The following is a 72089-nucleotide window of genomic DNA, read 5'->3' as shown; positions in this document are numbered from 1 at the left end:
ATGTTTTTCTTTGGCAAATACAAAAATAAATTCCATAAGCATCGTGACACCTGATTTAACTCATTTTAACCACCAATAAAACACCACAATTTGTTTAAAGGGTTTGAATCAGATTTCCATATTGGAATAAAGCAACAAAATCATTTCCACATCCATAAAGCAGAGTCGATTGTACGACTCCGACTATATCAAGAGCTTGTGTTTATGAATCACTATCAAAGGTGAAAAGGTTCGCGTATCCTACCCCACCGGTGGCGCCCGTCACAAACACATGCAAAGGCAAGTCAACTGTTCACCTGAAAAAAAACAATGGAACATACAGTACAAGTCAAATTAAGGAATTGCATCGGACATCCTTTTTGTCATTAATGCATCAAATTTGAAAATGTCCTCGGCATGTCTGCCATAAAACGTTTTGAAAGCGTTACTGGGGCTTTGAATGATGTAACCTTGATCAAACAACTTCTGAGCAGAGTCGTGTGACACTATCTGAAATCATGTTGGAAAGAGAATGCCCGACTGTATCTCAAACGTTGTGAAATGCTGCTGAAATATTGCTCGGCGTGAAGGGAAAAAGACCTCCTCCGTGGCGAAGTGGTAGAGCGTCCGCCGCGCCGAGAGCGGAAGGTCGGGGGTTCGATCCCCGACCACGCCATACCAAAAAGCGTAAAAAAATGGTACATTGTACTTGTTGTTACCCTGTCTGGCGCTCGGCATTAAGGGGCTAAAGGAAGAACTGGTCGGATCGAAGTCAGTATACTGTGTCTGAGTAGGGTATTCATGTTAAACTGCGGCATGGTATTTCAGTGGGCTAGCGCTATCAAATCGGCATCAGTTCAGAGTAGAACAGGCAGCCTCACACACACACACTCACACACACACACACACACACACACACACACACACACACACACACACGTGCTTGAACGTCGCTATATAGTGCAATAGTCTTGAACGCGACGTTAAACTAAATTTCAGTTCAACACACCACTCCTCGCCATATTGGAAAACCAATTGAAGGCCATAACTCAGCTATTGCCATAAAAATACATCTGTCTGTTATATGTTTAGTTGGTGTAAGAACTCTACACCGAACAACAAAAGTTCCTTTGACATTGAATAAGATTTAATGCAAAGTTATGTTTTTCACCAAAACTGAAACAATTTCGGTTTGCAACAGATAAAAGACTCCTGTAATTGTTCAAATGGTTTAATTTGCACATACTGACTTCAGAAAATGCGTGATTTCATAAAAAAAAACCATGGAGATGCCAAAATGTCAATTTAAAAATCAATAGCATGTGTGTCCACCTCTGGTTGCGATTCAAGCAACACATCTTCGTCATATGGAATGGACCAGGCGTCGCAGTCCTGTGGGATATCTGTCCATATCTGCTGGAGCATGTTTCGAAGTTCCTGGAGTGTCTGTGGACCACGCGGTTGACGACGAAGGCGCCGATCCATCTCATCCCACATGTGCTCGATTGGTCAGAGATCAGGGGAGCGAGCCGGCCAGGGGATAACATTCACGTTGTTTTGTTGAAGAGAATCCTGAACAAGTCAAACAATATGAGGCCGGGCATGTCATGTTGAAAGGTAATGCCTGGGCCATGACGACGCAAAAACGGTAGAACAACAGGGCGATGATCTCGTCGCGGTAGCGCTGTCCATTGAGATTTCCCTCTACCGCTATCAAACGGGGCCTCTGTCTTGCTGTAATCCTCCCCCGCCCCCATACCATAACGCTGCCGCCCAGGAACCGATCTTCTTCCATGACACAATGATTGACGTAACGTTCACCTCGAAGTCGGTACACTCGAATCCGTTCATCGCTGTGAGTGAGTGAGTGAGTTCATATTTAAAGTCACATGGGTACTATTTCAGTCATATCGTGACTTGAGCTAGTTTTGCATTTATATTATATATATAAAAACCTGTCGTCGAAGGACAGTACAGCAACTAGCAATATATCACAGATTATAATTGTAAAACTAGTTCTAGAACAATAAAATGATCAGATTATTACAGACGATACAATATCAAAACGGGCTGTAGATCGTCAGCAACCAAAGTTAGGCCACCATACCAGGGGCCATGGGGTACTTCTGCTACCTACATGGCACCCAAGTAGGATTGACACCATTCCCCTGGCCACTGACGATGATCAGAAAGATTAGCCAAACAGTTAAAATCAACAAAAATACTGTGATTAAACTCACAGAGAAATGACAAAATACTTTGAATGATAGCGGACTTACGTACCTTCCAAGGGGGACAATTGTTTTACAATACTTCAACCCCCTGTGAAGGGACAGCCACTAACAATCTCAGTTATGAATTCATTCTACCAAATTAAAAATCCTTTACTTTATACTATACATATTGCAATCAAAGTTCATCTATCAATTCTATTTCTTTAAAAAAACCGATGATTAAATGAGCACTGATTTGATTAAATAGTATCCTTTATGGATGTAATTTTGAAATACTTATCCCTTGTAATGGAAAAATCAATGCAGTCAAGCAGGATATGCTTGACCGTGATTCTTTCATCACAAGGGATGCAGAATAGAGGAGCCTCACCTTTTAAGATATATTCATGAGTCTACCTGCTATGGCCAATAAGACATGATCGTATTATGACCTCTTCAAATCTGGACTGACAGCCCAAGTAGGTGTAACCAATATTTGGTTTTATTGCATGTAATTTATTGATACCTACTTCGGTGTTCCATTTCTTTTGTATAAGATCTTTGATGTAAGATTTTATAACAGGTTTATAATCAGTGTACGGGATCAGAAGTGGTGTCTCAGATTTGTTGAGTGCTGTTTTTTCAGCAGCGTCGGCCATTGTGTTACCTATAATTATATTGTGTTCCCAACATGGCTTGGTAACCCAATGTCGCATTGGCCAGTAGCAAAGTTATTATGCAATTCAACAAATTCAATGAAAAGTTGATGTGTGCATGACCAGTTTTTAATAGCCTGAAAGCAGGAAAGAGAATCTGAAAAAAGTATGTACTGTTTATGTTTGGTTTGGCTGTTGATATATTCAAGTGCTGTTAAAATAGCATTTGCTTCCGCTTTGAAAATAGAACAGTTATCAGGTAATCTGGATGAGATAGTCCTGGATCCAATGACAGTGGCACTTGCAAGAGTGTCACCATCCTTGGATCCATCTGTAAATATAGATTTGTAAGTGTCATATTTGCTTCGTAATTCAGATTTGTGTCAGATTTCTTTAGTTTAGTTAAGGTTTGGTTCACCTCTGGCTGGACACAATGCCATGGTGGAGAAGAGAAAAGCTGAGTGGGGGCTATATTTTCAAGATTTATTTTAGCAGCAGAAATATGAGAGTGTATTCTTATTCCTAGAGGTGGAATAAGTGATGATTTTCTATTATAAGTCATATATCTTCATAAAGTGGATTAAAAACACAGTTGTAAGCTGGATTGGATTTTGAAGAATGTAATTTAGAAATGTACTGTAAAGATTTAATGCGGCGTTGCATAGGGAGGGCTCATCAGCCTCTGTATTGGAGAAGTACTAACAGCTCCAAGGCAAAGTCTCAGGCCCTGATGATGAACAGCATCCAGTTTGTAAAATTGCTTTTACAAGCTCCACCATATACGATGGAGCCATAATCCAATTTAGAGCGGATGAGCGTTCTGTAGAGTTGGAGGAGGGTTTTCTGATCCCCTTCCCACTTCGAATTTGAAACGACTTTCAAGAGATCAAGTGCCTTTGGACGTTTAGTTTTTAAGTATTTAATATGTGGTAGAAAGGTCAAGTGATGGTCAAATATAATACCAAGGAACTTGGGTTCTTTTACTATTTTGATAGGAGTTCCATCCAAAACTAAATCGGGATCCTTATTTGGCTTATATTTTCTACAAAAAATGAATGCAATTTGTTTTTGATTCGTTTTTATGAATTTTATTTAAACATAACTGGAGTTGCCTTTTTCAGGAATGATTCTAAACGCACTAGATGATCGATAGTACTCCGGTTCTTACGGAAACCACATTGTATATTTGTAATAAGATTATTGGTTTCTAAGTACCAAACTAGTTGATTATTTATCATGCGTTCCATGGTTTTCCAAACGCAACTTGTCAATGAAATTAGTCGATAATTTGATGGATCGTTGTGATCACGTCTTGGTTCAGGTACTGGAATAACAATTGCATCACGCCAAGAAGGAGGAAATCGTCCCGACGTCCACATTTCATCAAAAATATTCAACAGTGATTGCAAACATGATTCTGGTAAGTGCTTCAGGAGTTGATAATGTATGTTATCAGTTCCTGTAGCAGTATCGTGTGCTTGTCCCAGGGCAGTATGTAGTTCATGAAAAGAAAGTATTTCATTGTAATCTTCCCCATTATCTGAATTAAAATCAATAGTTTTCTTTTCCTGCTGCTTTTGGTATTTGCGGGATTTAGGTACATAGTTTGATGAGGAAGAATGTTTAGCCAAATTTTCACCCAGTTCTTTCACAGTATCAGAATTATCAGTTTATAATCAATTCCCGTTTTAAGATGGTGAATGACAGATTTGGTTCCCTTACCTGTGATTTTTTGGATCATGATCCATACCTCAGTGGCATTTAGAAGTTGGTGTGATGAAGTATGACGAGTTCTACGGATGAACAACTTCTTTATTACAATTGGTGCGACGTTTTGGTGTAGATCCTAACACCTTTATCAAGCAAGTGAGCATGACGTTCGCGAATTCATTTTTGAAATGTAAGCTTGCCAAGACCTACGTTTATTTTGCTTAAATGTACGCCTTGCTTTAGCATTTAGACTTTTGAATTTATTTAGATTATGCACCAAAGGATGGCGACGGAAATAATGTTCTGCTTTCTTCCGTGCCTTTCTTGCTTGCTTGCAGTTATCATTTAACCATGGTTCACGAATGTGTGGATTTGCAGAGGACTTGGGGATACATTCATCAGCTATTTTGTATAGTTCATCAGAGAACACTTTGATTGAATCAGGAACATCAACAAAACGATCAGGATTTAATTTGCTCGTACAGAGTAACTCGAACAAAGACCAGTTAGCTTTTGTGAAATTCCATCTTGATGATGGAGGAACATCAGTAGGAGCTATTGTTTGGAGAATAGATGGAAAATGGTCACTTCCACAGAGGTCGTCGTGGACTGACCATTCGAATTCATTAAGCAAATCGGAGGTTGTAAGTGATAAGTCAAAGGAGGAATAGGTGCCTGTACCTGGATGTAAATAGGTGCTAGAGTTATCATTAAAAACGCATAAAGTGTTATCGGAAATGAAATCTTCTAGTATCTTCCCTTTCCGGTTTGAATCAGCACTTCCCAAAAGTGGATTATGTCCATTGAAGTCGCCCATAATAATACAGGGCTTTGGGAGCTGGCCATAGACTGCTTGAAGGTCAGTTTGTTGAAGAGGAGAAGATGGAGTAACATAAATGGAAGCGTAATGTAAATACAAAGTTTAGAGTTAACCGGACAGCAACATCTTGAAGGGGTGTTTAGAGGAACAGGGCTATGTATAACACCCTGCCTCACCAATACTGAAGATCCTCCCGTGGCTCTAGGTCCTGGAGGAGAGGAGTAATTATATGAATTATATTGTCTTATCTGGAGTTGATCGGTATCTTTAAAATATGTTTCCTGTTAACAAAATGCTGATGGTTTAAAATCTTGTATCAATAACTGTAAATCATTAAAACTATTCTTAGCCCTCTGCAATTCCACTGAATAATTTTATTAGACCCGTTCAAAATGGCTCAACTGGAAATCGTGAGCGAGAGAAAGACCCTAATCAAGTCATTGCTTCACTGATCATTTGAACACTTATTAGTGAGAAACTGGAACTGTTTGGGTTTAAACACCGACGCTGTTCGGATTCCCGGTCCGAAAGCACCTCCAGCGACATATGCTTGCCATAGGAGTAGATTTGGATCAGGTTGAAGGATTCGGTGACCTGGTTGATTTCGTGTCATCGTACACCGACGGTGTGGGACGTTGCTCATAATATCAACCATCTGGTCTAGACTCGATTACTCGGCCGTTCTGAATGGCGACAGTTTTAGCTCACCTGGCTAAAAGTCATCAGTTGGCAGTGATGGGCCTTACATATCTTCTTAGAAATCACTCGACCAATAAAACTCGAACTTCACAAGCTTGTTCCAAACCAATTATGCATATATGACACCACAATCTCTTCAAAAGATTTGAATCTGATTTTCATTACCATATCCATATAAGAAAACCTATTTCAGACCATAACTCAGCTATTGCTATCGCTGTTGAGTTTGTAGAACTCATATATTACATTTTCAATGATATTACTGTGACCTTAAACATTCACACACTCATTGAGTCATATGTCAGGATAAATCGATTCAAAACAAATATTACAAAAATATGACAAAAAAGTCCAATATAGCAAAACAATGGCAACAAGTAAATTACACATTTCTTCGGTCAAAGAACATAAAGAACCAAATAGACGAATCTTAACGAACAAACGAAACAGCTCTCCAAAAACATATAATATTGTGAATATATACTGAACCGCAAAAGAAACGTCACCATGGATAAATATGAGAATCCTTATTTGTCCACACACTGTAAATATACTTTGAGACATATTAGAAAGATAAAACTTGGCAAAACTGATCATCAAGGTTGCAATTAAAGTGTCAAATGTTCTTAAAGTGAAACACAACTCTAGTCTAGAAATGGCATCACAAGTCAGTATCTCGTGTGTCCGCCATGTGCATTGATGACTGCCGTGCAACGTCGATACATGGAATGGATGAGGAGGTTGATGAAGGCCATAGGCACTTGAGCCCACACTCTGAGGAACGCCTGACGCAGTTCAGTTGCAGTTGTCGGCCTTGGTCGGACGTCATTCAGCCTCCTTTTAATCTCGTCCCACAAGTGCTCAATGGGATTAAATGGGAGTGAGGGTAGGCCACTGCATGGTTCTGATGCCATTCTGCTGGAGGAAGTCTCTTGTTGCTCTCGCAATGTGGGAACGGGCGTTATCATGTTGAAGCTCGTGGTTGCGGCGACGTGCCAGATGAGGTATTGCTGGTGCTATGTTGCCCACTGAAGGCGGCCCCGGTGATGACGTGGTGTCAGTATGGGTCCTCGGTGTGTCCTGTGACAGAGGAGGTGTCTGCTCGTCAATCGTCGACGCACGGTGTCCACACTAATGTGTCGCTGGTGTGTCCCCATGGTCTGTCGAGCAGTTTCCACAGCACTAACAACGCAATCTTGAAGATGCTGTCGCACAATCTGACGATCCTGACGTCGGGTGGCGGTGACCTTTGGTCTTCCACTACGTGGTCGGTCATCTGCAGTATTGGTTGTCTGGTACCGTTGCTGGAGCCTGTACATGGTGGACTTGAAATGCATTGGCTACTTCCTAGGCGGTTTGTCCAGCTTGCAATCGTCCAAGGGCTTGATTTCTGTCGCTGATTTCTTGTCAATTTTGGCATGTGGTAGCAATTCAATAATGAATGCTATCCGATCTGGGTGGATTTTTATAGGGCAACAAATCGGGGAAGGCAAGTGCATTTCAATTTGCACAGAACTGACGTGCACGGGTTTACCATGGCCGTTGCTGTGATGCATATGGGCGATCGGTTTTATTGTTATCTGCTTTGTTTTTTTATCATCAAATTTCATTTTTCCGGACAAGGTAGTGTTAAATTTTAGAAACTCTGAGAAAAAATACCCAGATATTTAAATGACACCTTTTTCGTGCAATGTTTCTAGGGGTGACGTTTCTTTTGCGGTTCAGTATATAATTGTAAAATAATCGTGGGGATTGCGGGATAGAAAAGACCTCCAGTAACATATGTTTGTCGAAAGGTTCGACTGATTGGATCATGTTGTTTGATTCAGTGTTTGATCGTACTCTAGCGGTGTGGGACGTTGCTCGTAATTTCAATCACAAGCTTGTCGGGTATAGACTCGATGACTTAGAAGGGACTGTTACATAGTTGTGTGCGGCCAACGTTCGGCCAAAGTGAAGAAGGGGAGTTTTATATGAGGAAGACAATTCAAGATAAGGGCGTAGATACGATTACATGCTAAAGTTGACTGTCAAACACTTTTTTCAAGAAATACGAAATGATAATGGATCTACATTGGTTTGTGTTCCAGGGTGTTCATCTACAGCTCGTATACTATTCTGGCGCATCTGTGTCTAGTTGAGGGGAAACTGCCGTTCAGGTCGTCGTCCGTTATCTTCTCCACGGAGGTTCTCAAGGTTTGTTTAAGAGTCGTTGCACAATATTCTATTTTATTGTTTTCAACCATACATATTCTAATTATAACAATGTACTTCCATGACAGATCATGAATTGTTTGATATGCATTACTTAGAAGTTGACGAATGACAACGAAGACACAATTTATGGATAACAACTTCTTTAATACTGTAAAGGCGACGTTTCGGTACAGATCCATATACCGTGGTCAAGCAGTCTTACTTACATCCATGTATTATTTGTGTTGTAGATTGTCTTGTCGATAGCAATGATGTTGCCCGAACTGGGTCGAGGTGGCATCACAATGCCGTCACTGTCCAACTGTATCCCATTCGTTGTTCCAGCCGTGCTGTACTGTATCAACAACAACCTCAGTGTTTACATGCAGGATCAGATGGACCCCACCACCTACCAGGTGATGTTACAGCTTATCGCCGTCGACAGCCTGTGTTCCAATCTTGGGCATAAACCATCGTCCAAGGCTAGCTACCAAACATGCTACACTGTGTCATTTTGTCGTAAGGGAGTCCTGTCGTTAAAGCGTTTGTCTCGCACCAAACCGGGAATAATTCCCCACATAGATCCAATGTGCCAAGTCCAGTTTAAGTGATCTTGCCAGAATATTGCTGAAGGTAGCGTAAGATCTCACACGCTTACATAACAACGCTATCCACAAATTGTCTCTCCTTCACAACGAATTATGCAAACGGTCATGATATTTCAATACTGGGTTCTAAATTTGGGTTCCATTTCATGTTACAAGGAGAAGACACAAACATAATTTTCAAATAACTGTCTGCACATCTTGGGCAACATGAAGGTTTTCAAGCACGGAAATCCTGTACAGGATCATTCTACAACGGTTAGTAAACTGGGACATAATCGGCCATCTTACTTTAATAGTTTCAGAACTTAACATTTTATTGCAAATGGATGGAGCGTAAGGTGTCCTTGAATAACCAGCTGCAATGTATGTGAACTGTTACAATAGACCGATACAGTCTGTCAATCATAATTGGTTCATGCGTCAGTTTGAGCCAATTAGAAGGCCGGGCGCGCTTGCGGATTTGTCAAACTTACCTCCGGATCAAATGATACCCGAGAAGCGACGTGCCCACGGTTTGTGCTATATTCCCTCTCTATATTCAATAAGTATCGCTTGGACTAGATGTATGCCTTTACCTAAACACACACGTCGGGAGAAAAATGCTTGAGGCTGATCAAGGTGTGCGCGGAAGTCCTCGCCATCAGTTAAAACTGATTTCGGTTGATGCAGATCGAAATCTACCATAATGTACATTAAAGTACAATATGGTGGAAATTGTCTTTCAGATATTGTTTATTTTGTTACAGATTTTTAGATATGATTTTAGGTAAATCACAAAAATCGCAATAAGCCTATATCTATTAATATTGAAAATTACTCTAGCAGTAATAATTCTTTAAACATGAAATATCCTCATTGTCAATGGTTTTCGTTCCCGAAAAATATTTTAATTTAATTCCCATTAAATCATTCTTTGAATATTTTAGCATTTCTATGAAGAGACTGACTGAAATAAAAAAAAAGCTTAGTTAATATAGGAAAATTAATGGTTTGGAATTGTTTACAGCATAAGTGATTCACTGGTCGTGGAAGCTTACTGATATACATTTTAGTATCATGTATTCTACAATTGATAATGTATTTGTACTACAATCTCTGTGTCAAAAGCATTTCAGAAAACCAAAACACAGATTCTATGCAGCAGGTTTCATAGACTTTCGTCAGACAGAAATAAACTGTTTATGTACTTCTTAGGAAAGGTGTGCATGGGAAAAAGTTTAGAATTCTAAAAGATATGTATGACAAGGTCTCAGATTGTGTTAGAAAATCTGCCTGTGTTATGCATCATAAATATTGTTTTGAGACAGTACAATAGTTGTCCAACCTATCCATGTGCAAAAATGTATCTCATGTATTGTATTCTTGGCCATGCGGCATTTGATACCGAATAAACCTCTTCTTCTTTAGTATATAATAATACAACTGTAAAAAACGATTATAAGTCGTTTTAATTAATTTACTAGAAATGATAGCAAGATGTTTATGAACTCAGAGAAACACGGTCAAGCAATGATATAAATTTTAATCTAATCAATTGATTATTCCAACCAATTATTTAATTGATATGCCTTATCAAAGTCAGATTGATATGATTTAGTTGCTGAACTAACAAACACTAAACTATTCATAGTACAACATCCACTTTGGTATAAAACTTGGCTTGGTGGCCCTTTCCATGGGAAATTATATAATGTCTTTTTAAATGATATATTTTTGAAAAAGATAGTGTTGAATGTGATTACCAATTTAATAACGCATCAAACATATTTCAAGACACAAAGAATTTGACAAAATACAAAGGCAGTATCGCTCTGTCACACCCTGGTAAGGCATTTTACAGAGTGCCTGATCAATTCAGACACAGAATAAATTATATAATTCGTGATACATGTCATATTACTGTGATGAAATGTATATTTAACCCAAAATGTAATTCTTTACCATGATGTGAGGAGATTGTCAATATTTGATAACTGAGCAAGATCTAGTGTTCATATTTTGGTTATTTACATATTGTTCATGATTTGGTTATGATTATGTTGAAAATGAGCTTCATATTTACTTGACTGTGATTTTGCTGGCTTTAGGACATTTTCATCTTGTTTTTTGTTTAACTTTGGATAGGATTTTATCAAACTTTAGAACAACTTAGAACGGTCAGTATCCTAGAAAAGGAACTGGTCTGAATCCCTGTTTGTGTGTATTTTTATAATTTAAGGAAAAGTCATGTTCACACTAGTAGTTGTGAAGCATACTTGGGATGTGTGTTTAAATATTGAATGATATCGGTATATCGGTACATAGAAAAAGTCCAGGGTGGAGGTCAGCTTCCATCAATAACGCGTATGTCCCCCGTTGGAATCGATAGCGGCCTCGCATATCCTGCCCATGGAAGAGACAAGTATGCGAATCAAATCCTGACGCAACGCAAAAGCCAACTGCTGCAATGTCTGAGGTTGTGGTTAATGTCGTCGTAGCTGTCTATCAAACTCTTTACACAGGTGCTCTATCGGGATCAAATCCGGGGATCTAGAGGGCGAGGGGAGAACATCAACGTTGTTGTTGTGTAGACAGGATCTTGTGATCAGTGCTGTATGCGGTCGAGCGTTGTCTTGTTGGAATACATCGTTGCCATTGGCTGCAATTGGGAGGACGTGTGGTAGGAGAATTTCGATGATGTATCGATGTAAGATTGCCCTGGATATGGACCATACCTGTCCTGCCATAACGCTACTCACACCAAACCTGTCCCCCTTCCTGTTCGCAGTTTCCGGCATAACGTTCTCCCCGACGTCTGTAGACCCGTTCTCTTCCATCCCCTTGACGGAGGAGATATCTTCATTAGTCGCTGAACCAGACATCCCACCATTGCAGTTCAGGCCTTACCCTGTGTTCACGACACCAATGCAGTCGTGGTTGACGATGTTGTCGACTCACGCGTCGAACATGACGTCTTGCTCGTTTTCCTGCTGCCCTGTCACTGACAGTATAACACATTAAACCTCTTGGTTTTGTTCTTCTTGGTCCGCTTATTTTGCTTTTTATGGCCCCAAATACCCGTTTTGCGTTTCTTATTTTAAAGAGTATATTTGCATTTAAATGTATGTTATTTCATGCATATGTAATACGTGTCACGTCACATGTGATTTGTAAAATGAAATATGTAGTATTTAGAGTTATGTCCTAAAGGCATGTGGTTTCTAGTGCAATCAAAAAATATTTATTCTTAATCAGTAACAGTCATGTTGCCCACAGGTAATTTTGTTTATTAAAGCTTTTAACTTATTAGATATTTAAGTTTTTGAACCCTATGCCTTTCAGGTTATATAGGTTTTACTTAGAGCACCAGATATATAACGTGGGCAATGTAAATGTGATTTATTTATACATTTTCACATGAATTGCAACTTGTGCTTGTGTTTACGGTTTCCAATACGTTCCATACAGTTACGATGGAAAGTAAAAACAAAATTTAGTTACCCCGCCCTCGGATGAACAATATATTATTGACATGCTATATATTGACAATATAATACACTCATGACTCAATATGATTCATTTTACTCCCCATATACAATTTGACAACGAAACTATAACCCAAACCACATTATAACCCTCCTCTTTAGGTATTTTTGACACGCGACACTGGTACCAAAATATGAGCCAACTTCATCGCCCGCGCAATCAAGTTTCGCCGGCTGTGACGCCACAGCGAAGAGCCAGTGTTTGTCCCCCCTAATGCCTAAAACGAGAACGGCAGCTTGTGGGAGGGGCTTATCGATCGGGACGGGATCGGTGTATTGTCATCATCAAGTGAAAGAGTTCCTGACCAGCTGGGTTCAGGTCCCATCACTGGTATAAGTATCTGTGTCCTTATTTTAGTCTCCTGCAAACGTTACATTACGGCATTGTGTGATAATTACGATGAATATCGATGCAATATGGGTAGGAGGTGATACAATTTTGCTTTTGATTTTACGAGCGCTTCTGAAAGTTCTGCGCTGCGTTTTTAGTAATAAGTAACGTTTACTATGAAACTCCTACGCACTGAGATGTTCACAACATACTTACTCCTTTGTTCATTACATACTGTATAAAGCTAAGTATACATCTCTTAACACAATCCGTTGTGAGTGCAGAAACAATATGCTACTTAAATAAAATACTTAAATGAACATGAATTGTGCACTAAAGAATGTGAAAATTGCTACATAAAAATATGAATGTGAGTTATGCCTCGTCTAATTGCCTTGTTTAACGACCATAGAAGATCATCTACTTATATCCCTTGTATAGTACACAGTAGCAGCTGGTTGAATGGAATGTTGACTGAAAATATCGGGGCTCATAGGGCAAAATAGCAGACTGGGTGCACAAAATACTGACTTAAAAAACGACTAACAGGGGACAAAAGGTGCCTGGGTGAGCAACATACTGACTTAAAATGTCTTGACTTATAGGACTGGGGAAACGGGATACTGACTTAGACGGCCCCGACAAACAGGGAACTGACAAACAGGGCATTGTATAGCTAGTATCTGGGGCTGGCAATCTTATCAACCTAATCCAATGCTGATAAGTAAAACACAGTTCACTTGCTGATGCAGGAAGTTGAGCAGCGTGCAGTGGATATCCCTGGGAGTTCTGAGCATATCTGGCATCTTAGACAGGTTGGTCAACACTTCACCTAACTTAGAAATATTCCATGAAGTGTTTTAAGATCTATGTCTTTGAGAAAGCGGGTTGTAAAAGCGGGCTTATAATTGTGTAAAATCCAATAATGCTGCACCATTCAACCGTCAAAGAAGGACAGACCAAATGGATGCATTACTAATACCATTAATGTGTAACCTTCACTGCCTAGATGTATATGACGATATGGAAGGCGTTACCTCTTATCTTCAGAATCTTTCTTTGTCTTAGTATGATGGCATGCACACCAAAAGGAGACCTGATGTTTTATGTATCGCTGTGTCTCTTTGTCCAGCTATGGCGGTATGCAGAACAAGGCTTCCGTCTGGTCAGGAGAGATACACCTGACAGTTACGGGTTTTCTCATGATGTGCGCCTACTGTTGGATATCAGGCCTCGCCGGTGTCTACACGGAATACATATTAAAGAAACAATATGTGGGTGAGGCACTGACTATAATATAGTATAGTATATAGTATAGTATAGTATATATAATCGTGCGTATATTATCTTATTATCCAGTTGTTGATCACTTGTGGGAAAAAGGTACTAGCACCTGAATCGGAACGTCCCTCTGTACTAATAAAGAGGCCAACACTGTCTTCGATGCAGTCAAAATATGTTTCATAAAATGGTGTCCGTTTCTAGTAAAGGTCTTAACGTTGTAATGAATGCTGTGTGTGAAACTGAATCATTATCACTTTGAAATCTGGATTATGTAAAGTGCTTGATATTTATATACCTCTAAAATTGTCAGTTAGCATACAAGTAAAAGTACGTTTTAAAACCCAATGAGATGTCCTAGGAGACTATCTTGCCAGGGCTTACTCCATCATTAATTAATATTTTCTCCAAATGCTTGTCCAGACATCCCTCCACGTTCAGAACACCCTGTTGTACACATTCGGTACGTCCTGAACGGGACAGTGTGGGCCTTGCAGGAGGCAGTGAGCGGCAAGGAAGGGGGTAAGCAAAAAACACACCCAAAACGAGGTGGTCAGACCCTCCTTAGTCGTCATATAGATACATGTATGTAACACTGTTGTCAGAGGGATTATATGTTAACACTGTTTTAATATTGGATTCAGTTTTAGTATTCCCGATATTGACTTTGGCATGATGGCTATGTGCTAACCAAGCTTATCCCTTTGTGACAATTGAAACCCCCGATCTGATAATTCATAGAGTCGTTAACAACAGCAGAGGTGGAAGGTGGGCTCGGTGAGTTCACACGAAGTAGACATTCTAAAGGGCCTCATTCATAACAATAACACAAATTCAGGATAATTTATCACCTTGAGATGCCCTATCATGGTAAAGTATTATGTCAATATCCCCCCTGGGTAGTCTGTGTGTCAAGCCGGGGATTTTCCTTTGGAGGTCCTGGTACTTCTTCTTTGGTGGGAGCCGCCAGACAGGACTGCATTAAATCATCTTCAACTCAACAGGAGCCAGGCGATGTCAAAGATGCTGGGATGTGGCTTGCTAATCACTTTCTGGTTATTAGAATACTAGGACAGTTGTCTGTACCTGTATTGTGTCGGACATCAGTTGTAGTCCATGGTTATCTGCAGCTTCTTCAACTCGGTGGAAGGCTCGAGTGTAGATTTTTATCACCTTGTTTGGTAAAAGGAGCAACATCTGATCAGGAATCTTAATATGGATGGTATATACATATATGTAGACAGTTCCATCCCCGTACACGACGTCACCAGAACAAAGGTCTTCGCATCAAGTTGACACACCAACTCACTCACTGTACTGTATCGCACAAAGACCATATGTATTATAAGTCCATAATATCGAATTAAACATATCATGATTGTGTACTGTGTTCAACTGCCTCACAGAGAAGTTGGTGTTACGATCATTATTTTGTTTTTGTTACAGAGAGACAATTGATATTGCAGGTAAAAGTGGCCTAAAATCCTAATCCATTTCTATTCACATTGACTAAAGACCATGTGTTCTGAATGTGATGACACGCGAGTCTTTTCCTTACTGCATGTAGAAGACGAACGTTGTTTTTCATATTCATAAGAGAATGTGACCATTCGATATCAAGATAAGGAGGAAGCTTTTCAAAACCAATTTATTCGAAGTGGCGATACTAGGATCGTGAGTCTTCATCCCAGATTATGACCCTTGGTTTGTCAGCAGCATACGTATGCTCGAAAGTTTCACTAAAATGGCCAACTTCTAAGACCCGTGCCAAGTACTTCGGTTCCCTCTACATATGCAGCTGACACGACGTGATATAACTCGAGATAACAGAACTTGAGAAATCGATACTGTGAATGTATGTGGTTAAAAAAAAAGCAACAAACTTTGACACTATTTGCAGAATGATTGTTATGAATAATTGAGTTAACTTTAGTGTCGCTATTAGCTTCATACATTGTGACACTGTGTTGAATGGAATCCGCGGGTGACACGCGAATAATTTAACAACTGGGCCACCTAACATTCCATTTTCTTACAGTTTCTTAATTGTAACAGCAGGTGTATAAGATAAACATCGTATGTTTTGCGAGTAATATTTTATGCCCGGAATTTTAATTTAGAACCAGTGGCATTAATATTGATCCTTATCGACTTATAACATCCAAACATTATCAGAAACTGTCTATATCACACTGCTTGTAAATAGTGATTTAATTTGATATTTATTTAACGTGGAATCCACTCCTCCACGCCGAATGACACATCTCTTAAAATATTGGATTAAGAAAAATATACTTGTCTCAGTGAAAAGTCCTAATAAGCATCAATACCATTTAACGTTTTGCAACAAATCGGGCAGCAAAACACGTTCATTCATTGTACAATGTATTTTTCACTGTGTATATTGTGACATACGTAATAATAATACTGCGTCTCTCCCCAGGCCTTCAACAGGCTGATAATGTCGGCCATCATAAAGCACGGCAGCAACATCACACGTCTCTTCATCATCTCCTGCGCCATGTTGGTGATGACTCTGCTCTCTGTCGCCATCTTCCAGTTGGCCCTGAACATGTATTATATCTTGGCGTTTATCTTGGTCGTTGTAGCCTTGTACATGTATCACAGATGATACCCTTTATATAGGAAGTCCTATACAATATGACTGACTTATTAAGTTCCTGTTTAAAAGTGACCTGAGTATTGTATTGAACATTGCGAGCTAAAAACAACACTTACTCAATAAAAGGTTCCATGTACATTACATTGAATTATAGCTAAAGTGAATATAATTGTCATTAAACTGCATGTTATCAGAAATTCTACCATGAATTTGGAATTTACTCGAATCTGATTTAGTCAATCAGAGGCTATTAAATCACAATAACCCCCCTCTGATTGAAACAGCTGGTCTGACGACCGCATCACCGCGGAAGCTTATATTCATAGAATAGTACTATTTTCATAGTACCATCAAAGGAACATATCAAGGGGCATATTGGGGTCTGAATGTGTGTTTCCAGAATGTATGCAAACAAAAAGTGCTTCCTTCTGTAATTATTATTGCAGTATACACGGATTTCCTTATCGGAAATAACAACACATGCACCAACTTGCAAGTGTGTTGATACATAGCTTCTCAAATACAACCAGAATTAGTTAATACTTATTTATTAGTAGAACTGTGATACACAGATCGATTACTAAATGAGTGCACACGAGTGGTAATATAACACGGTTTCTGACGGGACGAGTGTCTTAATTTTTTTTATCGCTCACGTAAATTTGGAACGTTCTCTAAATTCAAACATTAAAAAACACCGTCATTTGTATGAAGGTGGCGTATGAATATAACAGCAATAGCTGATGAGTGTTCTCTCAAGGTGTGTAATGTTCGTGTTCATGATAACCTCAACACAAACCTCATTCGGTAAGGAACATCACATTCGGTTTAGTGAAGGCGAGGGGAGCGGGAGAGACGATCGACTCTTCGAGTCCCCATGTCGGCTATAAGATTTCATACCAAACAGAAGATGGGGTCAAAGTTGTGAAACGTGTTATAATTACTGTTAAGCAACATCAATTACAATTCAGGACACATTTGCATTAAGTTCAGCAGTAGTACGTGGAAGTGGCAATTTACGTTCGATGCTTCGACATTTTGCTTCATATACTAAAATAGAGTGACCTCCCATAGTTGTGTACACACTCGGTACCCTCCCGGTATATAGAGCTGCGCTGTGAGGAACTTGTTAATTCACTTCCGGCAATAACTCTGATGATTCGAGAAGCATCGTGAGGTAGCATTTTCTAGAAGACTGGTTGCACCCATGGAAGAGGGTGGGTGATTCAAGGTCTTGAAAGACCTAACGTGCGTCTTATCTAATGCCCAGTGAAAACACCGACTTATTGCCTGTTTCCAACACTTTTTCCTGCATTCAAGAACGGCGCTTTCACTCAAGACATTCAACTTTGAAACATTCTTTACATTCGTGAGAGCACTGATTTACGTCATAGGACCTGTTATTTACAGCTGCTGTCACCTATTTTATCAATTGTCTTTTCTGATTGTAAACCTAGTCCTGTGTGTTTCAATATAATATGTCGATTGTTCAATCCAAATACTATACTATACTAACAAAAATTCCTGTGACACCAATATTTTAGTGTATTTTTCAAAGAAGTAAAGTTTGGTTTTCAATATTGTAGTACATGTATGGAATCAACTCACAAAAACGCAACTGCTACAGAAAAGCATGCTTTCCATGCAAAAGTTGACTTTTATGCAAGTCCCATGCATTTCACTACCCAAGAATGGGTATAAAAACATGTGCGTTAACGGGATTCCATATGCATTGCTTAGCATCGTGCTGACAACAACCACTCACAAAAACAACAAAATTACGCAATTATACAACATTACGAAATGCAACGCCTGTCCGAAAATGAGTGTCTGAGAGCCATTGGTATGCTTGAAGCAGGATCGAGTCAACGAGATGTTGCAAGACAATTTAACGTCAACAGAAACACCATTTGGCGTTTATGGCAACGTTGGCAACAGACGAATGCAATCAGAGATCATCCTCGGAGTGGCAGGCCAGGCGTAACCAATATTCGACAAGACAACTGGATTCGAACAACACACCTACAAAATCGATTTCAGCCAGCAACAGTGACTGCAAGAAGCATTCCTGGCCTTCGACCAATATCTTCACAAACCGTACGTCGCCGCCTCAGATGTGCAGGGATTGTCGCCAGAAGACCCGCCAGACGTCCCATTTTGACAGGAAAGCACCGTCAAGCACGTCTACAGTGGTGCAGACAGCGTCTACGCTGGACGGCCATGCAGTGGGGACTGCAGAGTTCTATTCACCGACGAGTCTCGCTTTCACCTCAGCCACAGCGATGGACGGATTCGAGTGTGCCGACGTCGAGGTGAACGTTACGTCAATCATTGTGTCATGGAAGAAGATCAGTTCGGGGGCGGCAGCTTTATGGTATGGGGTGGGATTACAGCCGGATAGAGGACCCGTTTGATAGTGGTAGAGGGAAATCTCAATGGACAGTGCTACCGCGACGAGATCATCGGCCCTTTTGTTCTTCCGTTTATGCGTCGTCATGGCCCAGGCATTACCGAGGCATTGCGATATACTGTGATATTATAAAGTGGTTTATAGGTAGATATAATACCAATCTATAGATGTAAACACATTTGCTGATACATATGTGTGTTTAAAGTTAATTTGGACAGGCGGGCCAAGTCGGACCCAACACAAGCCAAACACTTCTGATAGAGACTATGTTGAGAATGTAGAGGGGTAAAAGGCTTCACTTTGATCACCTTGTTTTCTTTAAATGCCACGATCTGAGACCCTATAAAGTGGTATATAGGTAGATATCATACTTGTTTATTAGAGGTGAATACCTTTCATGTTACATCTGCTCGGACCAAGTCGGACCAAACACTTCTGACAGAGATTCTCTTAAGTAAATACAGTAAAAGTTTGACTTTAATGGCTCCGTTTTCTTTAAATGCGATACACTATGGCATTATAAAGTGGTATGTAGGTAGATATAATACTGATCTATAGATGTAAACACATTTGAAGATACATCTGCGTGTTTAAAGTTGATTTTGACAGCCCGGGTCAAGTCGGACCGAGCACAAGCCAAACACTTCTGATAGAGACTATGTTGAGAATGGAGAGGATAAAGGTCTTCACTTTGAGCACCTTGTTTTCTTTAAATGCCGCGATCTGAGACACTATAAAGTGGTATTTAGGTAGATTGAATACTAATATATTGGTGTGAATACATTTCATGTTACATCTGTGAGGTTTAAGTTGATTTTGACAGCCCGGGCCAAGTCAGACCGAACACTTGTGAGACTGTTGAGAGTATGGGGAGAAGAGATCTACTTAAACCAACGTGTCTGCTTTAAATACGATGAACAGTGACATTATAAAGTGGTATTTACTTAGCTATGCCGACAGATGGAAATCTGTATCACGATAGCTAGAAGTATTTGATACGTTTAAAATCTTATTTTGTTTAACGATTGCTCTTTTACATGTTACCTTGATCAGTGAGGCTTTCACACAGCTCCACCTTCTGGTTTTCAAGTGACTTACTCCGAAATACTTAATTATGGTGCACGTTTTTGGTTGGTGATTGTTCAGTAATGTCACGTGTGTATGTTGCATCAGTACAATGTAGGTATGATCGCCGATAATGAAGTAATTAGCCAATAACACTTTGGCCTGTCTTTGCCCAGCCCGACTTTTAGACAATGCCGCCTTTGTCGCCCAATGGAATGGATAAGCGAGACTGATTATTGTCTGGCCTTGACGTTTTATATTCTCTAATAGTTCTGCTAAGAATATGGTTTACGTTTGAGCTGTTACTAATTCTGACAATATTGATAAGCAAACGGGGCTTTTACCATTCTTACAGCACATCACGTAAGGTTATAAACCGTTAATATTTCACTACATCCTTAGATCAATCCGGATTCATCTATGTTTGTGTGTTATGTTGTTGTTTTTTATGTATGTGCGTAGACGCCCACAACAGTAAATTGAAGGTGAGGTTTCCAGACACGATATTTTACTGTATGTGCCTGCAGGAAAGTCTCCATCCTTTACATTTTTCGATTTGTGTAGCCTTTAACCCCCCAAATCATTCATACACTGTGTGTACGTATCACCTATAATATCATGATTTTGTTTTGTGTTGCACCTTTGTCATAAGATTGCCTCACTGTTCCCTACACCTGATCTTTTTTTCATCATATATCTTTAATAATTTCAGATTTTGTTGTGTAAGTATATTACTTCAAAAGCGTTACCGTATTAAAGTATAACAGTGGCCAGCCACATCACCGGACCTGTCGCCCATAGACCATCTCTGAGACCAACTTGGACGCAGGATTTGGAAACGTCAACAGCCGCCATTGTCGAGGGATGTCTTGGCAATTGCCCTGCAGAAAGAAGAGCGTAGGATCTCTAATCAGGATGTCAGGAGACTCGTGTACTCAGTTCGACGTCGTGTTAAGGCCTGCATCGTTGCTGGAGGGGTTACATCCGATACTGAGCCATGTGTCTAGCACGGGACATCAAAAGAGGACCCGTGAAGATCAGGTGTAAAATAGGTCTTCAGCAACCTATGCTTGCCGTAAAAGGCGACTAACGGGATCGGGTGGTCAGGCTCGCTGACTTGGTTGATGCATGTCATCGATCCCGATTGTGTGGATCAATGCTCATGATGTCAATCACTGGATTGTCTGGCCCAGACTTGATTATTTACAGACCGCCGTCATATAGTTGGAATATTAATGAGTGCAGCGTTAAACAACAAACAGGAAAACAAACGTTTTCCCAGACGTATTGTGTTTAAGTCAGGTTCCATGGATTCAGGGTACACACTGTTTTAGCCAGGTCATGATGACGTCATATTCCGCAATACTCGTGTCATTCCATCTTTAATATACAAACCCAACTTTTAAAATATGAAAGTGTTTCCAAATTACTGACTTTTGTCTGACCAGTCTGCACTGACAGATAGTTTACATACAACTTTCTCGCTACCAACAAGCACCCATACAGATAGAGCGGTCGATACCAACAGCTGTTTCTGAGGTGCTGAACACAATGACAGCTACCTGGAAACCCTTTGTTCACTAATCGGTCCCCAGGTGACTGAGCAAACTCCCAAATTACAACAAGCCATGAATGGAAGACATCGATCTGGGCAAGGTGTGTTCAAATTTGATGGCGTGTTCTTCCCACGTGTGACGTTGCATCAGTTGAGCCCGAACAGTCATTATGTAACATTAAGTAGAATATTGATCTTTGACAAATATAAACAGATGCGGGTTATTGCCTAACTGGTGTTGTACAGTCGTATAATATAACAATATTGATGTACTGTTATCGAGGTAAAGTGAAAATGAAATGCATATAACACGTCCCATTTTAATTCTGGAAACCCAAAAGTCCAGAAACTCTACGGTCTTTTCCCAGTCTCGGTCAAAGGTATTTACAAAAATAAGCATGCCGTTTTCATGGGAACATACTAAGGAAGAAAAAATGAAAAAAAAAAATTAAAAAATTAATATTTACACCATCTCGCCCATGGGCCTGCCCATGGGCGAAAATATTTTCTTTTACACAAAACTCATGTTTTTGTTTCGCAAATATTTAACTTGTATTCCATCAAATATCATACACAAAAATTTAACTCATTTTAACTTAATTCAACGATTTTATAGCAATATTGAAATAGTTCGCCCATGGGCGAGAAAAAGGCTTGGCGCATGGGCGAGAATATTTTCCTTTACTCAGAAGTTTTACAAATTTCACCTTTTTTACATATTGCAATGATCTTTAATGAACCCGGCCTTATCTCTCAAAACGTTTTGACAGTTTATCATACAAATTCATGCTCGTGTACACCAATTCATTGGCGTTATTTTTCAACGAATTATAGTTTAGTTTGTTTCTATTTCACTTCCCATTTTATGTCTCGTTGATACATCACACTGGGAAATTAAGTGACAATAGATATGAAATATACAGGTACAAGTGCGCATATTTAAATGGGAAAAAAACCGATTCGTCTTTCATTGCATAAAGTCTAGCTGAATATCTCACATTCTAACGAAATCTCGAAATAATTATTTCATTATATGCGGTGCGATGTTTACTGGCGATTATTATGTGAATATTATGACACTAAAGCAACTTTTAATACATTGTCATTTTTGGTATGAAAATGGTAACAGTTCAGAAAAAAACAAACAGCCTTCTTATGATAATTCTCATTAGTACGTTGTATCTAATTACAGTGTCGGCATTATTTACAGATGATTCTACAATACCTGCTCTCGGTCAATTACGATCTACCACACCACGCGCGAATAAACAGTTATGCAGGTGTTGCTGTAGGCAAGTACCTAGGCTGTATATGTATATTTTTTTGTGGATACATGTATTACATATTTTCGTTGATATGTGGATATATTAAGCACAAAGACAAAAAATAAAGTTTATGAAAGATGATATATTCAACGATATGTGTATTATCGTTTAATGGGTCATTCAATAAAGGTATGTTTGGAGGAGATATCAAAGGAGCAGTGTCGTCCGGTGAACTACCACCCCACCCTGTCCGTAAGAGTTATGTAATCGGTACACAAATATATTTGATGCGGTGTCAGTGTGTAAGGAGTTTGAATTACGTCCGCCACTGACCACAGAGGTAATCCTCAAAGTGTAGTTACAATCAACAAGGTCAATGTCGTACTAATTACCTAGTGACGCACGTAACAACGACTGTCAATCTGTCTGCTACAGCTACCATACCATCATCCCTGTCACAACTGGCATATCAACGGCTTATTCAAAATATTAATTGTAGAAACGTCGTTGAGAGACTAACGTATGTTGTATACAGTCCTCATATTTGATAAAAAAAAAGAGTAAATACGTCAACTGGGAATTCAACTGGATGTTACCTTCCTTATATCAGCTAACAGTCCTGTTTGTGAAAATATGTACTAGACATAAGATTTATAGACTAATAAAATCAATTGTAAGACTGCATAGACCATAAAACCGAATTGAATATGTCTTGGTATCATCTCTTGTGTATTAGATGATGGTAATAACCTGACATGTATTAACGTTAGATTAAGAAGGAGAGACATTAAAGTGTTTTATAATACTTGGGAACATGAACAATAAGATGTAGCAACATAAACATGCATGGAATTGAATAGGGAAAATGGTGAAAACAAATTGAAAAGGACTTTAATACAAAATCATTGAATTAAATAACTTGCTTGAACACAAGGGGTACCCAAACTTGTTTGCCAGTTATTCGGGTGTTGTAGACTGTCGAATGGGACTCATGTGTGTATGTAGGGTACACATATCTATTGCAAGTTTTGGTACTCGTACACTTTCTCTTTTTGTGTTGATATGATTTCTATTTTCGTACATGATATGATTTCATCGTTATCTGTTTATATATGTTGGAGTAGTTGTCTGTTCCTCATAAATTGACAATCCTTCCTCGGTATTGCATCTCTTCCATATACAAATTCAGATATACAACCGGTATAAAACTGAGAACTGAGATGCCAAGTATCACCTGAAAAATGTATCACTAAAGTATTTGCATTGTAATAAATATAGTAATAATAAATCTTGGTAAATTTGGTAGGTCTCCAACAGATATGATTTTCAGTTATTTTACACCTTTGATTGATACGGATTATGTAAATGTAGTCTAGTCACTGTCTCTAATGTATCTGCTTGGTTACAAATTTCAAATGTCCTGATATAGCACTGTTCCTAAAATAAGCCAGTTTCTTTTATCGGGTATTTTGGTTGATTTGTCTTGTCACGCAGTCATTTATACTTGATCGAATACTTTCCACGAACAATTCCGGCAGAGAGTTCTGTATTTTATAATATACATGTATTGTTAATTGTAGAAGATGCTTACATCACTGTATCTCAGAACGCAAAACTGATAACATTCAAACATGTAATTAGTACACAGTTAATTGTTACATATAATTTCCTGCATATTACTTTTTAAACAAAAAGCCTACATGTATACTGAAATCGGTGTGCACTGTTAAAAGGGTATTAGTGCAGTCAGCCATGGTAAATGGAGAGACAATAATAAGGTGATCAATTATTGTCTGTTGCAGAATATGCGGTAAAATTGTAGTCATTTATACATATACACATTACACATATACAGATGAATTACACGATACGATACAGTGCAAGAACAAACTAAGATACGGTTTCATTTAAAAAGAATTATACGATTATGGGTTTAATAAACATGTTTAATTTTTCAGGCCAACACGGTTGAGATACAGCATCGGCATACTCAACTGGAGTTGTTTTCCGCCGGTCGTAAGTTCATCGTTTGACTGAGCAAACTTGTGTCGAGGTTGCGATATTTTCTTCTCTTTGTTGGCAGCCTGCCACCAGCCTGAATTTTGAGAAAGGTCTCAGCATGGGACTGTTAATTTTTTCTTAAAGATGTCAAAAAGCTTACAAACTTGTAGATGTTGGGGCGGTTAGGACCAAACTTTTTTCAGCTCAGAGTGCCACTCTTCCCAGTGTTAGTGGTCCTGGAACCAATAGTGTCAAACAGGTTCTGCACAATACGTCCATCAGATTCAACTGCTCAGCAACATTGTCACTGGATTTCAGGTGAACGAGGGGAAAGGCAGACGCACGTGTATTTACTCTCAGGTTATTATTGTCTTGAGTTCATACATTGGGGCATTTCATATACTAATTGAACAGAGTTCACCTGCACATGTCCACTTTAGTGAGACAGACTGTAAACAAAAATGCAATGAGCTGTAGCTCCCCATCCCTTATAACAACAACAACAACCAGGGTGAGGGCACAGTAAGGTTAAACCGTGTCCACCAGACAATCTCAGGTGGCTAACGCCATATCTCCCATCAAGTCAGCTCTATTTTTCAGCGCATAATTATTATTTTTACATTTTGAATAAAAGGAATTAAAAAAATCATATTTAACAAACTTACACATCACCAAATACAAAACTTTATAATCCTTTCTAGACTTCGTTCCAATTAACCTGAATCATATAACTCGCTCACGAATACGACTTTAAAGTGAATACATCTACAGTGTACAAGTAACTTTTAACTGTATCATATATACTCATGATAAGCAATTATTTTCGTTCCTAATTCGAATGAGCACATTCTGGGGCTAAATCTGCAAAAGGACAGACAAAATATTTCTTTGTACAATGCAAACGATACAAACGTAGCGGCTGATAAAAGAGACAATGAGTTAATAATCTGCAATATATAATTTGTTCTCGTTTAATCTATTGTACATATTGAAGTGATTGTAAACTTTCAAGGAGTACTTAAATGTTGTGGTAATATGAATGAATTTAGAATATCAATAGCGAAAAACAGTCACCATATGGGATGTACATGTATAACTTGTCTTCCAGCACCACGCTTGTGCCGAGGCCCGTGGTCATAAAACTAATCGGTCCTATAAAAGGAGCAACAATGTACTTGCTATGGTTCACTCCCAATTGTCAGACGACCTAATCATCGGACAGACCAGTCAAGTGCGACCAGTGTACCTGCCTGGTCTTACCTCCTAATTACTGAGCTGTCCAATACTGTCATACTGAGTGATAGAGATTAACCAGATTATGATTGTGTTGTAAGTTGCGTTTGATCTGTGTTGGGTTGCAGTTGTTTTATTAGGCAAGACCAGGGGTCGTTTTTTCAATGAAACCTTTCAACCGTTGAGTTTGTTTTGCATTCATGTCATTAAATACATTGTTAGGTAGAATAATAACACGTTATATAGATTAAACATCTCCCTAACCTGAGTATAATCTCACATGTACTCTAAGTACCGTACTATATTACTTTGAGGAGACATTGAGTAGGCATTGTATGCTGTCGGAATGACTTTACGCAAATCCCTGCGTCAATGGACCCGTGAAGATCCGGGGTAGAACAGATCTTCAACAACCCATTCTTGGCGTAAAAGGGGACAGCGCTTGTCGTAAGAGGCGACTACCGGGATCGGATGGTCAGGTTCGCTGACCTGGATGATGCATGTCACCGTATCCCGATTGCGTGGATCGATGCACATGATGTCAATCACTGGATTGTCGGGTCCAGACTCGATTATTTACAGACCGACGTCATATAGCTGAAATATTGCTGAGTGCGGCGTTAAACAACTAACAAACAAACAAAACTTTGAGGAATTCACAACAATCACTATGACGAGGTATGCATATCTTGCAATAAACCTGAATCCAGTTACTGGAATGTCAAACTCCGGCTTGGTTAAAACAAGAATTGCAGTTCGATCCGCTACATGTTGTAGATCACCTGTAGTCAAGAGATGCAATACCGAGGAAGGATTGTCAATTTATGAGGAACAAACAACTACTCCAACATATATAAACAGATAACAATGAAATCATATCATGTACGAAAATAGAAATCATATCAACACAAAAAGAGAAAGTGTACGAGTACCAAAACTTGCAATAGATATGTGTACCCTACGTACACACATGAGTCCCATTCGACAGTCTACAACATCCGAATAACTGGCAAACAAGTTTGGGTACCCCTTGTGTTCAAGCAAGTTATTTAATTCAATAATTTTGTATTAAAGTCCTTTTCAATTTGTTTTCACCATTTTACCCTATTCCATTCCATGCATGTTTATGTTGCTACATCTTATTGTTCATGTTCCCAAGTATTATAAAACACTTTAATGTCTCTCCTACACACTGACACCGCATCAAATATATTTGTGTACCGATTACATAACTCTTACGGACAGGGTGGGGTGGTAGTTCACCGGACGACACTGTGTATATTGGGCGGCTCCTTTGATATCTCCTCCAAACATACCTTTATTGAATGACCCATTAAACGATGATACACATCTCGTTGAATATATCAAGGCCCTAATTCATCTTTCATAAACTTTTTTTTGTCTTGCCACATATCAACGAAAATATGTAATACATGTATCCACAAAAAAAAAATACATATACAGGCTAGGTACTTGCCCACAGCAACACCTGCATAACTGTTTATTCGCGCGTGGTGTGGTAGATCGTAACTGACCGAGAGCAGGTATTGTAGAATCACCTGTAAATAATGCCGACACTGTAATTTGATACAACGTACTAATGAGAATTATCATAAGAAGGCTGTTTTTTTTCTTCTGAACTGTTACCATTTTCATACCAAAAATGACAATGCATTAAAAGTTGCATTAGTGTTATAATATTCACTCAATCGCCTGTAAACATCGCACCGCATATAATGAAATAATTATTTCGAGATAACAATGAAATCATATCATGTACGAAAATAGAAATCATATCAACACAAAAAGAGAAAGTGTACGAGTACCAAAACTTGCAATAGATATGTGTACCCTACGTACACACATGAGTCCCATTTGACAGTCTACAACACCCGAATAACTGGCAAACAAGTTTGGGTACCCCTTGTGTTCAAGCAAGTTATTTAATTCAATAATTTTGTATTAAAGTCCTTTTCAATTTGTTTTCACCATTTTACCCTATTCCATTCCATGCATGTTTATGTTGCTACATCTTATTGTTCATGTTCCCAAGTATTATAAAGCACTTTGATGTCTCTCCTTCCTAATCTAACGTTAATACATGTCAGGTTATTACCATCATCTAATACACAAGAGATGATACCAAGACATATTCAATTCGGTTTTATGGTCTATGCGGTCTTACAATTGATTTTATTAGTCTATAAATCTTATGTCTAGTACATATTTTCACAAACAGGACTGTTAGCTGATATAAGGAAGGTAACATCCAGTTGAATTCCCAGTTGACGTATTTACTCTTTTTTTTTATCAAATATGAGGACTGTATACAACATACGTTAGTCTCTCAACGACGTTTCTACAATTAATATTTTGAATAAGCCGTTGATATGCCAGTTGTGACAGGGATGATGGTATGGTAGCTGTAGCAGACAGATTGACAGTCGTTGTTACGTGCGTCACTAGGTAATTAGTACGACATTGACCTTGTTGATTGTAACTACACTTTGAGGATTACCTCTGTGGTCAGTGGCGGACGTAATTCAAACTCCTTACACACTGACACCGCATCAAATATATTTGTGTACCGATTACATAACTCTTACGGACAGGGTGGGGTGGTAGTTCACCGGACGACACTGTGTATATTGGGCGGCTCCTTTGATATCCCCTCCAAACATACCTTTATTGAATGACCCATTAAACGATGATACACATCTCGTTGAATATATCAAGGCCCTAATTCATCTTTCATAAACTTTTTTTTGTCTTGCCACATATCAACGAAAATATGTAATACATGTATCCACAAAAAAATTATACATATACAGGCTAAGTACTTGCCCACAGCAACACCTGCATAACTGTTTATTCGCGCGTGGTGTGGTAGATCGTAATTGACCGAGAGCAGGCATTGTAGAATCACCTGTAAATAATGCCGACACTGTAATTTGATACAACGTACTAATGAGAATTATCATAAGAAGGCTGTTTTTTTTCTTCTGAACTGTTACCATTTTCATACCAAAAATGACAATGCATTAAAAGTTGCTTTAGTGTTATAATATTCACTCAATCGCCTGTAAACATCGCACCGTATATAATGAAATAATTATTTCGAGATTTCGTTAGAATGTGAGATATTCAGCTAGACGTTATGCTATGAAAGACGAATCGGTTTTTTTCCCCATTAAAATACGCGCACGTGTACCTGTATATTTCATATCTATTTTTTACTTAATTTCCCAGTGTGATGTATCAACGAGACATAAAATGGGAAGTGAAATAGAAACAAACTAAACTTTAATTCGTTGAAAAATAACGCCAATGAATTGGTGTACACGAGCATGAATTTGTATGATAAACTGTCAAAACGTTTTGAGAGATAAGGCCGGGTTCATTAAAGATCTTTGCAATATGTAAAAAAGGTGAAATTTGTAAAACTTCTGCAAAGGAAACATCCAACCAAAGGCCCTTTTAATATAATAATGTGATATAATACATAGTGTGTAGTTAATTCTTTAAAGGGACTGACGAAAACATGGGCGAAATATTTTAATAACGCCAAAAATCAGTTGAATTTAGTTAAAATGAGTTGAATCATGTGTCATGCTTATAATCCCTTAATGTATTTGCGAAACTAAAACCTGTGAGCAAAGGAAAATATGCTCGCCCCTGGGCCAAACCTTTTCTCGCCCATAGGCAAAATATTTCAATATCGCTATAAAATCGTTAAATTAAGTTAAAATGAGTAAAATTTTGTGTATGATAATTGATGGAATACAAGCTAAGTAGTTGCGAAACAAAAACATGAGTTTTAAGTAAAGGAAAATATTCTCGCCCATGGGCCAAGCCTTTTTCTCGCCCATGGGCGAACTATTTCAATATCGCTATAAAATCGTTGAATTAAGTTAAAATGAGTTAAATTTTGTGTATGATACTTGATGGAATACAAGTTAAATATTTGCGAAACAAAAACATGAGTTTTGTGTAAAAGAAAATATTCTCGCCCATGGGCCAAACCTTTTTCTCGCCCATGGCGGGCGAACTATTTCAATATCGCTATAAAATCGTTGAATTAAGTTAAAATGAGTTAAATTTTGTGTATGATACTTGATGGAATACAAGTTAAATATTTGCGACACAAAAACATGAGTTTTGAGTAAAGGAAAATATTCTCGCCCATGGGCCAAACTTCGCCAATGGGCAGGCCCATGGGCCAAGCCTTTTTCTCGCCCATGGTGAACTATTTCAATATCGCTATAAAATCGTTGAATTAAGTTAAAATGAGTAAAATTTTGTGTATGATACTTGATGGAATACAAGTTAAATATTTGCGAAACAAAAACATGAGTTTTGTGTAAAAGAAAATATTCTCCCCCATGGGCCAAACCTTTTTCTCGCCCATGGGCGAACTATTTCAATATCGCTATAAAATCGTTGAATTAAGTTAAAATGAGTTAAATTTTGTGTATGATACTTGATGGAATACAAGTTAAATATTTGCGACACAAAAACATGAGTTTTGAGTAAAGGAAAATATTCTCGCCCATGGGCCAAACTTCACCAGTGGGCAGGCCCATGGGCCAAGCCTTTTTCTCGCCCATGGGCGAAATATTTCAATGTCACTATAAAATCGTTGAATTAAGTTAAAATGAGTTAAATTTTGTGTCATGATACGTGAAGGAATGCATTAAAATATATTTGCGAAACAAACACATAAGTTTTGTGTATTGGAAAATATTCTCGCCCATGTGCCAAACCTTTTTCTCGCCCATGGGCGAACTATTTCAATAAAGGAAAATATTCTCGCCCATGGGTCAAACTACGCCAATGGGCAGGCCCATGGGCCAAGCCTTTTTGTCGCCCATGGGCGAACTATTTCAATATCGCTATAAAATCGTTGAATTAAGTTAAAATGAGTAAAATTTTGTGTATGATACTTGATGGAATACAAGTTAAATATTTGCGAAACAAAAACATGAGTTTTGTGTAAAGGAAAATATACTCGCCCATGGGCCATACTTCCTTAGTATGTTCCCATGAAAACAGCATGCTTATTTTTGTAAATACCTTTGACCGAGACTGGGAAAAGACAGTAGAGTTTCTGGACTTTTGGGTTTCCAGAATTAAAATAGGACATGTTATATGAATTGTTACCCTGTGAATAAGGTCAGGTGAAATGAGGTTTAACGTCGCGTCGTAGATTATAGCACTAATATTGCGACATGTGTGTGGGGCTGCTTTTATTTGTCCGAACTGATGCCGGTTTTATACTGCTAGCACACTTAGATACCATGAATACATTAAGACACAGTATACTGACTCCAAGCCGACCAGTCTTTGTTTTAGCCCCTTAATGCCGAGCGCCAGGCAGAGAAATAACAAGTACCACATTTCAACGTCTTTTCATACGACGCGACCGGGGATCGAACCCCGGGCCTTCTGCTCTCCGGGCGGACGCTCTTCCACAAGACCACGGAGATTGTCTCTCAGCCTCACTGACAATGTGTTCTGATCTTGTGATCTTGTCAATCACAGGTCACGAGAATGATCCTTTGTGTCAACCTGTCTTGGTGGACTCTCAAAATGGGCCACTAGCTCACAGCGTGACCGAGTTTTTAGCCGCATTAGCGAAACATTTAATATATTGTATGCGACGGTCAGTTAGTACATTATCTACATTCAGTTCACTTTCAGTATATTCATATTAATTTACAGTTAGAAGGAAATTGGTGTTATAAGAAAGCTAAGACACTAGCACAAAGTTCCCATGACTGCATGCTTCTGCCCGGTCATCTTGTTTTACAGAGGTTACCGAATCATTGTGAATCGGGCTATTTTAATCTTTAATTGTTGGACGAGTAGTGTAGACCTATTCAAAATAAGAAAATAGAAAAATGACCATTTTTTAATTCAATAAATTAGCAATTACACTTTTGTCAGGTAGATTATTTTAAATAACAAACCTAACAAACATGATATTAAAAATATACAGCATGCACATCTTGTTACAAAATTATATTCAACATCTGGCACCTACTATTCGAATAAAGTCCAAAGCCTTTGTATTTTGCCAGACTCTTGTAGAGAATCATAAAGATAAAACCAACGTTATCTTTAATACACTGTACAACAGTTTTTAGAACATATTTTGTATTTGAACTACAAACAAATAAAGTCAATATATAGCTGGAGGTGTTTATGAAATAACAATGCGTTCATATACATGTTATACCGTTTCATAACGTGTCATATTCATGTTTATAACGTGATGAGAACGCAAGATAAAGGATTCATGAATAGAAACAAATGTAATTTGCCTTCACATAAGTAATTAATGAAGGTTTATGGGGAATCTACCTTCGAACAGTCCTCACCATATTTCTAGTTATAGACTTTACTACTTTGATCCCTGTCATAGAGGAAGAACTCTCCAATGCGTGTATTATTCCTCTCGAGAATCTCCATGGTACCATTAGAGCTGTTTTCCCGCCGAACGAATGGATAGATGGCCTTCAACAGGTCACACTGCAGAGTTGCCTGTTTGCTAGCAGGGATAGTTCGCTCCCATCTGTGATCATAGGGCGTATTCTGACAGACACTGATACTATAGGTTTGGAGTATGACGTCTTTTGTATTTCTCGGCGTGGGTAGAAGGAGGCCCATGAAAGGTCGCTTGCCGAGAGGAAATACGTCAGTCCGTTTAAACACAAAACGACGATATCGTCGATCGTAGTCACGAATGTGAGTCCTATTTTCTGTATAAAAGCTAATGTCTATAAACGGCCATTTCCACGAATACCGAGGTATTTTGTAAGATCTACGATGATAAAACTTCCATCTGAGAGAACTTCGTCGATTGATAATAAAATGTGGTGCTAGTTTTGACAGTGAGGTGACCAATCGTTGTGCATCCTTAGCTCGCACCACAAGGTCAAGGTCGTCATCCCAAGGAATCATGCCGTGATGACGATAAGAACCAAGCAAGGAACCGGAATACAAAAAATATGTAACGTTAGGTGCTACGGCTTTCATAAACGTTTTGAGTAGGATTTCAAAGGAGCGTTTCTCTTTTCCAGTTATCATGACATCAAAAAGTTTTATTTTCCTCCTTATTTCATTTGTGTCGAGCATGCTGCTGGCAGTTTCTGGTATCTGTGTGCCAGGAGGCCATGGCAGGATATTGCTGGTGGTTGCTGGTACTTTTGCACCCCGTTGCTGTGGACCGGGAAAAGATGGCAGGGTGCTGCTGTTGGTTACTGGTACTTTTGAACCCCGTGTCTGTGAACCGAGGAAACATTGCAGTGTGTTGGTAATGGTTGTTGGTACAGTTACAACATTGTAGCTGAATACGACGATGCATGTTGTTACCGCTGTCACACACATCATATATCTACTTGCTCTCCTGATGGCCATAACATCCTGGAATGAAATGTATGTATAAGAGGCAGGTACATAGCAATATGTTACTGTGCATTTGAAACCAAGTATGAACCAGGAATATCATCACTGCACCAGCACACAAATCTAACTCCGTTTGTTCTAAAAGATGTTTGCAAAATGGTGAGCAATTCCTGCCCAATCAGTGACATCCGTCATACTTACTGATGTCCTTAGTTGCGAAGCCTTTCCGAACAGACGCTACGTGAACGTAGTAAATATTATAATATGTAGTTCATATGCGCGTCATCTTTATAAACTAGTTAAAATAGGATGTGCGCATGTTTGCAAAATTTGCATTGTTCAGGGACGTGGCCTCTTCAGTCAGAATGCTTTAGGTGGAAAATTGTATTCAGAAATCGGATAGGGGGCGTGCGCTATGTGTGGTGAGTGACAAGTACAAACGATGACAGGTGAAATGATTGACGGCTTTGACGATGAGGCAGCCTATACTATTGGGTATCAGCTGGTGTGGCAGATGGCACAGACATATCATGCGTGTTAATCATGATTCAGCAGTGTAGATGTTGATGAAGAACGCGTGGAGCTCGATGCAATTCGTTACACAATGGCACAGGTAATAATCGTATTTTAGGAAGTTGTGTAAAGTATATTTTATATTGTCATGTCATGACGTAATTTGAAAAATAGTGTGTTAATGGCATGTGTTTCCTTTTTTCAGGAGTCACAGAAAGTGGAGTCGGAGTGTGTGTCTTTCATCAGCGATGACAAACATGTGTTCAGGCCCCTGCTATGGGGAATTCTACTGGTCACTGAGTGAGTGTCATGTTTTTACCGTTTGAAACAACCCACGCAATAAGTATGCTGAAAACGTATTCATCTAAAAAGCAAAAACACGACTCTTTGTAACTCAAATACTGAGCAGTCTAAGATGCGTCCGTTAGGTGCGCGATGACCCGTTTATCGTGCGTTCGAATTTCAAATTGAACCTGATTATGGTCCTTGGCTCGTCAGCACCATGCGTCTGTTCTACGAAGGTTTCACAAAATCAAATATTGACGACCTCCATTACCCTGTTAACATTGCATTACTGGGCCAATATTAACGTTATAAGGTGGTAATGTGCCGTTATGTGCCGTAATGTGCCGATACTGGTTAGCCGGTAATGCCCGCCTACAGTTTGCCTTGTTACGTTGACACTAGATGGTCTTTAACCGTTACTGATCCAATGCTTGCATGGCACAAGTGGGCCACACTGATACGTGCCCGGTATGGGTTAACTTCCATAACAGATATTAGAAGTTCCTTGCATAGTTTCCAATACTTCACCCTTGATAAGTGTACCAGTTAAATACATATATATGACACGTCCCATATCAATTCTGGAAACTCATTTGTCCAGAAACTCTCCATGCTGTGGCCAGTCTCTGTCAAAGGTATTTACAAAAATATGTTTTCAAGGGTACATAAACAGGAAGAAAAAATGTAAAAAGTTGGGTTTTTTAAAACTCAAAACTATGTCGCCCATGGGTGAAAATATTTTCCTTTGCTCAAAACTCATGTTTTTCATTGGCAAATACAATTTAACAAGCATCATGACACATGATTCAACTCATTTTAAATCAATTCAAATGATTTGTAGTGTTATTAACATATTTCGCCCATGGGCGAGAATATTTTCCTTTGCTCAAAAATCATGTTTTTCTTTGGCAAATACATAAATGTTTGTCCACAAGCAGCGTGACATAAGATTCAACTGATTCATGGGCGAAGAGTGGCCCATTGGGGAGGATATTTTCCTTTGCTCAAAACTCATGTTTTTCTTTGGCAAATACAAAAATAAATTCCATAAGCATCGTGACACCTGATTTAACTCATTTTAACCACCAATAAAACACCACAATTTGTTTAAAGGGTTTGAATCAGATTTCCATATTGGAATAAAGCAACAAAATCCTTTCCACATCCATAAAGCAGAGTCGATTGTACGACTCAGACTATATCAAGAGCTTGTGTTTATGAATCACTATCAAAGGTGAAAAGGTTCGCGTATCCTACCCCACCGGTGGCGCCCGTCACAAACACATGCAAAGGCAAGTCAATTGTTCACCTGAAAAAAACAATGGAACATACAGTACAAGTCAAATTAAGGAATTGCATCGGACATCCTTTTTGTCATTAATGCATCAAATTTGAAAATGTCCTCGGCATGTCTGCCATAAAACGTTTTGAAAGCTTTACTGGGGCTTTGAATGATGTAACCTTGATCAAACAACTTCTGAGCAGAGTCGTGTGACACTATCTGAAATCATGTTGGAAAGAGAATGCCCGACTGTATCTCAAAAGTTGTGAAATGCTGCTGAAATATTGTTCGGCGTGAAGGGAAAAAGACCTCCTCCGTGGCGAAGTGGTAGAGCGTCCGCCGCGCCGAGAGCGGAAGGTCGGGGGTTCGATCCCCCACCACGCCATACCAAAAAGCGTAAAAAAATGGTACATTGTACTTGTTGTTCCCTGTCTGGCGCTCGGCATTAAGGGGCTAAAGCAAGGACTGGTCGGATCGAAGTCAGTATACTGTGTCTGAGTAGGGTATTCATGTTAAACTGCGGCATGGTATTTCAGTGGGCCAGCGCTATCAAATCGGCATCAGTTCAGAGTAGAACAGGCAGCCTCACACACACACACACACACACACACACACACACACACACACACACACACACACACACACACACACACGTGCTTGAACGTCGCTATATAGTGCAATAGTCTTGAACGCAACGTTAAACTAAATTTCAGTTCGACACACCACTCCTCACCATATTGGAAAAACAATTGAAGGCTATAACTCAGCTATTGCCATAAAAATACATCTGTCTGTTATATGTTTAGTTGGTGTAAGAACTCTACACCGAACAACAAAAGTTCCTTTGACATTGAATAAGATTTAATGCAAAGTTATGTTTTTCACCAAAACTGAAACAATTTCGGTTTGCAACAGATAAAAGACTCCTGTAAGTGTTCAAATGGTTTAATTTGCCATACTGACTTCAGAAAATGCGTGATTTCATAAAAAAAAACATGGAGATGCCAAAATGTCAATTTAAAAATCAATAGCGTGTGTGTCCACCTCTGGTTGCGATTCAAGCAACACATCTTCGTCTTATGGAATGGACCAGGCGTCGCAGTCCTGCGGGATATCTGTCCATATCTGCTGGAGCATGTTTCGAAGTTCCTGGAGTGTCTGTGGACCACGCGGTTGACGACGAAGGCGCCGATCCATCTCATCCCACATGTGCTCGATTGGTCAGAGATCAGGGGAGCGAGCCGGCCAGGGGATGACATTCACGTTGTTTTGTTGAAGAGAATCCTGAACAAGTCGAACAATATGAGGCCGGGCATGTCATGTTGAAAGGGAATGCCTGGGCCATGACGACGCAAAAACGGTAGAACAACAGGGCGATGATCTCGTCGCGGTAGCGCTGTCCATTAAGATTTCCCTCTACCGCTATCAAATGGGGCCTCTGTCTTGCTGTAATCCTCCCCCGCCCCCATACCATAACGCTGCCGCCCAGGAACCGATCTTCTTCCATGACGCAATGATTGACATAACGTTCACCTCGACGTCGGTACACTCGAATCCGTTCATCGCTGTGAGTGAGTGAGTGAGTTCATATTTAATGTCACATGGGCACTATTTCAGTCATATCGTGACTTGAGCCAGTTTTGCATTTATATTATATATATAAAAACCTGTCGTCGAAGGACAGTACAACAACTAGCAATATATCACAGATTATAATTGTAAAACTAGTTCTAGAACAATAAAATGATCAGATTATTACAGACGATACAATATCAAAACGGGCTGTAGATCGTCAGCAACCAAAGTTAGGCCACCATACCAGGGGCCATGGGGTACTTGGCACCCAAGTAGGATTTACACCATTCCCCTGGCCACTGACGATGATCAGAATGATTAGCCAAACAGTTAAAATCAACAAAAATACTGTGATTAAACTCACAGAGAAATGAAAAAATACTTTGAATGATAGCGGACTTACGTACCTTCCAAGGGGGACAATTGTTTTACAATACTTCAACCCCCTGTGAAGGGACAGCCACTAACTATCTCAGTTATGAATTCATTCTACCAAATTAAAAATCCTTTACTTTATACTATACATATTACAATCAAAGTTCATCTATCAATTCTATTTCTTTAAAAAAAACGATGATTAAATGAGCACTGATTTGATTAAATAATATCCTTTATGAATGTAATTTTGAAATACTTATCCCTTGTAATGGAAAAATCAATGCAGTCAAGCAGGATATGCTTGACTGTGATTCTTTCATCACAAGGGATGCAGAATAGAGGAGCCTCACCTTTTAAGATATATTCATGAGTCTACCTGCTATGGCCAATACGACATCGTCGTATTATGACCTCTTCAAATCTGGACTGTCAGCCCAACCAATATTTGGTTTTATTGCATGTAATTTATTGATACCTACTTGGGTGGTCCATTTCTTTTGTATAAGATCTTTGATGTAGGATTTTATAACAGGTTTATAATCAGTGTACGGGATCAGAAGTGGTGTCACAGATTTGTTGAGTGCTGTTTTTGCAGCAGCGTCGGCCATTGTGTTACCTATAATTATATTGTGTTCCCAACATGGCTTGGTAACCCAATGTCGCATTGGCCAGTAGCAAAGTTATTATACAATTCAACAATTTCAATGAAAAGTTGATGTGTGCATGACAAGTTTTTAATAGCCTGAAGGCAGGAAAGAGAATCTGAAAAAAGTATGTACTGTTTATGTTTGGTTTGGCTGTTGATATATTTAAGTGCTGTTAAAATAGCATTTGCTTCCGCTTTGAAAATAGAACAGTTATCAGGTAATCTGGATGAGATAGTCCTGGATCCAATGACAGTGACGCTTGCAAGAGTGTCACCATCCTTGGATCCATCTGTAAATATAGATTTGTAAGTGTCATATTTGCTTCGTAATTCAGATTTGTGTCAGATTTCTTTAGTTTAGTTAAGGTTAGGTTCACCTCTGGCTGGACACATTGCCATGATGGAGAAGAGAAAAGCTGAGTGGGGGCTATATTTTCAAGATTTATTTTAGCAGCAGAAATATGAGAGTGTATTCTTATTCCTAGAGGTGGAATAAGTGATGATTTTCTATTATAAGTCATATATCTTCATAAAGTGGATTAAAAACACAGTTGTAAGCTGGATTGGATTTTGAAGAATGTAATTTAGAAATGTACTGTAAAGATTTAATGCGACGTTGCATAGGGAGGGCTCATCAGCCTCCACATACAGACTCTGTATTGGAGAAGTACTAACAGCTCCAAGGCAAAGTCTCAGGCCCTGATGATGAACAGCATCCAGTTTTTAAAAATGCTTTTACAAGCTCCACCATATACGATGGAGCCATAATCCAATTTAGAGTGGATGAGCGTTCTGTAGAGTTGGAGGAGGGTTTTCTGATCCCCTTCCCACTTCGAATTTGAAACGTCTTTCAAGAGATCAAGTGCCTTTGAACATTTAGTTTTTAAGTCATTAATATGTGGTAGAAAGGTCAAGTGATGGTCAAATATAATACCAAGGAACTTGGGTTCTTTTACTATTTTGATAGGAGTTCCATCCAAAACTAAATCGGGATCCTTATTTGGCTTATATTTTCTACAAAAAATGAATGCAATTTGTTTTTGATTCGTTTTTATGAATTTTATTTAAACATAACTGGAGTTGCCTTTTTTAGGAATGATTCTAAACGCACTAGATGATCGATAGTACTCCGGTTCTTACGGAAACCACATTGTATATTTGTAATAAGATTATTGGTTTCTAAGTACCAAACTAGTTGATTATTTATCATGAGTTCCATGGTTTTCCAAACGCAGCTTGTCAATGAAATTAGTCGATAATTTGATGGATCGGTGTGATCACGTCTTGGTTCAGGTACTGGAATAACAATTGCATCACGCCAAGAAGGAGGAAATCGTCCTGACGTCCACATTTCATCAAAAATATTCAACAGTGATTGCAAACATGACTCTGGTAAGTGCTTCAGGAGTTGATAATGTATGTTTTCAGTTCCTGTAGCAGTATCGTGTGCTTGTCCCAGGGCAGTATGTAGTTCATGAAAAGTAAGTATTTCATTGTAATCTTCCCCATTATCTGAATTAAAATCAATAGTTTTCTTTTCCTGCTGCTTTTGGTATTTGCGGGATTTAGGTACATAGTTTGATGAGGAAGAATGTTTAGCCAAATTTTCACCCAGTTCTTTCACAGTATCAGATTTATCAGTTTATAATCAATTCCCGTTTTAAGATGGTGAATGACAGATTTGGTTCCCTTACCTGTGATTTTTTGGATCATGATCCATACCTCAGTGGCATTTAGAAGTTGGTGTGATGAAGTATGACGAGTTCTACGGATGAACAACTTCTTTATTACAATTGGTGCGACGTTTTGGTGTAGATCCTAACACCTTTATCAAGCAAGTGAGCATGACGTTCGCGAATTCATTTTTGAAATGTAAGCTTGCCAAGACCTACGTTTATTTTGCTTGAATGTACGCCGTGCTTTAGCATTTAGAATTTTGAATTTATTTAGATTATGCACCAAAGGATGGCGACGGAAATAATGTTCTGCTTTCTTCCGTGCCTTTCTTGCTTGCTTGCAGTTATCATTTAACCATGGTTCACGAATGTGTGGATTTGCAGAGGACTTGGGGATACATTCATCAGCTATTTTGTATAGTTCATCAGAGAACACTTTTATTGAATCAGGAACATCAACAAAACGATCCGGATTTAATTTGCTCGTACAGAGTAACTCGAAACGAGACCAGTTAGCTTTTGTGAAATTCCATCTTGATGATGGCGGAACATCAGTAGGAGCTATTGTTTGGAGAATAGATGGAAAATGGTCACTTCCGAAGAGGTCGTCGTGGACTGACCATTCGAATTCATTAAGCAAATCTGAGGTTGTAAGTGATAAGTCAAAGGAGGAATAGGTGCCTGTACCTGGATGTAAATAGGTGCTCGAGTTATCATTAAAACGCATAAAGCGTTATCGGAAATGAAATCTTCTAGTATCTTCCCTTTCCGGTTTGAATCAGCACTTCCCAAAAGTGGATTATGTCCATTGAAGTCGCCCATAATAATACAGGGCTTTGGGAGCTGGCCATAGACTGCTTGAAGGTCAGTTTGTTAAAGAGGAGAAGAAGGAGTAACATAAATGGAAGCGTAATGTAAATACAAAGTTTAGAGTTAACCGGACAGCAACATCTTGAAGGGGTGTTTAGAGGAACAGGGCTATGTATAACACCCTGCCTCACCAATACTGAAGGAAAATCTGCGACTGTGCGTGTTCAATGTTCGAATGCATTTTTGCGACAGGCGGTCGTTTATTTTATTAAGATTCCACAAATTCATAAATCACATTGAGTTGCTCGCCTCTTCTCCAGTAGCTCACACTCTCAACTGATGTAGCTGCCTTGGTTAACTGGAGTCAGGATATAACTAATTACAAACTCTGTTCTAATTATGCTAATCGAGGAAGTGCATTATACTGGATGACAAACTTAGTAATCCTTTCACACTATAATCTTTGTTTACAATGAACGCATGTCAAATGACTAAATAAACATCCTTTTTTATTTTCTTAAGTAGAAGTATCACAATGGGCGGTGAACACAACTGTTTGTAGAATGATAGTTTCAGAAAGGAATACAAATACAAATATACAGAAAGGGGTTTAAAATGGTTTCTTTTTTTGCATCCACGCATTGTGCATTGTGCATTGTTCTGCATCAATTCAAAAACTCCTGAATCCTCATCGACTCATGAATACTACGATTTTGACGTTGTCATCTTGATCATCAGAACCATCAAAGGCCGCAAAATACAGTAAGCAACTTTTCTCCCACTTTTCAATTAAGATGTAGACAAGTACAACACGTTTAGTAACGATTTAAAAAATTGTGCGAGTTTCTTAGTGTCAATAATTAGTGAAACAGACGTAAAACAGACATACGAATGGACACGTTATTGACAACAATCCTATATATTTTAGTAACAATGATTAGTTGGAGTGACTAGTATATATTTGCAAAAAATAGATTTATAAAAGTTCAGCTTATTAAGTACAATACACCCATCAAATAGAGCTGCATGTGTCAGGGACCAAATCTAGATAGCGCCAACATCTTGAACTGCTGCGCCTGAAGTAGGTAACGTTTCTAGCTCTTACGTCGAGTAAAATCAGAAATGATTCGCGTGATACATATATGATGTACATATATGTGAACAGCCTCTCGTTATAATTGCCCTTTAATTGAAGTCATCTTACTATTTGATCGTTTATGCCACACAAAGCACTAAGTACCGTAATAAAAATACGGAAAAATGAACAGATTAATCTCATGGACATATATTCAAAAATGGTAGCATAACGAATGAAGTAATTTTTTAATTTCCTTTCCAATAATACTGTTTAGATGAAACACCGTTAGCAACTTGAATGGGAATAAACAGTGGTAGCTGTCACTAGCCAAAGGATACTAGACTATACAAGAACAGTTTTAGCATCTCACACCGTCCCGACAGGCGCCAACCTCTCAAATATTGCACAACATATATTGATGGCGTAATATGATATTAATATTACATTGTTTCTTGAATACTATGCGAAGAATATTTTGTACGATGGCAAGATTCAAAACAAGTATCATTATCTTCTTTGCGAGGAATTTAGAAGTTGGAGTACTGAGAGAGGATAAGATCTGTGGATGAACAACATCACTTGCTTGATAATGGTGTTACAACATACACCTAAGCGTCGCTCCTTACTGTAATAAAGACGTTGTTCATCAATATATCTTATCTCCACTCAGTTTTCATTATCGCTAAAATTAGACAAAAATGTAATAATGGTTTAGCATTCAATGTTATCAATATTAATTAACACAAGTATTGTGGTAGCACAGCTAGTCCCTGTAAAAATTTCATTTAAAAAAAATAAATAAAAAATCAAAGCGCACAGGGAAATTGAGCGAGGCTCAATTCGAACGGTATTCCCATGTTATGTTCTGTTTTTCTGAAAATGTACATGAAGCGGATTGGTCAAGAAGTTTATATGAAGACCACTCCGGAATACAATGATTCAAAAATGCATACATGATATTGTAAATATATCTAGATTTTTAGACAGCATAATGCATAGATAATATTCCAACAGTCATTACATGATATCAATAAAATCGACCTGATGTCAAGCACATGTTATTTGACAAGATTGCAATAGTCGTGAATTATAGGTGGATATGTTTGAATTTCCCCTTAGGACTGTGGTGAATGAATTATGGCTCAATTCGGAGTAGCTAGTTCAAGAAATGGATTGGATAAATGATAAACATGTAAGGTTCACTCCCAGACATCCCATTAGTCTTTAGTCTTTAGACTTAAGAATGGAAAGGCTACAGGTGTGGATGATATTCCTGCCGAAGTGTTAAAAAAATTTAAGTTCAGTTGATTTGTTTTACAGAATTATTAATTATTGCTTTGTAAATGGAACTGTACCAGCTATGTGGAACAGCGATATATCCATCCTATTCCTAAGATCGGTATGAAGGATTTTAGAAACCCTTTGTATCATTGTAACATCTATTCCTAACAAATATATGCTTATGTACTCAATTAAAGACTGAGTGGCTTGAAAAGGACAATATCATAGCTGATAAGCAAACTTATTTTAGATCCAAATGAGACTGTATTGATCATTTATAGGTTTTAAAGTCTTTAGTTCAGTATAGAAAAAAAAAACAATCGACCTTTGTTACATTTGTTGATGTAAAAAAAAACTTCAACACCGTTTATAGCGAAGCTGAGGAATATTGGAGTTCGAGGAAATATATTGAATGCTATCCAGTCGATTGTATGTCGATGTCAATTGTACTGCACATGTAGGAGAATTTCTTACAGTACGTTTTACTGTTTAACATGGTGTAAAGCAAGGCTGTAAATTATCCCCAGCTATATTTTCCGTGTATGTTAACGACCTGGCTATTAACAATCTCAATTGTGGCGTACTTGTTGATGAGACTATGCTCTCCATTTTAATGTATGCTGCCGATATTGCATTAACTGCCCCCAATGAATGTTCATTACAATCCATGCTTAATGTACTGCATGAATGGTCAGCACGTTGGCAACTGTCAGTGAATATGAATAAGACAAACGTAATTCATTTTAGAAATCACAACCGAGATCATCGGTTTCATTCCTCTACGCTGGGCAAACACTGGTCTATGTAGAATCATATCGTTATCTGGGACTACGGGTTGACGAGCATCGTTATATGTGAAACTGTGAAAGAGTTTTACAATTCTGCCAGCCATGCTTTGTCTTATTCTGTTGGGTGTATGTCTTATGATGTTTTTATGAAACTGTGTGAAAGTCTTGTGGAGCCGGTAATGTTCTATGGCTCTGGTATATGAGGATAAAACGTTAATCTAATCCAAAATAGAACCTGTAAATTATTTCTTGGTGTTGGTAACGGTACCTCCAGTATAGCCACTAATGGAGACATGGGTCTCTCCTCCCCATTTGTTACATTACATGCTAATGTTTTTAGACTACCCCAAGATTTAATAACAGTACTTGTAACGCTTTGATGAAGAAAATGGTTACTATGTAAAAGTTCATGGAGTACTAAAGTTGTTAAAATTGCCTGTAATCTTAATATTTATGATGTTTTAACTGCTCCAATGTCCCGAAAGAAGAAAATTGCCCATATTAAAAACGTTCTCATAAACAAAGATGAACTGAGCTGGAGAACAGAGTTTTGGAACGATAAACATAACGTTAAGGGCAATACATTAAGAACTTTCATAATCGTAACGTTGTTGCTCCTTATGTTTTAAATACATGGATCACCGTCGCATTTTAGCTAGTTTTAGATCTGGATCGAAACAGGACGATTCACAACCCCCCAACCCTTTTAGAAAATAGAATCTGCCCGCACTGTTTTAAATTTGTTCATAAAAGTTTGTCGAAAATGAATTTCACTTTATTCAATGTTATGTCCTTTATGATCATAGGAGACTTAGATAATGGTCATCTCTTTTGTAACACGTGACGCGTTCATAAAATAACTTCCTCTGTAAGGTTCACACCCAATTGTCAGACATCCCATTTGGCAGGTGACCGAATCATCAGACAGACCAGTCAAGTGTGACCAGTGTATTCGCCTGGTCTAAACTACTAATTACTGTGCTGCTCTCGACTGTGGGCAGAGTAAGCTATTCAAACTCGTTAAGTGATACAGATTAACCAGATTATGATTGTGTAAGTGGCGTTTGATCTGTGTCAGGTTGTGGGTGTGTTGTTAGCACAGAGTAGTTTGTTCAGTGATATAGAATATAGGAAATAAAGAAGATTAATAAAAACAAATCGTTGAGGTTGTTTTGCATCATTTTCATTAAATATATTGTTACACAATCTCACCCACTATAAGTACAGTATTATATTACATTGAGGAATTCTCTAAGATCGCAATGACAAGGTACGCCTATATTTTGCAACCTGAATCAATTCCCTGGAACGTCAAGACCATACTTTGCTCGGTTTAAACAAGAATTGCAGTTAGATCCGCTTTGTCGTAGATAAGTAATAGCGAAGGCCAAACAAACAAAATTTCCTTACATTTCTTAGAGATAGCTACTCTAACATATGTACACAGAGCAGCTAAAGATAAAAAAAAAATATATATATATATATATATATATATATATATATATATATATATATATAATAATGGAGCAGAGAAGCTAAGGATAAATATATATATATATATATATATATATATATATATATATATATATATATATATATATATAATAATGGGATCATCACAAACATAAATTTTATGAATGCTTAAACTCGCAATAGATGGGTACCCTACTCACACACGAGTCCCACAGGAGACTCGTGGCCCAGACAGAAGACGATCACACTTAAACACTTAAAGCAAAGCAAGAACAACAACTTTGAGGAATAGTGTCCTTTGCAATGATGTAATGAAATACATCAAAATGTGTGATAGCACTCGTTTCAGTTTATGTTGTATATATAGTGTCTTTCTGATAATGAAAAAAATATAATTTCTTATGATAACTTTTCCGCCCACTTTATGAGTGGTATGTTCCACATTAAAGTTGATAAGAAATAAATATATCCCGTAAAAATATTTTACTTCTGGTGTATGATTTGATTAAAAGTGCATAATTTATCCTGTAAATTCTCAAAATGTCTGCTTTCTGGCCACTTGGTCTGTTCCACTTTAATGAAAGGTAAACAGGTAACTATTTCTTAACTAACCATACTTGACTAATTCTGACTAAAGGTGTCATACGCATTTTATATTGATCAAACTGTTTTTAAGATCCGTACAAATGTTCTATTTCTTATGTAAAACATAACGAAATACAAATTATTTCATAACATCATATAGTTCTCATAATGAAAATAGTATTAAAGCATTATTGTTACATGCAATAATAATACTGTTCGGTATCATTAGTAAACTTAGCAACCACATATTATGTGAAACCTTCTATAAGAGGTGAAGAAATTCAATGAAGCAGTGGTAAAATCTAACCATATATACAAAATTGTATAGTTTTGGAAATACCAACTATACAAAATTGTATATTTTGGAAATACCAAATATACAAAATTGTATATTTTGTATTTATGGGTATTTTTTCTTGTGATGACACCACAATCTCTTCAAAAGATTTGAATCTGATTTTCATTATCATTTCTATATAAGAAAACCTATTTCAGGCCATAACTCAGCTATTGCTATCGCTGTTTAGTTTGTAGAACTCATATATTACATTTTCAATGATATTACTGTGACCTTAAACATTCACACACTCATTGAGTCATATGTCAGGATAAATCGATTCAAAACAAATATTTCAAAAATATGACACACTGTAAATATACTTTGAGACATATTAGAAAGATAAAACTTGGCAAAACTGATCATCAAGGTTGCAATTAAAGTGTCAAATGTTCTTAAAGTGAAACACAACTCTAGTCTCTGAGAAATGGCATCACAAGTCAGTATCTCGTGTGTCCGCCATGTGCATTGATGACTGCCGTGCAACGTCGATACATGGAATGGATGAGGCGGTTGATGAAGGCCATAGGCACTTGAGCCCACGCTCTGAGGAACGCCTGACGCAGTTCAGTTGCAGTTGTCGGCCTTGGTCGGACGTCATTCAGCCGCCTTTTAATCTCGTCCCACAAGTGCTCAATGGGATTAAATGGGAGTGAGGGTAGGCCAAAGCATGGTTCTGATGCCATTCTGCTGGAGGAAGTCTCTTGTTGCTCTCGCAATGTGGGCACGGGCGTTATCATGCTGAAGCTCGTGGTTGCGGCGACGTGCCAAATGAGGTATTGCTGGTGCTATGTTGCCCACTGAAGGCGGCCCCGGTGATGACGTGGTGTCAGTATGGGTCCTCGGTGTGTCCTGTGACAGAGGAGGTGTCTGCTCGTCAATCGTCGACGCACGGTGTCCACACTAATGTGTCGCTGGTGTGTCCCCATGGTCTGTCGAGCAGTTTCCACAGCAGTAACAAGGCAATCTTGAAGATGCTGTCGCACAATCTGACGATCCTGACGTCGGGTGGCGGTGACCTTTGGTCTTCCACTACGTGGTCGGTCATCTGTAGTATTGGTTGTCTGGTACCGTTGCTGGAGCCTGTACATGGTGGACTTGAAATGCATTGGCTACTTCCTAGGCGGTTTGTCCAGCTTGCAATCGTCCAAGGGCTTGATTTCTGTCGCTGATTTCTTGTCAATTTTGGCATGTGGTAGCCATTCAATAATGAATGCTATCCGATCTGGGTGGATTTTTATAGGGCAACAAATCGGGGAACGCAAGTGCATTTCAATTTGCACAGAACTGACGTGCACGGGTTTACCATGGCCGTTGCTGTGATGCATTTGGGCGATCGGTTTTATTGTTATCTGCTTTGTTTTTTTATCATCAAATTTCATTTTTCCGGACAAGGTAGTGTTAAATTTTAGAAACTCTGACAAAAAATACCCAGATATTTAAATGACACCTTTTCTTGCAATGTTTCTAGGGGTGACGTTTCTTTTGCGGTTCAGTATATAATTGTAAAATAATCGTTGGGATTCCGGGATAGAAAAGACCTCCAGTAACATATGCTTGTCGAAAGATCAGGTTGTAGGATTCGGTGTTTGATCGTACTCTAGCGGTGTGGGACGTTGCTCGTAATTTCAATCACAAGCTTGTCGGGTATAGACTCGATGACTTAGAAGGGACTGTTACATAGTTGTGTGCGGCCAACGTGCGGCCAAAGTGAAGAAGGGGAGTTTTATATGAGGAAGACAATTCAAGATAAGGGCGTAGATACGACTACATGCTAAAGTTGACTGTCAAACACTTTTTTCAAGAAATACGAAATGATAATGGATCTACATTGGTTTGTGTTCCAGTGTATTCATCTACAGCTTTTATACTATTCTGGCGCATCTGTGTCTAGTGGAGGAGAAACTGCCGTTCAGGTCGTCGTCCGTTATTGTCTCCACGGAGGTTCTCAAGGTTTGTTTAAGAGTCGTTGCACAATATTCTATTTTATTGTTTTCAACCATACATATTCTAATTATAACAATGTACTTCCATGACAGATCATGAATTGTTTGATAGGCATTACTTAGAAGTTGACGAATGACAACGTAGACACAATTTATGGATAACAACTTCTTTAATACTGTAAAGGCGACGTTTCGGTACAGATCCATATACCGTGGTCAAGCAGTCTTACTTACATCCATGTATTATTTGCGTTGTAGATTGTCATGTCGATAGCAATGATGTTGCCCGAACTGGGTCGAGGTGACATCACAATGCCGTCACTGTCCAACTGTATCCCATTCGTTGTTCCAGCCGTGCTGTACTGTATCAACAACAACCTCAGTGTTTACATGCAGGTTCAGATGGACCCCACCACCTACCAGGTGATGTTACAGCTTATCGCCGTCGACAGCCTGTGTTCCAATCTTGGGCATAAACCATCGTCCAAGGCTAGCTACCAAACATGCTACACTGTGTCATTTTGTCGTAAGGGAGTCCTGTCGTTAAAGCGTTTGTCTCGCCCAAAACAGGGAATAATTCCCCACATAGGTCCAATGTGCCAAGTCCAGTTTAAGTGATCTTGCCAGAATATTGCTGAAGGTAGCGTGAGATCTCACACGCTTACACAACAACGCTATCCACAAATTGTCTCTCCTTCACAACGAATTATGCAAACGGTCATGATATTTCAATACTGGGTTCTAAATTTGGGTTCCATTTCATGTTACAAGGAGAAGACACAAACATAATTTTCAAATAATTGTCTGCAGATCTTGGGCAACATGAAGGTTTTCAAGCTCGGCAATCCTGTACAGGATCATTCTACAACGGTTAGTAAACTGGGACATAATCGGCCATCTTACTTTAATAGTTTCAGAACCTAACATTTTATTGCAAATGGATGGAGCATAAGGTGTCCAGAAATAACCAGCTGCAATGTATGTGAACTGTTACAATAGACCGATACAGTCTGTCAATCATAATTGGTGCATGCGTCAGTTTGAGCCAATTAGAAGGCCGGGCGCGCTTGCGGATTTGTCAAACTTACCTCCGGGTCAAATGATACCCGAGAAGCGACGTGCCCACGGTTTGTGCTATATTCCCTCTCTATATTCATTAAGTATCGCTTGGATAAGATGTATGCCTTTACCCAAACACACACGTCGGGAGAAAAATGCTTGAGGCTGATCAAGGTGTGCGCGGAAGTCCTCGCTATCAGTTAAATGCGATCTGATTTCGGTTGATGCAGATCGAAATCTACCATAATTTACATTAAAGTACAATATGGTGGAAATTGTCTTTCAGATATTGTTTATTTTGTTACAGATTTTTAGATATGATTTTAGGTAAATCACAAAAATCGCAATAAGCCTATATCTATTAATATTGAAAATTACTCTAGCAGTAATAATTCTTTAAACATGAAATATCATCATTGTCAATGGTTTTCGTTCCCGCAAAATATTTTAATTTAATTCCCATTAAATCATTCTTTGAATATTTTAGCATTTCTATGAAGAGACGGACTGAAATAAAAAAAAGCTTAGTTAATATAGGAAAATTAATGGTTTGGAATTGTTTACAACATAAGTGATTCACTGGTCGTGGAAGCTTACTGATATACATTTTAGTATCATGTATTCTACAATTGATAATGTATTTGTACAACAATCTCTGTGTCAAAAGCATTTCAGAAAACCAAAACACAGACTCTATGCAGCAGGTTTCATAGACTTTCGTCAGACAGAAATAAACTGTTTATGTACTTCTTAGGAAAGGTGTGCATGGGAAAATGTTTAGAATTCTAAAAGATATGTAATACAAGGTCTCAGATTGTGTTAGAAAATCTGCCTGTGTTATGCATCATAAATATTGTTTTGAGACAGTACAATAGTTGTCCCACCTATCCATGTGCCAAAATGTATCTCATGTATTGTATTCTTTGCCATGCTGCATTTGATACCGAATAAACTTCTTCTTCTTTAGTATATAATAATACAACTGTAAAAAACGATTATAAGTCGTTTTAATTAATTTACTAGAAATGATAGCAAGATGTTTATGAACTCAGAGAAACATGGTCAAGCAATGATATAAATTTTAATCTAATCAATTGATTATTCCAACCAATTATTTAATTGATGCCTTATCAAAGTCAGATTAATATGATTTAGTTGCTGAACTAACAAACACTAAACTATTCATAGTACAACATCCACTTTGGTATAAAACTTAGCTTGGTGGCCCTTTCCATGGGAAATTATATAATTTCTTTTTAAATGATATATTTTTTAAAAAGATAGTGTTGAAAGTGATTATCAATTTAATAACGCATCAAATATATTTCAAGACACAAACACTGCAAATACGAAAACGTCGTTTTTTTCCGTATATGGTCATTGGACGGAAAAACGACTAAAAATTCATTAAAATTGATTAATTGGTCAGCGTCTAGAAAGTGTCCAGAAAAGGGTCGAGTTTTTCAAGCGTAAAATGGACGGAAAAACGATGCTTTTTGCTCCGCCTTGTACAACTGTTAACGGCCAATCAGATGGCGCTGGTCCCCCGACGCACGTGATGTCCAAGGCTTCCTTTCGGAAGCTTTAGGTTTCGTATTTCTGGCATGCCTTGCTCTAGTATCTGTCGCGCGCAGTGCAGCGAGATTTGCTGATAAGCTAGTTTTAGGATATGTTACATGTTAATGGAATTCAGACACGCGCCAAGAAGTCAAACCAAACAATGTTACTAAGTTTATTGTGGTAACGGCTATGTACAGTTACCCCTATCGGATAATGGGTTTTGTTTCATTTGGTTATAACAATAACTAATTTTTTAATGTGAAGTTTACAAGATATACGACTGGGACGCGAGGTCGGTCACATGACGTTCTTCACGTGACTGTATTCTTGAAAAGGCGTAAACACTGACTGCTTCCACATTCCTGGGGAAAACCCTTGGAATTCCGTGGTACGAATTCATACAGAAGCGTGGTTGCAAGCCCATTTAAGGATACCCTCGCTACAACCCATCCCAGAGAGAAAAACCACGAAAAAAAATCCAAACTGTGACAATTTACAGAAATCTATGAATTTACCTTAGTATCTATTTGACACATCTTCACAATCACCTTTCAATGATCGGCCATTTGATCAGTGATGCCAAAGGCTTGAAATAGCCACAGGTTAATTAACAACTTCGAAAATATCTCCCGTCACGTTTATCGTGTCGGCCATTTTGACGTATTGTACTTGATGTAAATGTATTACGACGCTCTGTCATTGTAATTGACTTTCTGAGGTAATTCTGTAAAAGATCTTCTCATCTAATGAGGATATTGTTTGGAATATATTCCTTGTAAACATACTAAAACATATGTTCCTCGCTTTGGGGGGAACTATTTTGTTCCGGGGTGGCCCATTAAATCTAGTAGTAAGTCAAGGCACCATGCGTGATCTGTTATTTTATGTGTTTAAATTACGATTTGGGGCGTTAATAAAATACACTGAGGCAAGTATATTCTATTCAAATCAATTGTATAATTGAATATGCTTTCTTTTACATATTACATAACATCACTGCACAAAATATGAACAGTTGCAGTAACACACTACGGTAATCGCATTAAACATCATTTTCAACTGTACAGTATTTCAGTATTTCAGTTATATCATGGTGTATCAGACTGATGTGGGATAAAAATCCGAAGTGGTTCAGGTCATCCAATGGGTGTTCGGGAAAAGGTGAGCGTATCCTGCCACACAAGTGGCACCCGTCACAAACACATGCAAGGACAAGTCAATTGTTCACCTGAACAAAGCACGGAAACACACAATGATGCCCGTCCTCAGTTTTACCGAGCATGTAAATTATTTTGTCCGTCAAAAACATGGACGAGTATAAACAATATGTTCATTCACGTAATACATGTCATACATTTGAAAAAATGTATTGACTCGGAGCATTATTGTTAATCACAGCGTATACAGTTGAACTCATCACCCATCCCATTATTGATAACCCTTCTTGAAGATCTATTAAATCAGAAGCTGCAACACTCTATCTTTTAACTGGCATGTCAGACTTCTATTTCATTACTCAGTTTTATTTGCACGGATTACCATGGAAGGGACATTGTCTCGTTGTCGCATTGTCGCCTTGACGCCTTAATAAAAACAAGCAAAACGTGTCAAAATTAACAAAAGCGCGACAATTGGCCATTTGTCGCATTGTCGCGTGTTCGCATTGTCGCTCTTTGATAATCCTTTTCTTTATTTTACAAAAGGGCGACGATGCCGTAACGCGACATTTTCAAGGTCAAAATATGTCTCGTTGTCGCATTGTCGCCCCATCACAAATGTGTATAAAAGGCGTAAAGTTCAGTTATTGTTACAGTTAGGAAGTTCAACCTGATAAATGTACGTCTTGAAATGAAAAAACAAGTCCGTCCGCGAGACCATAACGTTTTATTGTGAGCTCTTCTCTAAAAGTGCTTAGTGTTCAACTCCCAGTTCCAGTGGTCTTCCGGAAGATCTTACTCTTGACCGTATTAGACAACTGACGAGTGCACGCCTGACCTGTGACCTCGTTGCAACCCTCGTGATGTGTTTGCCGAAGGGAGAGGTGTAGGAAATGTGTGCTCCAGCCCAGCGCAGAGCTCGCGACACACTGTATACTGATGTATACAGTATATTGCAGTTGATATACTGTATACTGCATGCGATACTTATTTGCGGAAATGTTACAACTTTCAAGATTCAAGATTCAATTGCATATATTTCATATACAACAGACCGCCGTCATATATCACTGGAATACTGCTGAGAGCGGCGTTAAAACAAATTGTTTTCATAATGGAGCGCTGCAGTCATTTAAAATAGAACCGTATACATATGTACATGTAGTACCAACTCACTCTATTTGTTTCGAATATTCAGCAGAAAATATATTATTAACCAGGTCTTTGGGAATAGATATCAGATTTTTATAAGCAGCCACATAGGGATGATAAAGGACCCCTCGCTGATTAGGTTCTTGTTTACTTAAGAGCAGAGTTGGCCATGTTAGATGATATAACCAAAATCCGGGAGCTCCGGCGGAGGGCAAGCTGGTCTTGTTAGTGTATTGTATGAGCTGTGACGTTGACCCAAGAGAATAATGTAAAACATGAGACCAACTCAAGTCTATAATGATTGGGAAAGTCTAGATTTCCACAGCTCTAGCCAGAAATTAAGAATTGTTCTATGCTCCATTTTCATTGTATTATTTTGATTTTGTAGACATGGATGGACCAACCAGGAAATAAATTGATTGAATATTAATATCACATGTTACCACTGATCCAGTTAAATTCATCACACAATAATAAATTAGTATTTGACATTACGGCATTTGATTATTAGGGCATCATGATCATGTACATGTTCACTGTAGTAATGTACACACCAGTCAACTTGATTATAATTTTTATCAAAGTGTAGCGCGGCATCAACGATTACTTTATGATATCCTCACTTGTCATCGATGTATTGACATCGAACAATGGACGGCAATTCGAAATTCTTATGGATAGCTTCAATAGGGACAGCGCCGGTGTCAGTACAATTTTCCTAGTTAAAATAAGTATCTACAAAATATAATCTGAAGCAGACAAGAACAATATTTTTTTATTAATGCTTACTTTCATGGATAGAATTAAGGCAATCTAGGCTTGCCAAATCGTTCTAGACTTGAGCTGGATTCCTTTTAAATTTATTCTGTATGGTCTGGGAGACGAACGGGCGTCAGTATCGCATGGAGAACTGGGACAGCCTTAATCAGTGTAATCGGATATGTTGTGGAGTTTCGGTTTGGGGCTGTGTGCTGAATATATAGAATTGCGAGTTATGTATACTCTGTATTCTTTCGTCATGGTAGCATATATATTTTCTATGTTGCTTTTTGAATTATCCACAAATAATGAGAACTACAATGTAAACCTCTCTCTGGAGATATGCAATAATACTACTGAAGGGCATATCTGAAAAATGGGACTTCTCGACAAATATTTCTTTCTTAAATACTACCCGTTACAGGCATTCTGATCATTATATCATACTTTGTACAGTTTAAAAGTCAAATAATGGCAAATTGTGTATCTTTCTACATTTTGAATTAATTATATTTTCTGAAATAAAACCTTAGCATCAGATAGTGATATACACGAATATGATCTATACTATTATAAATGAATTATCAATTTCGTATTATGAATTAGATAAACAGAAATATGAGAGTAAAACAAATTATTTTAATCTATTCTTGTGAATAGATAACGAGAGATCTAGGCAACGCACTAACGTAGCCATTTATGAAAAGTGAAATATTAAAGTGAGTGAGTGAGTGAGTATGGTTTTACGCCGCTTTTAGCAATATTCCAGCAATATCACGGCGGGGGACACCAGGAATGGAAATATTAAAAGTTTAGGGGTTTGAACATGCACATTGAATGACAGGGAAGAAAGCAACGCAATAATTAAATTATGAATCAAATTATGTTATAAATATAACAGAATATTTAGAAAATATAAGTTTAATTTCTCATTGTTGGCAGGTGTTTAATAATTATATAGATTTTGTTTGATTGTTTGTTGTTTAACGCCGCACTCAGCAATATACCAGCTATATGACGGTAGTTCGTAAATAAACCAGTCTGGACCAAACAATTTAGTCATTATCATCAAGAGCACCGATCTACGCATTTGGGATACGATGACATGCATCAACCAAGTCAGCGAGCCAAGTCGCCTTCGTACAAGCACGGGTTGTTGAATGCCTATTCTAACCCGGATCTTCACGGGTATTTTTTTAAATAATAAGGTACAATGAAATTCTGTATATGTCCATAATAAGTGTGTATAAGTAGATGGATTATATGTCCATACACGCCAAGTAAATGGTATATGCATTAATTTAAATGCAAATGATTCAATGATGAGTTCTTTCACAAGTCCATATTTCAAGGCATGTATTTGATATTCATAGTAACTCCACAAAAGCTACACAATGGCAACAAAACGGTACCAGCATCACAGTTACCAATAATACATGAGATACATATAATTACTTTAAAGTTAAAACATGTATCTAAATAGAAAATTAGAAGGATACACTTCCGACATTTTTCTTATTTTGTTTTCGTTTGGAGAGAGAAGTTGTGATTGGTATCTGATGGGTGCAAACAGGTGTTCCCTTCCGCCCAGGCCTTGCGGCAATGCTATAGCCCAAAATGAAACAAGCCTTGTTCAACAGGTTCAGACTCAAATTTCTATCCCACTTGGGCTCCTTTTAAATTTAAATATAATTTCTCGTGTCGATATGTGTCAGAAGAAATGAAATATTACAGCACTGGTGAATAGGTTATATGCGCATGTCAGCGTCGATCCTATAATATCCTTTTATGCAAAATACATATTTACTGATGAATTAAGGTAGTAATACTACGCAAATATATGTCCAGATGCATACATCAGTATCATCTCGTGATCTTAATTCGTGCTTTGAGCCCTTTTTCTACCGGAGATTCTGGGGTGTTACATCACACCAGAAAGCCAGGTCCAAATTCAAGTCATAATTTCATGGTCCGTCTTGTATGTTGGAAACCAATATCGCAATATGGCTAAATTTTGCTGAACGTGGTATTAACCCGATTACTCACATTATTATTCCATTTTCTACAGTCATCTACGAACACTAGCTTTAAGGAGGTATATCTGTATCATCCAAATGTCCATACATATATGTCCACATTTATATGTATAAAGCAAGTCGTCCTGCACTCTTCCTTAAAAGATAAATGTTAAGCATTTCCTCTGTATGGATTTATATAATGTAATATCGTTTTAATGTAATGCTGATGCAGTAAACGTACCACAGACCTGATGCTAGAATAACATCTAATTTCTGAAATGAACATATTTTACAGAAAAATACAGTTGTTTAAACAATACTTATAAAATATAAGAACAAGGAGCCAAGAGCCAAATATTGGGATGTGTTGGACATATTTGTTTCGGGGTCTTATGACAGACAAACCTGATGCCTTTAAGTATAAAGATAAGTAAGTATAGATGTTGTACATATTCAAATATGTTCGTGATTAACCCAACCTTGAAAAATATTGAAAGATGAGTGGTAACTATTTATGTCATTATTTCAAATTAGAATGAGAGCACATCAGGAAAGCATGGTACTTTAATATACGTATCTTGTTAACCCAATATTCTTTTTTAAGTAAGAGCAGCATGTATATTGAGAGTATAGGTTTGGTGCGTGACTTATCACACAGTACTTTCAGAAAGTGTGCATATTCTGTTTATCGGCAATAAATAACATAAGACGATTCATACGGGTAAATACGATTTACTTCAGAACTAGTATAGATTATTTCAGGTTAGGGGGAAATGTATGTAATAAACAGAACTTTGGCCGGGTTTGAAGGATTTGGGTCCTGGCTTGGGCTGTGTGTTGGACGTGTAGATGGCATTTCCAGGTTTGACGTATCAATGACAAAAATGATGTCAGATGCAATTCTTTGCCTTTTCGGGTGAAAAATTGGCTTGCCTTTGGTTGTGTTTGTGGCGGGTGCCACTAGTGGATCGGAATGAGCTCGCGTTTTTGCGAGCATCCAATGTCATCATTTATTATGATGAATCATGAAAGATGCTCCTGATGTTGTCGCAATGGTGCAGTTGGCGCTACTTTTGGCAAGGGTTTCTCATGATAATGGAAATGCTTATGTCGCTTTTGCTGACCGATAAACATGAAAAGATATAATGTTAGTGAAAATGGTCATGTAATTAAGAAACAAACGACGAGTGGGAGTTGTTTATTGTACGATAAACAACGACCGAGACTCGTTTATTTCTATATGAGATATAAACATTACGTACAGCCTCTTTTAGGGTGTTAAATTAGGAAAATATACACGCTTAACAATATTTACCCGTACTTAAATAATGATGATTCCTTTAATAGAATCCGACAGAGGCCATGCTTGATAAATCCATGGTCCCGCATATTCTCACAATTTTCTCGTCAATCATCTGTACCTTTCCAACCAATACCGATTGTCATATCACTCTCACTTTCGGATTCTCCAGCAACATTTATTTGGAACAACTCACTAGACACCTACCTCTCAAAAATAAGGTCAAATTTACAAATTTTACTTTTCAAGTTGCGAGTGCATGTTCGAATCTCAATAAATGACGTCATGATAGAACAATGTTTTATCTTGAAATAAATATAACTTCCTTCTTTGTTCTTTGTGATTTATCGCGTAGCTATCTTATATCATGAAATGCCAATTTCTAATTGCTTTATCATGACGTATCCGTGTCATGTAGCAATAACATACACACATATCGTTGACTTCGACGTTGAATTGTGTCATGAAATATGATTATCCTCTTGTGTGCAATATTTCTGTTTGATAAATCTACCATATTCTTACTTTAAGAATAGCGACTATACATTATTATATATCCCTTATCAGGTCTCTGTAACATTTGCAAAATGATACAAATATACAAATACAACTGAACCTAAATGTAATGTTTTAATATCCTTACGTTGCTGAGTGCAGCATTTAACAACAAACAAACAAAACATAATATCTTTAAGAATTATGTTAACAATGCTGATGCTAAAAATAATCTCACAATCTCCATACCTCTTTCTCTCTATGAAACAAATAACTTTTTTTTAATAATCTGAAGGAATAATAATGGCAATACTATCATAATTATCATCATTATGTTACTTATCCTCAAGTGAAGTAGTCCTCCACACTATACATTCAGTGAAGAAGCCCATGAACATATGAACTATGTAACATACATTCATGGAAATTAGATGAACAGTTGAAGTAAGCAAATGATATTATTCGGTCGAACGTCTATCAGCCATCTATTCTATTCATGAAGAACATTTCACGTGGGACCAACAGAGGGAATTATGACTATCGACTTGCTAATCATTTTTTATATTCATGCCAGCTCAAACGATCTATTGGCTTGATTTATTGTTATGGTATCCACAAAATAAGTAGGATCCGATTTTTTCCGTTTTTGTTGAAATAAAACTGAATAATATTTGCTGTTTACATATCAAAGTTTGCCAAATTGTTACAAAATGTTTGCCCACAGCAAGGCTACGTATCCCCAACATATTGTGCTAGGCACAGTATCACTGGACTGAGGGAGGTCGGTATTCCTCCTTGTGGGTCACCTGCTTGGCAATATGGGACGGGAAAACTGCAGGGGGTGAGGGCAGTTAAGTTGATGGTACAGACAGATAAGAGAGATCATTTTACAAATGTGAAACCTCAGTCCACAAAGGAAGAGGCGAAAGCTGAAACTTGGTGAGGTTTACAGAACAAAGGCAGTTATTTCTAGTTTCTTACTGACTCTCGAAGATACATTTAATAAAACAATTAATGTGTGTGTGCGTGTGTGTGCGTGTGCGTGTGCGTGTGTGTGTGTGTGTGTGTGTGTGTATGTGTGTTTGTGTGTGTGTGTGTGTGTGTGTGTGTGTGTGAGGTAGAAGAATAATTGTACATCATAAAAATGGCTACGTATGTATTTGGGGTAGATATGTTGAATGCCCGGCCAGTATGACCTTTGTGTCACTACAGTTTCAGTCATTAAAATGCGTAAAACAGTATTTGAGTGAAAGAAAACACTATAAGTGAGTGAAACAAAAGACCTCAGTACAGGCACGCCCAGTCCCCAAACCCCAAGTCTGCATGTATCAATACTCATACCTGCCACATCCTCAACCACTTAACTTACTCACACAATCATCTGACAACATGTTCCCCAACCCTCGTATCACAACGCATGCACGCATGCACGCACGCACGCACACACACACACACACACGCACGCACGCACGCACGCACGCACGCGCGCACACACACACACACACACACATCACATTCTTCTTTCCCCACCATTATGTCTACGTCAGCCATCATGGATCCATGCGCATGCTTTCATACATAATCCATCCTCCCACTCTTCCCCAACATCCATCGAACTATAACTATATCCGCCCTCATGTATCGGTATTCGTGCTTTCATACATACATACACACCCCTACCAGTCCCCTACATCCATCGCAGTATAACTATGACTATAACCGCCTTCGTGCATCCGCACTTATGTTCACATTGCATTGCATATGCATCGAATTACACGTTTAAAATATCGTAAATATTTTACATGTACATATTATATATCAGCAAACAGAGATTATTATAACGCAATAGATTTCATCCGTCAAAACATCACAGAAAGAGGGGCAGCCTGGAATTTTACAATCGCATCTGAATGCACTAAGACGTTCAACTGGTCAGGAGGTGAGAGTTGCCGAAGATTACAATAAACTTCAGTTACAGATCTCCATTACGAATATCTAAAGTATGAATAAAGATCACAGCTTGCTATGACGTACTTCATGCCTGCAGAATTAGCAATGTCCTTAGCTCTAAATTGTATGTCTAATTGCTTATGTAGACAAAGACCCAAATGTATATAGGCATGACCATATTATATTCTACGCAAATATCACGACATTTAAAAACAAAGCTAGATTGAGTCTTTGAAGGGCATTAAGAACTGATACACACAAGGAAAACTATTTATGGATGTCAACGGAGGAACACTGCGTTTCGGAATATATACTTTCTCCTTCATCAGGTGCATATTATTAAATGCTATGAGGCAGAGAACATATATTTGTACCTGTAAGAACAACAAAAGTAAAAAGATAGCAGGGAACGGAACAAGGGAAGCCAACAGATAACTGGCATGGCGCTGATTACCCCGCCTCCCGTTTGCCCATTGTCCATTTCCCATTACCAATCATTCATAAGTTAAGTTTTGGCTTTAATTTGTTCATTGATAATCAACCATCAACGTCTATTATCTCCACCCTAATATATGTAGTTTACTGAGAAAGTGGTATCCAAACATAATGTGTGTTACTGTTGACCACTTTCTTAAAGGCATTGTTGGTTCAAAGCTTTCGGTCATAGAAGCCGTGCCATTTTTCTCTTGTCAGAGGAGTACACAAAGTATACTTCATCTGGACTAACATTTTTGGTTCGGTGCCTGGGTTAGATCGCCAACTTTGTGTTCTTGCGATTGGGTGCCTCTCACAGTGTGGGTTCAAATCCCGGACGGGACTCAACCCATAAAGTACGAGAATCTGTACTTAACTCAGAAAGTGTTATCCCAATTATAACATTTGTTGTCAAGAAAACACAATAAATGTATATTCGGCTTTGGATGGGTAATGATATCACAGACATATACGGATATTGATGATGACTTGGAGGAGCTTCGTAACGCACGTCTTCTCAATTCAGGGATTGGTAAATCCAAATATGTGCGTGCGTGCGTGCGTGCGTAAATGTGGGCCTGTTGGGTGTTACATAAAACATTCATCTTGAGCGGGATGGTAGTTCGAGTTGGATTAGCATGTTAACTATATGATCTTCTTTAGGCAGAGAATGCCGCGCATGAATGTATTGATGAAATTCCTAGGTACATTGGGCCTTTTCGTCCCCAGGAATACCCACAGTGGAGACTTCAATGGGGATAGGGTGTACACAATGTGCTACCTGGTAGATTGTGTGTCATCAGATTGGACAACGTTGGTCTTTGACTGATTGTGGCGTAAAACACACTTATTCATTTACTTATATCGGAAATTGAATGTTCATCTTAATTGTTATTGTTGAACATGTAATATATTTTTAAAGAAATAAAACAGTGACATAATAACTACAACTTTATGTGAGCGCGAGTAGCGTTTTTGGAATGAGATGAATAAGTCTTATAAAGTTGTAAGCTTCTTCACAACCGTGTAACTATGAATTGACTTTATTGGGTAATCAAAAAAGAGATAGGACCTAAAATAGCCAAATTTCATACGATTTCACTTGTCCACCATCTCTGGATGCAAGGCGAAAACATTTCAGCGCGTTTGAAGCCACTGAGAATGCCCCTTGCAGAGTTGAACGAACATTCTGCGGTGGCGCGGCTGAGTTGACCAGAGGCTATCAGCAGTATTTCCTGTCCAGGTTATTTAGGTCAGTTGTTTGTGTGTGTGTGTGTGTGTGTGTGTGTGTGTGTGTGTGTGTGTGTGTGTGTGTGTGTGTGTGTGTGTGTGTGTGTGTGTGTGTGTGTGTGTTGCGTGCGTGCGTGCGTGTGGGGGGGGGGGCGTGGGGGGGGGCGTGGGGGTGAGATTGGGGGGATAGATGATAGATTTAGCAACAAGTAAGGTCATCTTGAATAGAGGGTATTCGCAGATGGATTAGCATATGAACTATGATTCTCTTTAGGCAGAAAATGAGGATCCACGATGTTGGACCTGGTAGAAGTGTGTTATCAAACCTCACAGCATTGGTTTTTTGACTGACTGTAGCGTCAAAACAAACTCATTCATTTACTTGAACTGAATGTTCACCTTAATTGTTATGGATAGTCACGGAGCCATGATCCAGAGTACAGGGTGTCATTAGATAGAAATAAACTAAGTAATAATAGGATTACCAGAAAAACGGGGTTTTACAAACAAGCCAATAAACTTCGCTCATTAACACCAGAGTAAGTCAGTACAAGATTGAAAACTGCCCCATAATTATGTATGACATGCTTGTCGGGTATTGCTACATATTTATGTGAAAACAAAGTTATTAAAATAAAGAGCAAAACTGATGAAAGTTAACAATAAACGTGTATACGTGTTATATCGTCACTGCAAAAATAATGATTGTTTGTCTTTAGTATTAACATTCAAATACGTTATATCTGTATTAGCGATATTGTCTTTGTTCCATTGGTGAGTCAGCGTTAGCCGTACTATCTCGTAGTATAATTGTATTTCTGAAGACATCACGATACAGTTTTTACAATGCATCACGTCTGCACTAGCGCTTGATAACAGCCTTGTGTTTGGGTGTTTCAGTGGTTTAAATCGCTGCTCTTGCTAGTGTTGATTAAACTTTGATACTATGAACAATATAATGTTATGTGAGAGGTTGACTTTAGAACGGTAACATACTAATAGTATATAGGATGACATAAACAGAACAATGAGAAGTTCGTCCAGATTAGTGTACAGGCAACATTTGATAATTAAAATAATTACATTCAACAACTCCCCTTTTAAGTCCATTTTCCTGACTTATAAGTAAATGCAAGAACAATCGGCCGGAATACAATGTAAAGTTCTTCAACAACTCATCTTGGAATCTCCCATATCACTGGGGATCTTCTTCAATTTAAATGGAGTTACTCGTTACGATTCCGAACCTTCACGTGACTGTGTTTATGAACCATTGTCAAATAGTGGTGACATTAAATCTAGGAAACAATACGCGAAATCGCGCATGCACAGAACGGAAAATTTTGTCAAGGCATTAAGTAATCCGCATGCGCAGAACGATTGATTTCAGTACTTCCGCTAAGCGCTTCGAGTGCAGCGTCAAACGCGGGCCTGTAATCTAAAACGCGGGGACTGACCAATGAAATCTGAGAAGTAGATATACCGGTAGACGCTGTTGCTTGATTGACAATGTCAATCAAGAAAGGGAGGAGCTTAACGCTATCGTTCTCTCCCAGTAAATTCCGATGTCAAATAACGACGTTATTTGGACGGAAAAACGATGGTTTGAAAAGGTCCAAATAACGTCGTTTTTCCGTCCAATGACCATATACAGAAAAAAACGACGTTTTCGTGTTTGCAGTGAAAGAATTTGACAAAATACAAAGGCAGTATCGCTCTGTCACACCCTGATAAGGCATTTTACAGAGTGCCTGATCAATTCAGACCCAGAATAAATTATATAATTCGTGATACATGTCATATTACTGTGATGAAATGTATATTTAACCCAAAATGTAATTCTTTACCATGATGTGAAGAGATTGTCAATATTTGATAACTGAGCAAGATCTAGTGTTCATATTTTGGTTATTTACATATTGTTCAAGATTTGGTTATGATTATGTTGAAAATGAGCTTCATATTTACCTGACTGTGATTTTGCTGGCTTTAGGACATTTTTATCTTGTTTTTTGTTATACTTTCGATAGGATTTTACCAAACGTTAGAACAACTTAGAACGGTCAGTATCCTAGAAAAGGAACTGGTCTGAATCCCTGTTTGTGTGTATTTTTATTATTTAAGGAAAAGTCATGTTCTTACTTGTATTTGTGAAGCATACTTGGGATGTGTGTTTAAATATTGAATGATATCGGTATATCGGCATCTATGAGACAGACTATAGCATGGTAAGGAGTGGTGCTGGTCGGAGGGTTTGCGGTAGGAATGCGACGGTACCATATTTTCTTTGATGACGGTAGTGAGAGCGATTAAAGCTTGACGCGAATCACCTTATCAGTTGACATGCCGGGTAGCGCTTCCGGCCACCTGTGCACAGATATCTTGGCGCATATGTTAAAACCAGTCCTTGAATATGAAGTACTATCAATAAATCGAACCAAAATGGGACATTTAGACTAACATTTAGTCTCTGAAATCTTATATTACACAATATGCTTCTTGACTCTAAAAATTTAAAAAATTCCCTATGCTGATTGTGGAATAGAGCTAGTGGGAGGACGTGTGGTAGGAGAATTTCGATGATGTATCGATGTAAGATTGCCCTGGATATGGATCATACCTGTCCTGCCATAACGCTACCCACACCAAACCTGTCCCCCTTCCTGTTCGCAGTTTCCGGCGTAACGTTCTCCCCGACGTCTGTAGACCCGTTCTCTTCCATCCCCTTGACGGAGGAGATATCTTGATTAGTCGCTGAACCAGACATCCCACCATCGCAGTTCAGGCCTTACCCTGTGTTGACGACACCAATGCAGTCGTTGTTGACGATATTGTCGACTCACGCGTCGAACATGACGTCTTGCTCGTAGACCTGCTGCTCTGTCACTGACAGTATAACACATTAAACCTCTTGGTTTTGTACTTCTTGGTCCGCTTATTTTGCTTTTATGGCCCCAAATACGCGTTTTGCGTTTCTTATTTTTAAGAGTATATTTGCATTTAAATGTATGTTATTTCATGCATATGTAATACGTGTCACGTCACATGTGATTTGTAAAATGAAATATGTATTATTTAGTGTTATGTCCTAAAGGCATGTGGTGTCTAGTGCAATCAAAAAATATGTATTCTTTATCAGTAACAGTCATGTTGCTCACAGGTAATTTTGTTTATTAAAGCTTTGAATTTATTAGATATTTAAGTTTTTGAACCCTATGCCTTTCAGGTTATATAGGTTTTACTTAGAGCACCAGATATATAACGTGGGCAATGTAAATGTGATTTATTTATACATTTTCACATGAATTGCAACTTGTGCTTGTGTTTACGGTTTCCAATACGTTCCATACAGTTACGATGGAAGGTAAAATCAAAATTTAGTTATCCCGCCCTCGGATGAACAATATATTATTGACATGCTATATATTGACAACATAATACACGCATGACTCAATATGATTCAGTTTACCCCCCATATACAATTTGACAACTAAACTATAACCCAAAACACAGTATAACCCTCCTCTTTAGGTATTTTTGACACGCGACTGGTACCAAAATATGAGCCAACTTCATCGCCCGCGCAATCAAGTTTCGCCGGCTGTGACGCCACAGCGAAGAGCCAGTGTTTGTCCCCCTAATGCCTAAAACGAGGACGGCAGCTTGTGGGCAGGGCTTATCGATCGGGACGGGATCGGTGTATTGTCATCATCCAGTGAAAGAGTTCCTGACCAGCCGGGTTCAGGTTCCATCACTGGTATAAGTATCTGTGTCCTTATTTTAGTCTCCTGCAAACGTTACATTACGGCATTGTGTGATAATTACGATGAATATCGATGCAATATGGGTAGGAGATGATACAATTTTGCTTTTGATTTTACGAGCGCTTCTGAAAGTTCTGCGCTGCGTTTTGAGTAATAAGTAACGTTTACTATGAAACTCCTACGCACTGAGATGTTCACAACATACTTACTCCTTTGTTCATTACATACTGTATAAAGCTAAGTATACATATCTAACACAATCCGTTGTGAGTTCAGAAACAATATGCTACTGAAATAAAATACTTAAATGAACATGAATTGTTCACTAAAGAATGTGAAAATTGCTACATAAAAATATGAATGTGAGTTATGCCTCGTCTAATTGCCTTGTTTAACGACCATAGAAGATCATCTACTTATATCCCTTGTATAGTACACAGTAGAAGCTGGTTGAATGGAATGTTGACTGAAAATATCGGGGCTCATAGGGCAAAATAGCAGACCGGGTGCACAAAATACTGACTTAAAAAATGACTAACAGGGGACAAAAGGTGCCTGGGTGAGCAACATACTGACTTAAAATGTGTTCACTTATAGGACTGGGGAAACGGGATACTGACTTAGACGGCCCCGACAAACAGAGAACTGACTAACAGGGCATTGTATAGCTAGTATCTGGGGCTGGCGATCTTATCAACCTCATCCAATGCTGATAAGTAAAATACAGTTCACTTGTCGATGCAGGAAGTTGAGAGGCGTGCAGTGGATATCCCTGGGAGTTCTGAGCATATCCGGCATCAGAGACAGGTTGGTCAACACTTCACCTAACTTAGAAATATTCCGTGAAGTGTTTTAAGATCTATGTCTTTGATAAAGTGGTTGTAAAAGCGGGCTAATAATTGTATATGAAAATCCAATAATGCTGCACCATTCAACCGTCAAAGAAGGACAGACCAAATGGATGCATTACTAATACCATTAATGTGTAAAGTGTAACCTTCACTGCCTAGATATATATGACGATATGGAAGGCGTTACCTCTTATCTTTAGAATCTCTCTTTGTTTTAGTATGATGGCATGCACTACAAAAGGAGACCTGATGTTTCATGTATCGCGGTGTCTCTTTGTCCAGCTATGGCGGTATGCAGAACAAGGCTTCCGTCTGGTCAGGAGAGATACACATGACAGTCTTCTCATGATGTGCGCCTACTGTTGGATATCAGGCCTCGCCGGTGTCTACACGGAATACATATTAAAGAAACAATATGAGGTGAGGCACTGACTATAATATAGTATAGTATATAGTATAGTATAGTATAGTATATATAATCGTGCGTATATTATCCTATTATCTTATTATCCAGTTGTTGATCACTTGCGGGAAAAAGGTACTAGCGTCTGAATCGGAACGTCCCTTTGTATTAATAAAGAGGCCAACACTGTCTTCGATGCAGTCAAAATATGTTTCATAAAATGGTGTCCGTTTCTAGTAAAGGTGTCAACGTTGTAATGAATGCTGTGTGTGAAATTGAATCATTATCACTTTGAAATCTGGATTATGTAAAGTGCTTGATATTTATATACCTCTAAAATTGTGAGTTAGCATACAAGTAAAAGTACGTTTTAAAACCTAATGAGATGTCCTAGGAGACTATCTTGCCAGGGCTTACTCCATCGTTAATTAATATTTTCTCCAAATGCTTGTCCAGACATCCCTCCACGTTCAGAACACCCTGTTGTACACATTCGGCATCGTCCTGAACGGGGCAGTGTGGGCCTTGCAGGAGGCAGTGAGCGACAAGGAAGGGGGTAAGCAAAAAACACACCCAAAACGGTGTGGTCAGACCCTCCTTAGTCGGCATATAGATACATGTATGTAACACTGTTGTCAGAGGGATTATATGTTAACCCTGTTTTAATATTGGATTCAGTTTTAGTATTCCCGATATTGACTTTGGCATGATGGCTTAGTGCTAACCAAGCTTATCCCTTTGTGACAATTGAAACCCCCGATCTGATAATTCATAGAGTCGTTAACAACAGCAGAGGTGGAAGGTGTGCTCGGTGAGTTCACACGAAGTAGACATTCTGAGGGGCATCATTCAACATTGATAACAATAACACAAATTCAGGATAATTTATCACCTTGAGATGCCCTATCATGGTAAAGTATTATGTCAATATCCCCCCTGGATAGTCTGTGTGTCAAGCCGGGGATTTTCCTTTGGAGGTCCTGGTACTTCTTCTTTGGTGGGAGCCGCCAGCCAGGACTGCATTAAATCATCTTCAACTCAACAGGAGCCAGGCGATGTCAAAGATGCTGGGATGTGGCTTGCTAATCACTTTCTGGTTATTAAAATAATAGGACAGTTGTCTGTACCTGTATTGTGTCGGACATCAGTTGTAGTCCATGGTTATCTGCAGCTTCTTCAACTCGGTGGAAGGCTCGAGTGTAGATTTTTATCACCTTGTTTGGTAACAGGAGCAACATCTGATCAGGAATCTTAATATGGATGGTATATACATATATGTAGACAGTTCCATCCCCGTACACGACGTCACCAGAACAAAAGTCTTCGCATCAAGTTGACACACCAACTCACTCACTGTACTGTATCGCACAAAGACCATATGTATTATAAGTCCATAATATAGAATTAAACATATCATGATTGTGTACTGTGTTCAACTGCCTCACAGAGAAGTTGGTGTTACGATCATTATTTTGTTTTTGTTACAGAGAGACAATTGATATTGCAGGTAAAAGTGGCCTAAAATCCTAATCCATTTCTATTCACATTGACTAAAGACCATGTGTTCTGAATGTGATGACACGCGAGTCTTTTCCTTACTGCATGTAGAAGACGAACGTTGTTTTTCATATTCATAAGAGAATGTGACCATTCGATATCAAGATAAGGAGGAAGCTTTTCAAAACCAATTTATTCGAAGTGGCGAGCGTTGTTGCATCCCTTAGGGATACTAGATCGTGAGTCTTCATCCCAGATTATGACCCTTGGTTTGTCAGTAGCATACGTATGCTCGAAAGTTTCACTAAAATGGCCAACTTCTAAGACCCGTGCCAAGTACTTCGGTTTCCTCTACATATGCAGCTGACACGACGTGATATAACTCGAAATAACAGAACTTGAGAAATCGATACTGTGAATGTATGTGGCCAAATAAAACAGCAACAAACTTTGGCACTATTTGCAGAATGATTGTTATGAATAATTGAGTTAACTTTAGTGTCGCTATTATCTTCATATATTGTGACACTGTGTTGAATGGAATCCGCGGGTTACACGCGAATAATTTAACAACTGGGCCACCTAACATTCCATTTTCTTACAGTTTCTTAATTGTAACAGCAGGTGTATAAGATAAACATCGTATGTTTTGCGAGTAATATTTTATGCCCGGAATTTTAATTTAGAACCAGTGGCATTAATATTGATCCTTATCGACTTATAACATCCAAACATTATCAGAAACTGTCTATATCACACTCCTTGTAAATAGTGATTTAATTTGATATTTATTTAACGTGGCATCCACTCCTCCATGCCGAATGACACATCTCTTATAATATTGGATTAAGAAAAATATACTTGTCTCAGTGAAAAGTCCTAATAAGCATCAATACCATTTAACGTTTTGCAACAAATCGGGCAGCAAAACACGTTCATTCATTGTACAATGTATATTTCACTGTGTATATTGTGACATACGTAATAATAATACTGCATCTCTCCCCAGGCCTTCAACGGGCTGATAATGTCGGCCATCATGAAGCACGGCAGCAACATCACACGTCTCTTCATCATCTCCTGCGCCATGTTGGTGACGACTCTGCTCTCTGTCGCCATCTTCCAGTTGGCCCTGAACATGTATTATATCTTGGCGTTTATCTTGGTCGTTGTAGCCTTGTACATGTATCACAGATGATACCATTTATATAGGAAGTCCGATACAATATGACTGACTTATTAAGTTCCTGTTTAAAAGTGACCTGAGTATTGTATTGAACATTGCGAGCGAAAAACAACACTTACTCAATAAAAGGTTCCATGTACATTACATTGAATTATAGCTAAAGTGGATATACTTGTCATTAAACTGCATATAATCAGAAATTCTACCATAAATTTGAAATTTACTCGATTCTGATTTAGTCAATCAGAGGCTATTAAATCACAATAACCCCCCTCTGATTGAAACAGCTGGTTTGACGGCCGCATCACCGCGGAAGCTTATATTCATAGAATAGTACTATTTTCATAGTACCATCAAAGGAACTTGGGGCATATTGGGGTCTGAATGTGTGTTTCCAGAATGTATGCAAACAAAAAGTGCTTCCTCCTGTAATTATTATTGCAGTGTACACGGATTTCCTTATCGGAAATAACAACACATGCACCAACTTGCAAGTGTGTTGATACATAGCTTCTCAAATACAACCAGAATTCTCTAAATTCAACATTAAAAAACACCGTCATTTGTATGTGGGTGCCGTATGAATATAACAGCAATAGCTGATGAGTGTTCTCTCAAGGTGTGTAATGTTCGTGTTCATAATAACCTCAACACAAACCTCATTCGGTAAGGAACATCACATCAAATTCGGTTTAGTGAAGGCGAGGGGAGCGGGAGAGACGATCGACTCTTCGAGTCCCCATGTCAGCTATAAGATTTCATACCAATCAAAAGATGTGGTCAAAGTTGTGAAACGTGTTATAATTACTGTTAAGCAGCATCAATTACAATTCAGGACACACCATTGGCTCGGTTGGTAAGGTGAGCTTCTCACATTTGCATTAAGTTCAGCAGTAGTACGTGGAAGTGGCAATTAACGTTCGATGCTTCGACATTTTGCTTCATATACTAAAATAGAGTGACCTCCCATAGTTGTGTACACACTCGGTACCCTCCCGGTATATAGAGCTGCGCTGTGAGGAACTTGTTGATTCACTTCCGGCACGAACTCTGATGATTCGAGAAGCATCGTGAGGTAGCATTTTCTAGAAGACTGGTTGCACCCATGGAAGAGGGTGGGTGATTCAATGTCTTGTAAGACCTGACGTGCGTCTTATCTAATGCCCAGTGAAAACACCGACTTATTGGATCGAGTCAACGTAATGTTGCAAGACAATTTAATGTCAACAGAAACACCATTTGGTGTTTATGGCAACGTTGGCAACAGACGAATGCAATCAGAGACCATCCTCGGAGTGGCAGGCAAGGCGTAACCAATATTCGACAAGACAACTGGATTCGAACAACACACCTACGAAATCGATTTCAGCCAGCAACAGTGACTGCAAGAAGCATTCCTGGCCTTCGACCAATATTTTCACAAACCTTACGTCGCCGCCTCAGATGTGCAGGGATTGTCGCCAGAAGACCTGCCAGACGTCCCATTTTGACAGGAAAGCACCGTCAAGCACGTCTACGGTGGTGCAGACAGCGTCTACGCTGGATGGCCATGCAGTGGGGACTGCAGAGTTCTATTCACCGACGAGTCTCGCTTTCACCTCAGCCACAGCGATGGACGGATTCGAGTGTGCCGACGTCGAGGTGAACGTTACGTCAATCATTGTGTCATGGAAGAAAATCGGTTATGGGGCGGCAGCGTTATGGTATGGGGTGGGATTACAGCCGGATAGAGGACCCGTTTGATAGTGGTAGAGGGAAATCTCAATGGACAGTGCTACCGCGACGAGATCATCGGCCCTTTTGTTCTTCCGTTTTTGCGTCGTCATGGCCCAGGCATTACCGAGGCATTGCGATATACTGTGATATTATAAAGTGGTTTATAGGTAGATATAATACCAATCTATAGATGTAAACACATTTGCTGATACATTTGTGTGTTTAAAGTTAATTTTGACAGGCGGGCCAAGTCGGACCCAACACAAGCCAAACACTTCTGATAGAGACTATGTTGAGAATGTAGAGGGGTAAAAGGCTTCACTTTGATCACCTTGTTTTCTTTAAATGCCACGATCTGAGACCCTACACAGTGGTATATAGGTAGATACTTCTGACAGAGATTTTCTTAAGTAAATACAGTAAAAGTTTGACTTTAATGGCTCCGTTTTCTTTAAATGCGATACACTATGGCATTATAAAGTGGTATGTAGGTAGATATAATACTGATCTATAGATGTAAACACATTTGAAGATACATCTGTGTGTTTAAAGTTGATTTTGAGAGCGCGGGTCAAGTCGGACCGAGCACAAGCCAAACACTTCTGATAGAGACTATGCTGAGAACGGAGAGGGAAAAGGTCTTCACTTTGAGCACCTTGTTTTCTTTAAATGCCGCGATCTGAGACACTATAAAGTGGTATTTGGGTAGATTTAATACCAATCTATTGGTGTGAGTACATTTCGTGTTACATCTGTGAGGTGTAAGTTGATTTTGACAGCCCGGGCCAAGTCGGACCGAACACTTGTGAGACTGTTGAGAGTATGGGGAGAAGAGGTCTACTTAAACCAACGTGTCTGCTTTAAATACGATGAACAGTGACATTATAAAGTGGTATTTACTTAGATATAGTACGTTCCTATCAATATAAACGCTATGCCGACAGATGGAAATCTGTATCACGATAGCTAGAAGTATTTGATACGTTTAAAATCTTATTTCGTTTAACGATTGCTCTTTTACATGTTACCTTGATCAGTGAGTCTTTCACACAGCTCCACTTTCTGGTTTTCAAGTGACTTACTCCGAAATACTTAATTATGGTGCACGTTTTTGGTTGGTGATTGTTTAGTAATGTCATGTGTGTATGGTTCATCAGTAATATGTAGGTATGATCGCCGATAATGAAGTAATTAGCCAATAACACTTTGGCCCGTCTTTGCCCGGCCCGACTTTTAGACAATGCCGCCTTTGTCGCCCAATGGAATGGATAAGCGAGACTGGTTATTGT

At 38.6% G+C, this 72089-nt stretch overlaps 2 protein-coding genes and 1 pseudogene across 2 annotated transcripts in view; 2 read left to right on the top strand and 1 right to left on the bottom strand.

The window, feature by feature from the left end:
* LOC139471488 (probable UDP-sugar transporter protein SLC35A4) overlaps nucleotides 1-16733 on the top strand; it is an 18016-nt gene extending 1283 nt beyond the window's left edge. Inside the window, exons 3-10 of the mRNA XM_071253843.1 lie at nucleotides 8168-8273; nucleotides 8525-8862; nucleotides 9095-9136; nucleotides 13489-13551; nucleotides 13869-14014; nucleotides 14441-14539; nucleotides 15464-15483; nucleotides 16461-16733. Of these exons, the coding sequence (XP_071109944.1) occupies nucleotides 8168-8273; nucleotides 8525-8862; nucleotides 9095-9136; nucleotides 13489-13551; nucleotides 13869-14014; nucleotides 14441-14539; nucleotides 15464-15483; nucleotides 16461-16649 (1003 nt within the window). The 3' untranslated portion in view covers nucleotides 16650-16733. The remainder of the gene's footprint in view (nucleotides 1-8167; nucleotides 8274-8524; nucleotides 8863-9094; nucleotides 9137-13488; nucleotides 13552-13868; nucleotides 14015-14440; nucleotides 14540-15463; nucleotides 15484-16460) is intronic.
* Nucleotides 16734-32080: 15347 nt separating this feature from the next.
* LOC139471210 (uncharacterized protein RP689-like) lies at nucleotides 32081-33812 on the bottom strand. Its single transcript, XM_071253496.1, has 2 exons — nucleotides 33778-33812; nucleotides 32081-33453 (listed from the first exon to the last, which is right to left on the bottom strand). The coding sequence occupies exon 2, from the start codon at nucleotides 33304-33306 to the stop codon at nucleotides 32557-32559; it is 750 nt and encodes a 249-aa protein (XP_071109597.1). The 5' UTR covers nucleotides 33307-33453; nucleotides 33778-33812; the 3' UTR covers nucleotides 32081-32556.
* A 291-nt stretch (nucleotides 33813-34103) lies between these two features.
* On the top strand, nucleotides 34104-71815 carry LOC139471209 (probable UDP-sugar transporter protein SLC35A4; annotated as a pseudogene).
* The last annotated feature ends 274 nt before the right edge of the window (nucleotides 71816-72089 follow it).

The sequence above is a fragment of the Haliotis cracherodii genome, unplaced genomic scaffold, assembly GCF_022045235.1.
Source record: "Haliotis cracherodii isolate W230 unplaced genomic scaffold, xgHalCrac1.p SCAF_22, whole genome shotgun sequence".
Classification (NCBI taxonomy): domain Eukaryota; kingdom Metazoa; phylum Mollusca; class Gastropoda; order Lepetellida; family Haliotidae; genus Haliotis; species Haliotis cracherodii.
The sequence above is the reverse complement of the archived record's forward strand: the minus strand, read 5'-3'. Positions and strand labels throughout refer to the sequence as shown.

Bases quoted from the DNA above. Each gene is read 5' to 3' on its own strand.
- LOC139471210 (XM_071253496.1), bottom strand. From the start codon at position 33,306: ATGCTCGACACAAATGAAATAAGGAGGAAAATAAAACTTTTTGATGTC.